The sequence below is a fragment of the Musa acuminata genome, chromosome BXJ2-1 (genome assembly GCF_036884655.1).
Source record: "Musa acuminata AAA Group cultivar baxijiao chromosome BXJ2-1, Cavendish_Baxijiao_AAA, whole genome shotgun sequence".
Classification (NCBI taxonomy): Eukaryota; Viridiplantae; Streptophyta; class Magnoliopsida; order Zingiberales; family Musaceae; genus Musa; species Musa acuminata.
This window is the reverse complement of record NC_088338.1, coordinates 19,805,260-19,877,348: the sequence shown is the minus strand read 5'-3', so window position 1 is coordinate 19,877,348 and position 72,089 is coordinate 19,805,260. Positions and strand designations below refer to the sequence as shown.

Sequence of the window (72,089 nt, the reverse complement as noted above, 5' to 3'; positions counted from 1 at the left end):
TAATCAAGTTATCCAGCATGTCATTGGTCCCTCGACGCTTCGTCTGATTCTTCGGTACATCGTTCTCTCTTATGGCCTATTGCCCAATCGGCCAATTGACTCTGTAACTCCGATATCCTTGGCACAATCTCCGCTCTTCTTTGCCCAATGCCCGAATCCACGACCCAAAGCCTTCTGTCGATACGTCGACCAATCCACCGGCTCGATGTCCAATCTTCTGACATGTTCCTCTAGCGCAACATGATTTTCCTACTTTAATTGTCTCATCCTGATTGAAGCATCATGTGTCACTCAAAAACGTAGATTAAATCATAAACACATATTGATTGGTTTTATCATCAAAATCCGAGATTCAACAATCTCCCCCTTTTTGATGATGATAACCAATCGATGACGGAGTTAACCTTAACACTCGGAGTTTAAACAAACTCCCCCTATCAATATACCATATTGATAGAAACTCTTGGATTCAAAAATCCAAGCAACATGTCATGATAAAATCATTACATATAATCAACATACTTCTCCCCCTTTGTCATCAACAAAAAGGAGAAGTACCACAATCAAGTGTTTGTGATATACAAGTTCAACTCATTGCATGAAAAATATAATATCCATTTTTATCATCATACAAGTTGTAAGCTTGAAAATTTAGCAAATGTTACATCGTGCTTAGAACATTCAAGCTATCAAGTTGTAGATATGAAAGTTTTACAATATACAAGCTAGCAAATTTAAAGATGTGCAAGTTGGCATATTTGCTTTTCTTTACGATGTGCAAGATAGCATTTCTTTGTAATGTTCAAGATAGCAAGTTCTATATCATGCTAGCTAGCAAATTAGAGATGTTCAAGAACGCAACTCTTGCTTCTTGAAATATGCAAGTTGCAAGCTAGCAAATTTTTGCTTCCTTTGCAATGTTTGAGCTAGCAATTTTGCTTCTATTGTAAAGTGCAAGTTAGCATGTTTTGTATCTTGAGATAGGTAAGATTGCACTTTTGTTATGCAAATTTATAGTATGCAAGTTATCAACTTTTACACATAAAAAAGTTAAAAAAGATGTGCAAGATGGACTATTTTGCCTATTTTCGAAATGTGTAACTTGGCACATATTGCTTCTTTTGAGATTTGTAAGATAGCACTTTTGCTTCTTCTTGAAGTATGCAAGCTAGCTAGCAAGCTAGCAAAATTTGCTCCCCCTATGTCATTGTCAAATATAAGGGAATAACAATACAATCATGTAATTCATTTCCTTTTACTATAATCTTCAAATCATGACAAGGGTAAATAACAAAGATAAAAAATGAATGTTAAAAGATATATAACATTTTTGACAAATTTCTTCTTTTGTAAATAGAAAGCATGATAGGAAACAATCTTGATTCAAAGAGAAAACTTAAGTTATAAATTATCAAGATGTCAAGTAACATATCATGGTTTACAAGAACAAGTTTCTTGTTAGTTAATAGCAAAAAAAATTGTAGGAGAACAAAATCTTAATTCATACATATAAAATCTTATGATTCACATAGAAGATCTCATATTTTATAAAACGAGAGAATCATGATGAAGAATCTTGATTTACATAAAGTTTCAAAACATAATTATCAAGATCATGAATACTAAAAAACCATGAAACATTTCAACAAATCTCTTTTTAAATAGAAAACAATCTTGATTCATTCAATAGAAAATTCAAATTATAATTGTGAGAAATCAAGATCATGATTTCAATAAAACCCAATAAATTCAAATCATTTTCATAATCCATGAGATTCATAAAATTAATACAAATGGATTCATCATAATCAATAAGATATAGAAAAATAATTTTCAAGAAAAATGTTCTTCTCTTTTAGTTGTTTTGTGATTTATTTCATTCAAGCATGCCCTTTTTATTTATGTCAAATAAAAACATGTATTATGTTTAAAGTCAAAAGTGTGAGATTTATTACGATAAGGATCAATAAGGAACTTTCATTATGGTAAAAATTGATAATCCGTAAATTACAAGATTCATCATGCATAATTTCGAAAATCTCATGCATAGAACAAAATCATCAATCATGATATCAAAAAATTTATCATTTAAAGCATTCATGATACACACCATATGCAATACATCACATACATTATCATAATAAAAAGCGTAAGTATTGCATGCATCATTCCAAATCATAAATATTTCAAATCATGATGGTATTAATTTGTCAAATTGCATCCTACCTTGCATGATCATAATTTTTCATTTATATGCATCAAAATAATATCAAGAGTATTTCATGCATAATTTTATATCACCACATAAGGAATATTAAGAAGAAAATAATTGGGTGATGAGATAAACATTTCATGAATACACGAAATTGTATAAAAATCATATCATGAGCATTACATGCATTCATATCATCACATGAAGAATATCAAAAAGAATTTTGGTGATGAGATGCATAAATAGTGAACATAAATTTTGAATATTAAGAGACATATTCTGATTCTTTTTTAATAACTCATGAAAAGAAAGAATCATAATAGATAATCTTGATTTATAAAATAAAATTTCAAGTTATAATTTTTAGAAATCAAGATAAAAATCGTGGTTAGATGAAACTCATTCAAATCATCAAAATCATCAAAATCACTTTTAAGATGATCAAATAGATTCATTAAAGTTAATAAGATAGAGAAAAAGAATTTTTAAGAAAAATACTTTTCTCTTTTTAGTTGTTTCAATTTATGTGTTTGATTTTATATTAGCATGCTCAAATATTTGTTCTTATGTTAAAACCATGCATCAACATTTAGGATCGAAAAATAAATTTCATCATGAAAACCATCAAAATCAATAAACCATAAAAATCATCATGTATAACTTCAAAATCTCATGCATAAAATCGTCAAATCATGGTATCAAAATTTCAATATTTTCATTACAACTTTATACATCATTAAGTATACAATCGTCAAGCATGACACTTACACTATTTCATATAAGCATGCCTATTTCATTTATGTCAAATCAAAACATATATCTTTAGTTTTTTAACCAAAAAAACCACTTTTATTATCGTGAAAATCGATAATCCATAAATCATAAAAATCAATATGCATCATTTCGAAAGAAAACTCATTAAGCATGATTACTTCAAATCAAACATGATTTTATTTATTTTTAAAATATTCATCATGATAGGACATACAAGGTAAAGAAATCATTAAACATAAAGGATATTCATCAATCATGGTTTCCTTGAGCATAATGTATTTTCAACCAAAATGATTTTGTTATTTGTTGTAGTCATGCATTTTTCTTTTTAAGTGAATCTATCTTTTCATGCTTAGTTTTCCATACAAAAGCCATGCATCATCATTAAGCATGATATTAAACTTCTTAATATTTTCATTAAGACATCAAGCATGGTTTCAATCAAAATCGGAAATCATCAAGATACGCATTTTTTCTTCTTATGAAAAACATACATATGATCATTAGATTTAAATCTAACATTTTATTCCATTAACATAAAATTTTCATTATTATTTTCAAAATTACGATCATGATCATATTTTTGCATTTTAATTTTTTAAACATGTAATTTTCAAGAAAAATAATTATTCTAAAAAAGAAAATACATCATGAAAAATATCAAGTAATTTCAAAATAAATTAAGGGGTTTTCGATTACCTCATCGTTGAAAGCCGTTAAGGCATAGTTTGTCACCTTGCCTTTCTTGATTTTCTCCTCGTCTTCGGAGGAGCTCAACTCACCCCAGTTTTTGTTCTTCTTACGTTCAAAGCAAGTAGTTCCGTTCTTTTTACTTTTTACTTTTTATTTTATTTGTAGTTTAAGTTCACCATCACTTGAGCTTATGCTCGAGTGATCTTCATGTGTTCTATGTCCCAAATCCTTCCTACCCTTTGGAAGGTTGTTCTCGAGTTTCCTTTTTATTATATTGTTCATTTCGTAGGTCATTAGAGATCTAATTAGTTCTTCGAGTGGAAATGTTTTAAGATCCTTGGCCTCTTGAATGACCGTAACTTTTGGATCCCAACTCTTTAGAAGGGATCTTAAAATTTTAGTTACTAGTTCAAAGTTAGAAAAATCTTTACTAAGAGCTTTGAGTCCATTGATGACATCAGTGAAACGGGTGTACATGTCTCCGATGGACTCACTTGGTTTCATTTGGAAAAGTTCATAAGAATGCACAAGAATGTTGATTTTGGACTCTTTCACTTGGCTAGTGCCTTCATGAGTAACCTTAAGAGTTCTCCAAATATCAAAAGCCGGATCACAAATTGAAACGCGATTAAATTCATTTTTGTCAAGTGCACAATATAAGGCATTCATAGCCTTTGCATTTAGGGAAAACATCTTCTTCTCCAAATCATTCCAATGGTTCATTGGAAGAGAAGACATTTCAAATCCATTTTCGACTATGTGCCATAAATTCAAATCCAAAGAAAGTAAGAAAACTGTCATTCGAGTTTTTCAATAAGTATAGTATATCCCATTGAAAAAGGGAGGACGAATGAGAGAGTAACCCTCTTGAAAGCTGAAAAGAGCCATTTCTATTTGGGTGTTAAACCAAAGTAGAAAACCGTGGCTCTGATACCAATTGTTAGGATCGGAGCTGCACTAAGAGGGAGGGTGAATTAGTGCAGCAGATTAAAACTCGTAAGTTTGAAAATGATTTCGTAAATACGTAGAGATTTCGATTCGACAAAAAATGACTTGGTAAAAGTAGCTCGAGTAAAGTAAGGAGATGAAAACCAAAAGCTTGCTGCTATGTAAATAAAGGTTTCAAAAAGGTAAAATGACTTACATCCACTTGCAAAGACTTCTTCGATGAGGCTCCCAACTTCCACTAGCAAATCACTTTGAAGGGGAAGGACAAATACCCCTCTTACATCCTTTTATAAGTGGTTCACACTCTTACAGATTTTTCAAAGAGACAGAGGGAGATGAACACTTAAGCTATTGAAAACAAGACTTGCTAAAGACTTTGCTAAGGCTTTATCTCAATCTCTAACTTCTCAAAGGTTGTGTTCTCTATTGAGAATTGAGGGGTGTTTATAAGCCCCAAGAGGATTCAAATTTTGGCTCCAAATTTGAATTACTTTTGGGTTTTCCGATGCTGGCGGTGCCACCACCTGTCAGTGGCGGTGCCACCGCTTGTTAGTATCTGACACTAACAGTGTACCGGCGGTGCCACCGCCTAGTCCGATGGTTGCACCGCCGAACCTCTCGAGTGCTGGGCGGTGCCACCGCCCAATCCAGCAGTTTGCCGGCGGTGCCACCACTAGAACTCTTGGGTTCTAGGTGGTGCCACCATAAGATAGTAAGTTTACAACATATAAGCTAGCAAAAATTTCGAAAGCAAATGTAAGATAGCTTTCTTGTTGAAGTGTGTAAGCTAGTGATTCTTGCTTCCTTTTGCATTGTGCAAGTTATAAGTTTTGTTTCTTAAGATAGGCAAGATAGTGATGTTTAAGATAGCAAGCTCTTTCTTCTCTTTTGAGAAGTGTCATTTTTGCTTCCTTTGCAAAGTGCAAGCTATCAAAATTTTACATTATTTTACAACATGCAAGCTAGCAATTTGACAAGTGTTACTTCTCTTTGAAGTATGAATTCTAGCAAGTTTTTGAAAAATAATACAAGATAACAAGCTAGCAAGATACAATGTTTTACATGAAGCAAGCTATATGAAGTACGTTTGCATCTTCTCTTTAGATGTGCTAGCAAGCAAGTTTTTCTCCTTACAATTTGTGAGCTAGCAAATTTTACACATATGAAAGTTGGCAAGATTTTTACATCTCTTTTAGATGAGCAAGCTTTTTGCTTCTTCTTGAAGTATGCAAGCTAGCTAGCAAGCTAGCAAAATTTGCTCCCCCTATGTCATTGTCAAATAGAAGGGAAGAATACAATGTTGTAATTCTTTTCCCTTTTTATCAATCTTCACATCATGACAAAGGTAAAGTATCAACCTTATTTCAATATGTTTGTGCATCATTATAGTTTCAATTTACAACATGCATAATTTTAAAACTTTACATATCATCCTTACTCTATGCATGATACTAAAAATAAATCAATCATCATATCATACATGATACTCATAAGCTAGCAAATTTATATTATTTTAGAGCATCAAAACAATATCATGAGTATTTCATGCATTCATATCATCAATGTTTCAATCATTATTTCAATCATAAAAAATGAAAGATCAAGTCTAAAATTTGAGAAATCAAGAGAAACCATAATCTATTTTAATAAATCTCCTCTTAAATAATTAACGAAAAGAATTCTTAGGAGATCATCATATAGATAAAATTCATTTAATCTTGTAGAAGAACAAAATCTCAATTCATGCATATAAAATCTTATGATTCACATAGAAAATCTCCTCTTTAGTAAAATACCAAGAAAAATCGTAGGAGTACAAAGAAGAAATATTGATTCAAAAAATCTCAAGTAATTCCAATAAACCAAGATCATTATTTTGATAAAACTCATTCAAACTCAAATCATCAAAATCTCAACATTTCTTTCAAGAGATTCAAAATGGCATAAATAATTTTATTGATCTCTTAGTGAAAAATCGATAAGGTAGGGATTGAGAAGTTTTCAAGAAAAATGCTTTCCTCTTTTTGTTTCAACTTTATTGATTGATTTCATACATGTATGTTTTTTTCTTTTATGCCAAATCCATGCATCATTCATTAACACCAAAAAAGAACTTTGAAAAGATCGCAAAAATTATCATGCATAAGTTCGAAATATAAACTCGTTAAGTATGCTTTCAAATCATCATTACATTTTCATTAAGACATCAAGTATGGTTTCGTTGAACATAATGTTGAATGATTCTTAAAGATATCTAAACTTTTTAGTTTCAATTTGTGTGATTGACTTTATATTAGCATGCCCAAATATTTGTTCTTATGTCAAAACCATGCATCATGTTAGGATCGAAAAGTAGATTTCATCATAAAAACCATCAAGACCAAAAAAGTATAACATATTAAACATAAGGCTTCTTTAAATAAGAGATTTGATTTATCATTTTAATTCCAATGATAATATATTTTCCTTTTTATGTGTTTCATTTTAAGTGATTGATTTCATATAAGCATACTCAAGTTTTTCGTATGAAAACCATACATCAATGTTTAAAACGGAAAGATAAAAAATCATCAATATCAAAAAGTGTAACACATAATTCCAAAATATATGATTTCAAATCATTACTTCAAGTCCTCATGCATAAAAATCATCAAGCATGATACAAATATTTATTTTCAAAACATTCGTCGTGATAAGACATACAAGTCAAAAAAATCATTAAACATACAGTTTTGATAATCATTTTCAAAATTAGCTAGAAAAGGAAAAGCATGATCCCCAATCTTTTGCATTTTCATTATATTATTAAACATGCAATTTTCAAGAAAATAATTTTTTTTAACTGAATTAAAAATAACTCATGAAAAGCATCATGTAATTTTGAAATAAACTAAGGGGATTACTTCATCGTCAAAAGTCGTTAAGGCGTAGTTTGCCACTTTGCCTTTGTTGATTTTCTCCTCGTTTTCAGATTAACATGATTCGCCCAAAGTCACCTTCTTCTTCTTGCATTCATAGCAAGTAGTTGCGTTCTTTTTATTTTTTAATTTTTGTTTCAGAAACTTTTTAAATTTCATAGCAAGGAGTTCAAGTTCACCATCACTTAAGTTATGCTCGAGTAGTCTTCGATTGTTCTTAGTATGAAATCCTTAATGTTCTTTGTGTTAAATCTTGGATTTTGATAATGAAACCAATTAATAATTATTTATGATTTGATCTGCATTTTTAGTTATGTAGGATGCTTCAATCAGGATGAGACAATTAAAGCAAGAAGAATCATGTTGTGCCGGAAGAAAACATGTCAGAAGATTGGACGTCGGGCCAGAGGATCAGTCGACGTATCGATAGAAGGCTTTGGACCATGGATTCAAGCATTGAGCCAAGAAGAGCGAATATTGCACCAAGGATATCGGAGTTGCAGAGTCAACTGGCCGATTGGAAAATAGGCTGCAAGAGAGGATGATGCATCGAAGAATCGGATGAAGCGTCGAGGGACCAATGATATGTCGGACAACATAATTAATTCTTAGTATTAATTGTCTAAATTGAAGTGTGTTTTACATGTGCAGGATTAACTATGATAGCAAGACATGAAGCAAAATGAAGTCCTAGAGTCAAAGACATGATTTCGTTGGGAGTTCAAGAGTTCATCGGAAGTTTGGACGTTCGTCGGAAGTTATGGCAGAACCAGCCGAGAAGTCTCAGAGCTTGCCAGAGAAGCTTATCGTAACTCAGTAAGAAGATCATCATGAAGTCTAGGAGCTTGTCGGGAGTCCGTCGGAACATTGCCGAGAGATCGTCGAAAGTTCGCTAGAAGATCGCCGGAAGCTCGCCAGAAGAACTAAGACTTACGGACTTGAAAATATGTCTTAGGAATCGTAGTTACCACGTAATTGGGTTTGGATTTGGGCCAACCCAATTAGGGGTTAGGTAGGCCCATGTAAGGACTGTGTTGGGCCTAATGAGAGGCCCAAACAGTGCCCCAAGAGGTGACACCGTCATGGCATAGTCTTCGAGACTATGTTAGGCGGTGGTACTGTCAATTTGGGCAGTTGTACCATCCCTAGCAGGGTGTCAAGCGGTGGTACCGCCAGGCATAGCCCCCCAGGTGGTGGTACCGCCAGACTGGATGGTGATACCGCTCAGTGCAGTGGTACCGTCCAGCGCAGGCGGTGGTACCGCCCGTGCACGGGAAACCCGAGATGAGATATTTTTAGGCTCCAAGTTTGAATCAACTTGATGCCTATAAATACCCCTCTCATCCCTGGTTAAAGCACACAAGCATAGAGTATTCAAAAGTGAAAAAACGCTGCTGCAATCTCTTTAGAAATTCTCTCCTCCACTCTAAGTTTAGAATTCTATAAGAGGAGTGTGAGTGCTTATAAGGGTTATCTTCTAAACCCGTGAAAAGGATAAGAGGGGTATAAAAGGTGGTTGGTCTTCGCCTATTGAAGGAAGACTGATAGTGGATGTCGGTGGCCTCGACGGAAGAGGAATCGGTGGAGTGGATGTAGGTCATGACGACCAAACCACTATAAATTGGCGTGTTCTCTTGTTTGCATTTCTGTTTAGCAATTTACCTTACTGCAAACCTCTTTAATTGCTTATTGCCTTCAATTCATTTACGAACATGTTTCAAGTTATGTTTTCGAAGAATCGTTTTTCAATGTACGAAGGTTTTTGAAGACGTGATTTTACCGCTGCACTAATTCACCACCCCTTTTAGTGCCGAACCCATTCCTAACACTTTAGAAGGTGGTTCTCAAGTTTTTCACGGACATTGCACGTCATTTCATAGGTCATTAGAAACCCGATAAGTTCTTCGATCAAAAAAGTATTCAAAATTTTTTATTCTTGAATAGTCATTATTTTCGAATCCCAATTTTTAGAAAGTGATCGTAAAATCTTGTTAACGAGTTCAAAATTAGAAAAGTATTTGTCAAGAGCTTTTAAAATATTAACAACATCCGTAAAATGGGTGTACATATCAACAATGGTTTCGCTCGGCTTCATTCAAAATAATTCAAAATCATGCATTAAAAGATTGACTTTAGAATCTTTAACTCTAGTAGTGCCTTCGTGTATGATTTCAAGAGTGTGCCATATATCAAAAACCGTTTTGCAAGTAGAAACCCGATTAAACTCGTTTTTATCCAAAGCGCAAAATAGAGCATTTATAGCTCTAGCATTTAATGAAAAGGTTTTCTTCTCCAAATCATTTCATTCTTTCATTGGTGTAGAAGACCTTCGAAAACCGTTTTCGATAATATTCCATAAGTTTAAATCTAAAGAAAGCAAGAAAACTCTCATTCGAGTTTTCTAATATATGTAGTCTATCCCATTGAACAAGGGAGGACGAATGAGAGAGTGACCCTCTTAAAAGTCGAAAAGAGTTATTTCTCTTGGGTGTTAAACTAAATGAGAAATATGAGGCTTTGATACCAAATATTAGGAATGAGTCGGCACTAGGGAGGGGGGGGTGGGGTGAATTAGTGCAGCGGTAAAATCACGTCGGTTCTGAAAATTTCTTTCGTTTCGTACAATAAAACCGATTTCGGAAACTTGAAAGCATATACAAGTATAGGCGTAGTAAAAGCACAGTAAAAAGGAGAGGTAGTTTGCTTATAAAAGTAAAGGCAAACTGAATTGTTTGGTTTAGGAGACAACCTTTACAAGCACTCACTCCTTTCTCAAATTGTTCTAACACTTAGACTAGAAGAGGAGGATTCTCACAAGAGATTACAATAGTGTTTTTCCCTTTTTAAATTCTCTGTACTTGTGTGAGTTAACCAGGTTTCCTAGGTACTAGTGGTACCACCATCATTCGTGGGCGATACTACCGCCATAGGATCTACCACTATGCGATACCACTGCCTGACAGGGGTGGTACCACCACTGGTAGCATTCACTACTAGCGGTACCACCGCCTAGAATTCTTGGGGTGCTGTTCCCCAGGCGGTGCCACCACCGGCCAGGCTTTCAGCATCCTGGTTGAGCCTTGAATCTAGCCCAAACCATCCCAACTTCGGGCCCATTTGGCCTCTATCAGAGTTGATGGGATTACCTCCCAATCCCAACTCTAATTATGTGGTAACTACGATTCCTAAGACATATTCTAAGCAAAATAAGTCTGATTTCTTCTAGAGAGCTTTTGGCGAACTTCGGACGATCTCTCGGCAATGTTCCGGCGGACTCCCGGCAAGCTCCTAGACTTCACGATGATCTTCTTAGCGAGTTCCAACGAGCTTCTTTATCAAGCTCCTTGATTTCTCGGTTGGTTCTGGCAAAACTTCCGACGAACGTACGAACTTCCGACAAACTCTGGAACTCCTAAGGAAATCGCATTCTTGACTCGGGGACTTCATTTTGCTTTATGCCTTGCTATCGTAGTTAATTCTGCACACACAAAACACACTTCAATTTAGATAATTATTACTAAGTATGAATCATGTTGTTCGACATGTCATTGGTCCATCGACGCTTCGTCCAATTCTTCGGCGAATCGTTCTCTCTTGCGACTTATTACCCAATTGGCTAGTTGACCTCCGCAACTCCGATATCCTTGACGTAATATCCACTCTTCTTGGCCCGATGCCCAAATTCGTGGCCCGAAGTCTTCTTTCGATATGTTGACTGATCCTCCGGCCCGACGTCCAATCTTCTGACATGTTTTCCTCCAACCTAACATGATTCTTCCTATTTTAATTGTCTCTCCCTGATCGAAGCATCCTGCGTTACTCAAAACGTAGATCAAATCATAAACACTTATTAATTGGTTTCATCATCAAAATTCGAGATTCAACACTTTTTAAGTTTTATAGTGAGAAGTTCAAGTTCATCATCGCTTGAGCTTTCGCTCGAGTGGTCTTCATTTGTTCTAAGTGCCAAAACCTTCCTATTCTTTAGAAGGTTGTTCTTGTTAGGATCGAGAGCACTAAGAGGGGGGGGTGAATTAGTGCAGCGGAAATCTTACAGCGATTAAAACCAAAAGCTGCGTTCGTTCAATAAAAACTATTATGATGCAAAAGCTAATTCTCAGTTTGTATCTAAGTGCAGTTTGCGTCTAAGCGCAGATTGCGTCTAAGCGCAGTTTGTGTCTAAACACAGTTTGCGTCTAAGCGCAGTTTTGCGTCTAAACTCAGATTTACGTCTAAACGCAGTTTTACGTCTAAACGCAGATTTACGTCTAAACGCAGATTTACGTCTAAACGCAGTTTTACGTCTAAACGCAGATTTACGTCTAAATGTAGTTTTATGTCTAAACGCAGATTTACGTCCAAACTCAGATTTACGTCTGAACGCAGTTTTACGTCTAAACGCAGATTTACGTCTAAACGCAGTTTTACGTCTAAACGCAGATTTACGTCTAAACTCAGTTTACGTCTAAAACGTCTTTACACAGTTTACGTCTAAACGTAATTTTTACGTCTAGACGCAGTTTCAAAGGGATCTGAACTTTAGAAACTCGTTCGTAAAAGCGCAGAAGACAGTTTTGCAGAATCAAGGCGTAAACGTAAACTGCAATGTAAATATCGTACGAAAACGCTGGTTTACGTCTAAAAGCAGATTCGGACAGATCAGCACTTAAAAACTTATTCGTGAAGGCGTAGAAGACAGTTTTGCAGAATCAAAACGTAAACGTAAACTGTAATGTACGAAAACACCGATTTACGTCTGAATGCAGATTCGGAAAGAACAGCACTTAGAACTTGTTCGTAAAAGCGCAGAATGCAGTAGTTATGAAAGAGGTTTGCAGTAATGATAAAGTGCTCAAAATAAACGCAAACCAGAGATTTAGAGTGGTTCGGTCAGTCTTGACCTACTCCACTTTTGGCTTCCTCCACCGACGAGGTCACCGACGTCAACTAGAGGCCTTCCTTCAATTAGGCGAAGGCCAACTGCCCTTTTTACAGTTTCTCTCCTTTTGGCAGGCTCAAGAGACAACCTTTACAGACCTTTCTCTCCTCACTTTACAACTCAAAACTTGAAGAACAGAAGGAGGAGACTTAAAGGCTTTACAACACTTTTGAGCTCTTAGAATCACAGAAAAGATCAAGATTTCGGTATATGTCTATATCTTTTCAGTGCTGAATGGGTGGGGTATTTATAGGCCCCAACCCAGTTCAAATTTGGAGCTCAAAACGATCAAATCCCGGAATTCCGGGATCAGGCGGTTGCACCTCTTGACTGGAGAGGTTGCACCGCCTGGCAGAGCTCGAAGACCGAGCTCAGGCGGTTCCACCTCTCTGTCAGGGAGGTTGCACCGCCCAGTCTTGCTCGAAGACTGAGCTCAGGCGGTGCCACCTCTCTGTCAGGGAGGTTGCACCGCCCAGTCTTGCTCGAAGACTGAGCTCAGGCGGTGCCACCTCCCGGCTGGGGAGGTTGCACCGCCCAGTCTCACTGGGAGGCTTAGCCCAGGCGGTGCCACCTCCTGGCCTAGGCGGTTGCACCTCCTGGTGCAATCAGGGTCCGAATGGTTAACTCCATTCGGCCCAATTTCAGTCTTTCAGGGGCCCAATTGCCCCAAGATTAAACTAATGGGATCACCTCCCATTTTCCAACTTAATCAACGTGCTAACTACGATTAGATCTAAGACAATTTCTGCAGCTTTGCTTCGGTGCGTCAATCGCTTCTTCCGGCGAGTTTCCGGCGAACTTCCGTCGATCATCCGATGAACCCTCGGTGATGCTCCTGCGGACTTCCGGCAAACTCCTGGACTTTGCGACGATCCACTTGGCAAGTTCCGACGAGCTTCGCTTGGCAAGCTTCTGGACTTCTCGGATCTGTTCTCGCAGAACCTCCGACGACCGTCCGAACTTCCGTCGAACTCTCGAACTCCCAACGTGATCATGAACTTGACTCCAGCGCAACTCCTGCTGCTTGTCTAACTTTCATCGTAGTTAATCCTGCACACTTATCTCAAACACATAGATTAGACAACAAATGACAATTGACTTCATCATCAAAATCCGAGATTCAACAATCTCCCCCTTTTTGATGATGACAATCAATTGATAATGGAGTTATCCTTAACTCCCCCTGTCTATATGCCATAGTTGAGATAAGTCAACCTTGAATTCAAGACCTGAGAATTCAAGTGACATATTGATAAGTTAGATCAGTTAAACTCATCAATACTCCCATCATGATACTCATCATGATGTATCTCTTCAAGGATGATGTCAAGGCTTGACATACATCATCAAGTTTGTATGATTGTGTTTGTAACTATTCATCATGTAGTTTGAACATTATCATATAAAGCTGTGAAGCACTATTACATGATGCACACATTTGAAATATTCTAGCAAGTTTTGCATTTTCTTCACATGATAAGATATCAACTTAAGGCATAATGCAAACTTTAGCACATGTTCATATATCTCTTGGTGATGCAAGGATGGCATAATCATAGCAGTGTGTTTATAGCATCACTCATAGTATTTCTAATTATGGTAGTGTTTATCAATTCATATATCTCCCCCTTTGTCATCAACAAAAAGCATAGTAATTATGATACCAGGAAAATAATAATAGCAAGCTTATAGAGGAATTTTACATAGATTGCTTTAAATACTTCTTCCCCTTTTTGTTATAATCCATTGTCTATGTAAAGATTTTGCAGGATGTAATACATACACATGAATCACTTCATCAAATCTATTTCAGAAACTTATTTTTCATGAAAGTGTACGAGAAAATCTGGTGTATAGCATTCAAAAAATAAGATGCATTCGGACAAGATTTTATTGCAGATTTTCACATATAATCATAGAAACATGGCAATCAAGTGGTTTGATCATTCAACATAGTCCGAAAAATAATTTTAACAAATTTATCTATTCGGACACATCAACATTCCTAATTCTCTTCGAATGAAATCAAATTGTTCTTCACTTAGAGGTTTTGTAAAGATATCAGCTAGTTGATGTTTAGTATCAATGAACTCTATGATTATATCATGATTCGCAACATGATCTCGTATAAAGTGATGTCTGATATCAATATGTTTTGTTCTTGAGTGTTGTATAGGATTCTTGGTCAAGCATATTGCACTCGTGTTATCACATTTAATGGGAATATCTTTAAGATTAATTTTGTAATCTTCTAAAGTATTTTTCATCCATACAACTTGTGCACAGCATGCACTTGCTGCAATATATTCAGCTTCGGTTGTTGATAGAGCAACCGAGCTTTGTTTCTTAGATGACCAGGAAACAAGAGCATGTCCTAAAAATTGACATGTTCCTGATGTGCTTTTTCTATCTAATCTACAACCAGCAAAGTCTGCATCAGCATAAGCAATTAACTCAAGATTCTCTGATTTTGGGTACCATAATCCTAGATTTGTGGTACCATTAAGGTATCTGAGTATTCTTTTAACTGCTTTGAGATGAGATATCTTAGGGTTTGATTGAAATCTAGCACAAAGTCCTACACTGAACATGATGTCTGGTCTTGTTGCAGTGAGGTAAAGTAAACTTCCTATCATACCCCTATAAGTTTTTTGATCAAAGCTTTCTCCACTTTCATCAATTTCTAATTTAGTGGAGGTGCTCATAGGAGTGTTAATGGCTTTTGAGTTCTCCATATTAAACTTCTTGAGTAAATTCATGGCATATTTAGTTTGACTAATAAAGATGCCATTGCTTAGTTATTTGATTTGTAAACCTAAGAAGAATGTTAACTCTCCCATTAAACTCATTTCGAATTCAAGACTCATAGTTTTAGCAAAAGATTCACAGAGAGATTCATTCGTAGAACCAAAGATAATATCATCAACATAAATTTGAACAATGAGAAAATTATTTTCAAAATTCTTGATGAATAATGTAGTATCAACCTTGCCTTTTATGAAATTATTTTCAATGAGAAAAAAACTAAGTCTCTCATACCAAGCCCTTGGAGCTTGTTTTAAACCATAGAGAGCTTTAGTTAATCTAAACACATGATTAGGGAGACTATTATTTTCAAATCCAGGAGGTTGTTCAACATAGACTTCTTCGGAAATAAAGCCATTTAGAAAAGCGCTTTTAACATCCATTTGAAATAACTTAAAATTATTACAACTAGCATAGGCAAGGAGCATCCTTATGGCTTCCAATCGAGCCACAGGTGCGAAGGTTTCTTCGTAATCGATACCTTCTTCTTGGTTGAAACATTTGGCTACTAATCTAGCCTTGTTTCTAACCACGATACCATTTTCATCTTGCTTGTTTCTAAAGACCCATTTAGTACCAATAACTAAATGGTCATTTGGCCTAGGAACAAGCGTCCACACCTCATTTCTCTCAAATTGATTCAATTCATCTTGCATTGCGATAATCCATGAATCATCTTTCATGGCTTCGTCAACGCATTTGGGTTCAATTTGGGAGAGAAAAGCGGCGTTTGCACAAAAAGTTTTAAGAGAATATCGTGTTTGAACCCCCTTTGACGTGTCTCCTAAGATTAGCTCCTTAGGATGAGCATCTACATACTTCCAATCCTTGGGTAAGGAAGTGGATGCATCCAAGTTGCTAGTTGGAGACGGGGTTTCGTTTAAATTCAAAGAATCAAAGTTAACATCATCATCAAGATCATTTTTCTTAATTTCGGAAATCTTATTAAAAACAACATGGATGGATTCTTCAATAATTAAAGTTCTTTTATTGAAAATACGAAAAGCTTTAGAAACCGAAGAATAACCAAGAAAGATTCCTTCATCAGATTTAGCATCGAATTTTCCTAAGTTATCCTTTTCATTCAAGATAAAACACTTACACCCAAAGACTTTAAAATATGAGACATTGGGTTTTTTGTTATTCCATAACTCATAAGGAGTTTTGGTGAGTAAGGGTCTTACTAGAACTCTATTCAAAATATAGCATGCAGTGTTTACAGCTTCGGCCCAAAAATATTTGGGTAGGCTATGTTCATTCAACATGGTTCTTGCCATTTCTTGTAGATTTCGATTTTTTCTTTCTACTACCCCATTTTGTTGAGGATTTCTTGGAGTAGAGAAATTATGGTTGTATCCATTGAGTTCACAGAATTCTTGGAAATCATGGTTTTGAAATTCTCCACCATGATCACTTCTAATTGACGAAATCATAGATCCCTTCTCATTTTGAACAAGTTTACAAAACTTGGTAAAATATCTAAAGCATTCATTTTTCTGTTTTAAGAAGTAGGTCCATGTATATCTGCTATAGTCATCAACAATGACAAATGCGTATTTGCTACCTCCTAGACTCGATGTAGAGATTGGTCCGAACAAGTCCATATGGATCAATTGTAAGGGCCTAGAGGTGCTTATTTGATTCTTAGCGTTGAAACTACCCTTAATTTGTTTACCTAATTGGCAAGCATCGCATACATTATCTTTGATGAACTTGATATGAGGAATTCCTCTTACAAGTTCTCTAGATGATACTTGAGTGATTAGTTTCATGCTAGCATGACCTAATCTTCTATGCCATAGCCAAGCATCCTCATTCATAACCGCAAAACACATTTCATCACATAAGTCATTGATGTCAATAGTGTATACGTTATTATGTTTTAATGCAATCATAGACATATTTTTATGTGGTTTTTCAATGATGCAAGCATTAGATTCGAATTTGACAGTATATCCTTTATCACATAATTGACTAATACTCAAGAGGTTATGTTTTAAACCATCAACTAACAGAACATCTTCAATAAAGAGGTTGGATTTGTTACCTATGGTTCCTTTGCCAATGATTTTACCCTTGTTGTTGTCTCCGAAGGTGACATAGCCTTCGTCTATGCTAGCGAGCTTAGAGAATTGAGATAGATCTCCGGTCATATGCCTTGAGCATCCACTATCAAGGTACCATCTCTTGCTCCTAGCTTGCGATGGTTTAGTTTTCTACAAGAAAGGATGATGTTTAGGTACCCATTTGCTTTTGGGTGCCTCATAAATAGATCTACATTTCTTATCATGTTGCATAGAATTTGTCATGGTTCCTTTAGGAACCCAAATCAATTTGTTTGGACTTATTTTCTTGAATGGACAACAATGTGTCTTGTGTCCAGATTTGCAACAGAAGTTGCACTTGGTTTGGTGTTGAACATGTAAGATGGAGCCTTTTATGAAGGTGGTTGGATTTTGGTGAGGACTTCTCACAAATCCAATTCCACTCCTTTTGGGAACGTGACCCTTGTTTGTAAGGATCATATTCAATGACTTGCTACCAACCTCGAATTTCTTCAAGGTGTCCTTAAGTAGCAAGTTTTCTTTTTGGAGAGTTTCTAGATTATGGCATTTTGTGCATGGGCTTAAACTATCATGATGTTCAGCATTTAACTTATCGAAATTACAAATAAGACTATCATGCTCCTTTTTTAGCAATTTGTATTTACTACTGATAATCTTATACTCATCAAACAATTCATGGAAAGCATTTAATAATTCATCGAAAGATAAATCTGTATCTATTGAATTTGTTACCTCATCTTTGATGGCCATTAAGACGTAATGAGCAACTTGCTCGGTGTTGGACTCTTCTTCTTCGGATGCGCTTGAGTCATCCCATGTTGCTTGAAGCGCTTTTTTCTTTGATGTTCTCTTCTTGACTTGGGGACAATCACTCTTGTAGTGTCCCGGCTTTTTGCATTCATAGCAGATTACTTGGTCCTTCTTGGGTTCAAGTTTATTTTTTGCATCATTCTTAAACTTGTTTCTTTTAAAGAACTTTTTAAACTTTCTTGTTAGAAGTGCCAAGTCATCATCACAGTCCTCATCACTTGAGTTTTCTCTCAAGTGGTATTCAGAAGTTTTGAGTGTCATATCCTTCCTGTTCTTTGGAAGGATGTCTTCTTGCTCTTCATGAGCTTTACAAGTCATTTCGTAGGTCATTAATGACCCGATTAGTTCTTCAAGAGGGAAATTTCGCAAATCTTTTGCCTCTTGAATAGCAGTGACTTTAGGATCCTAACTCTTAGGAAGGGATCTTAGTATTTTGTTAACAAGCTCAAAATCCGAAAAGCTCTTTCCGAGTCCTTTTAGACCGTTGACGACATCCGTGAAACGGGTAAACATGTCGCCAATGGTTTCACTCGGTTTCATGCGGAAAAGTTCAAAAGAATGTAACAACAAATTGATTTTTGACTCTTTTACTCTACTTGTGCCCTCATGGGTCACTTCGAGTGTGTGCCAAATATCAAATGCAGTTTCACAAGTTGAAACACGGTTAAACTCGTTTTTATCAAGTGCACAAAATAAGGCATTCATAGCCTTTGCATTAAGAGTGAAAGCCTTCTTCTCCAAATCATTCCAATCGATCATTGGAAGAGAAGACTTCGAAAATCCATTTTCGACAAGATTCTACAGTTCAAAATCCATAGAAATAAGAAAGATCCTCATTCGGGTCTTCCAGTAGGTGTAGTCCGTCCCACTGAACATGGGTGGACGCGTAATAGAATGCCCCTCTTGGTTTCCGGCATATGCCATTTCTCTTTGGGTTTTAATCCGTTAGAGAGTTAGCCTTGCTCTGATACCAATTGTTAGGATCGAGAGCACTAAGAGGGGGGGGGGTGAATTAGTGCAGCGGAAATCTTACAGCGATTAAAACCAAAAGCTGTGTTCGTTCAATAAAAACTATTATGATGCAAAAGCTAATTCTCAGTTTGTATCTAAGTGCAGTTTGCGTCTAAGCGCAGATTGCGTCTAAGCGCAGTTTGCGTCTAAACACAGTTTGCGTCTAAGCGCAGTTTTGCGTCTAAACTCAGATTTACGTCTAAACGCAGTTTTACGTCTAAACGCAGATTTACGTCTAAACGCAGATTTACGTCTAAACGTAGTTTTACGTCTAAATGCAGATTTACGTCTAAACGCAGTTTTACGTCTAAACGCAGATTTACGTCTAAACTCATATTTACGTCTGAACGCAGTTTTACGTCTAAACGCAGATTTACGTCTAAACGCAATTTTACGTCTAAAATCAGATTTACGTCTAAACTCAGTTTACGTCTAAAACGTCTTTACACAGTTTACGTCTAAACGTAATTTTTACGTCTAGACGCAGTTTCAAAGGGATCTGAACTTTAGAAACTCGTTCGTAAAAGCGCAGAAGACAGTTTTGCAGAATCAAGGCGTAAACGTAAACTGCAATGTAAATATCGTACGAAAATGTTGGTTTACGTCTGAAAGCAGATTCGGACAGATCAGCACTTAAAAACTTGTTCGTGAAGGCGTAGAAGACAGTTTTGCAGAATCAAAACGTAAACGTAAACTGTAATGTACGAAAACACCGATTTACGTCTGAATGCAGATTCGGAAAGAACAGCACTTAGAACTTGTTCGTAAAAGCGCAGAATGTAGTAGTTATGAAAGAGGTTTGCAGTAATGATAAAGTGCTCAAAATAAATGCAAACCAGAGATTTAGAGTGGTTCGGTCAGTCTTGACCTACTCCACTTTTGGCTTCCTCCACCGACGAGGTCACCGACGTCAACTAGAGGCCTTCCTTCAATTAGGCGAAGGCCAACTGTCCTTTTTATAGTTTCTGTCCTTTTGGCAGGATCAGGAGACAACCTTTACAGACCTTTCTCTCCTCACTTTACAACTCAAAACTTGAAGAACAGAAGGAGGAGACTTAAAGGCTTTACAACACTTTTGAGCTCTTAGAATCACAGAAAAGATCAAGATTTCGGTATATGTCTGTATCTTTTCAGTGCTGAATGGGTGGGGTATTTATAGGCCCCAACCCAGTTCAAATTTGGAGCTCAATTCTATCAATTCCCGGAATTTCGGGATCAGGCGGTTGCACCTCCTGACTGGGGCGGTTGCACCGCCTGGCAGAGCTCGAAGACTGAGCCTCTGGGCGGTGCCACCTCTGTCAGGGGCGGTTGCACCTCTCTGCCAGAGCTCGAAGACCGAGCTCAGGCGGTTGCACTGCCTAACTGGAGAGGTTGCACCGCCTGGCAGAGGTCGAAACTTGAGCTCTGGCGGTGCTACCTCTTGGCAGAAGAGGTTGCACCGCCCAGTCTCGCTCGGAGACTGAGCCCGGGGTGGTGCCACCTCTTGGCTGGGGCGGTTGCACCGCCTAGTCTCGCTGGGAGACATAGTCTGGGCGGTGCTACCTCCTGGCTTGGGCGGTTGTACCTCCCACAGCAATCAGGGTCCGAATGGGTTAATCCATTCGGCCCAATTTGATTCTTTCAGGGGCCCAATTGCCCCAAGATTAAGCTAATGGGATCACCTCCCATTTCTAACTTAATCAATGTGCTAACTACGATTATTTCCTAAGACATATTCTGCAGCTTGCTCCGGTGCGTCAATTGCTTCTTCCGACAAGTTTCCGGCGAACTTTCGTCGATCATCCGACGAACCCTCGGTGATCCTCCTGCGGATTTCCGGCAAACTTCTGGACTTGCGATGATCCACTTGGCAAGTTCCGATGAGCTCCTTTGGCAAGCTTCTGGATTTCTCGGATTTGTTCCCGCAGAACCTCCAACGACTGTCCGAACTTCCGTCGAGCTCTTGAACTCCTAACGTGATCATTGTCATGACTCCGGTGCAACTCCTGCTGCATGTCTTTCTTCCATCATAGTTAATCCTGCACACTCAAAACAAAAACTTCGATCGAGACAATTAATCCTAAGCAATTAACCAAGTTGTCCGGCATGTCATTGGTCCCTCGACGCTTCGTCCGATTCTTCGGCGCATCGTCCTTTCCTGCAGCCTATTACCCAATCGGCCAGTTGACTCCGCAACTCCGATATCCTTGGCACAATACCCGCTCTTCTTGGCCCGATGCCCGAGTCCACGACCCGAAGCCTTCTGTCGATACGTCGACCGATCCACCGGCCCGACGTCCAATCTTCTGCCATGTTCCTCCGGCACAACATGATTTTCCTGCTTTAATTGTCTCATCCTGATCGAGGCATCCTACGTCACTCAAAACACATATTAAATCATAAACATATATCAAGTAGTTTCATCATCAAAATACGAGATTCAACAATTTTTACATCAATACTCAACTTATAATAGGAGGTTTATAACCACAAATACAAAAGAATTTACACATTATGTCATGAAAGATAATAATATCAAATCATGAATGCCACAAGACATGATTTATTTCATCAAATCTCTTCTTTTTATAAATAGATAAAAGAAACATAGAAGATCTTGATTCATGCATAAGAAATCTCAAGTTATAAATTTTAAAAAATGATATGATTGGATATATTATCTTATTATTAAAACAAATCATATGAAAAGAAATCTAAAATCATCAAAATCTTTTACATAGTGCAAGAGATTCATAGATTCATTATGATAATTTTTTTCTTTAGACGATAAAATCGTATGAGAACAAAATGATTCATATAAAATACATCTCATGTCATAAACATGAATAAATTAAGTGTTTGGTTAAATATGAAAATAAAATATCAAATCTAAAATGATCATCAAAATCACTTTTCGGATCGTTTAATGAAAGCACCATAGATATATTAAAAATAGCTCAAGTTTTTTTAGTTCCAAATTTTATGATTGATTTCATGTTCAAGTCTTTCATACAAAGGCCATGCTTCATTATTTATAATCAAAAAATAATATGAAAATCATAGAAATCATCAAGCTCAATAAACCTAAAACTCATTATTACTTCAAATCACCATGCATAATTATAAAATCGTCAAGCATGATGCCAAGACTTTTTAACATTTCTATTACATCATTATGCATCATTAAATCATTAAGCATGATTTCATTAAACATGAAGCATCTTCAATCAAAATCGAGAAACAATATGGAAATCAACATGATACACATTATTTCTTCTTGAAAAATATACATATGATTATCATTAAATTTAAATCTAACATTTTATTCCTTTAACATAAAACATATAATTTTCATTATCATTTTCAAAATTACTAACATGATAAGCATGATTCCTAATTTTTTTTTATATTTTTATTTATTAAACATGTAATTTTCAATAAAAATAATTATTCTAAACTAATTTAAGAACAATTCATGAAAAGTATTATGTAATTTTAAAATAAATTAAAGGAGTTTCGTTTGAGTTGTTTATCTCATTGTAGAAAGTCGTTAAGGCATAGTTTGCCACCTCACCTTTATTGATTTTCTCCTCATCTTCAGAGGAGCTCGATTCGTCCCAAAGTGTTTTCTTCTTCTTCAATTTATTTTTATTTTTTGATTCTTGCTTTAAGTACTTTTTAAATTTTATTTTGAGAAGTTCAAGTTCATCATCACTTGAGCTTATGCTCGAGTGGTTTTCAATTGTTCTAAGTCTAAAATCCTTTATATTCTTAAGAAGGTTATTCTTGAGCTCTTCACGTGCATTGCATATCATTTCATAGGTCATCAAAGACCCTATTAGTTCTTCGAGAGAGAAATAGTTCAAGTTTTTTTATTCTTGAATAACGGTTACTTTTGAATCCCAAGTTTTAGAAAGTGAGCGCAAAACTTTATTCACAAGTTTAAGATTCAAAACACTTTTACCAAGAGCTTTTAAACCATTGACGACATATATAAAACGGGTGTACATGTCTCCAATAGTTTCGCTTGGTTTCATATGAAACAGTTCAAAATTATGTATTAAAAAATTAACTTTAGAATCCTTAACACTACTTATGCCTTTGTGTGTGATTTCAAGAGTGTGCCATATATCGAAAGTCATTTCGTACAAAGAAACCCGATTGAATTTATTTTTATCTAAGGCGCAAAATAGACCATTAATAGCTCTAGCATTTAAAGAAAACGTCTTCTTCTCCAAATCATTCCAATGGTTCATTGGAAGAGAAGACATTCAAAAACTAGATTCGACTATATGTCATAAATTAAGATTCAATAAAAGCAAGAAAGCTCTCATTCGAATTTTTCAATATGTGTAGTCCGTCCCATTGAACAAGGGAGGACGAATGAGAGAGTGACCCTCTTGAAAGCCGAAAAGAGCCATTTCTCTTGAGTGTTAAACCAAATGAGAAATACAAGGCTCTGATACCAATTGTTAGGAAAGGGGTTGGCACTAAGAGGGGAGGTGAATTAGTGTAGCGGTAAAATAACGTCGGTTTAAAACTTCGTTTCGATTAAATCCGTTTCCGACGAAAAACTGTTTCATAAAGGTAATAAATTTGAAGGCATATGTAAGAGAGTAGTAGATGTAAAGAGCAAGTAAGGAGGTTTGCAGTTAAAGTAAATTGCTCAAAGAAATACAAATCAGATTTTAGAGTGGTTTGGTCATCGTGACCTACATCCACTTCGTCGATTCCTCTTCCGTCAAGGCCACCGACATCCATTATCGATTTTTCTTTAATAGGTGAAGATCAACCTCCTTCTTACACCCCTCTTCTCCTTTTACTGGGTTTAGGAGACAACCCTTACAAGCGCATACACTCCTCTCTAAACAAAATTCTAAGTTTAAGCTAGAGGAGGGATTTCTCAAGTGATTTCTACAGCGTTTTCTCACTTTAAAACTCTTTGTGCTTGTGTTTCATAACTAGGGATGAGAGGGGTATTTATAGGCTTCAAGTTGATTCAAACTTGGAGCCTAAAACCATCTCACCCCGGGTTTCCTAAAGAATATAAAGGATTTTAGACTTAGAACAATGCACGTGATGATAAAGAATATAAACATCTCGCCAGTGAAGGATTTCTCAAGTGATTTCTACAGCATTTTCTCACTTTAAAACTCTTTGTGCTTGTGTTTCATAACTAGGGATGAGAGGGGTATTTATAGGCTTCAAGTTGATTCAAACTTGGAGCCTAAAAACATCTCACCCCGGGTTTCTTCATTGCCACCCCTCTCCTTCATTGCCGAGCCACCACCACTGCCAGCCACCGTGCGACAACCGCCGCACGCCTCCCAGCAGTCGATCCTCCTTTCTCTGCATCCGTAGTGCCAGAAATAGGGCAACTCACCGATTGCCCTTGTTCCCAACCGTGACACCGCCGACTCCTTCTCCACCGCTAGTGCTGCTTCTCGGCTGCACGATCACCACCGCACCGCCATTGCCAGCATCGCCAGCGGCTCCGGCTGTGGTGTGATAGAAACAGAGCACCATGTTTCCCATCTCCAGCATCGCAACTTCCCGGCCAGCGACGATGCTCGCTGCCTTTTTCTCCACCGCCAACGCTGCCCTCCGACCAGCGACCACCGCTGCTGCCAGCCACCGCAGCCTTCTCCTCAACCGCTCGTGATCCTTCCGGCCAACTCCGGTGGTGCGACAAAAATAGAGTACGCAGCAAGCACCACGCAGCAACAAAAACAGTGGCACCCTCTGCCGCAGCCGCCGATTGTAACCACCGTCGTCGCTCCCGGCCAACGACCAACCCCTCGTTCTGCAGCAACCGCCCTCCAACAGTGAACGCAACAACCGCAGCAAGTACGCTGCCTTGTCTCAACCCCAACAGCGCACGCAACACCGATTCCTCTTCTCAACCTCGACCGCATCAACGCCGCCTCCCCCTTGCTTAGCATATTCTACCACAACCACAGGTTGTCATCACCACAGGTTGCCATCACCGCAGCCTCAACCCCGTTGCTCGGTGATCGCCCGTTGGGTTGCAGCAGCTACATCCACATCAACGCAGTCACCTTCCAACCTCGGCACTCTCACCTCACGCAGCGATAGAAACAGTACAACTACTCTTCCTCCAACGCAGCGACCTTAGCACTGCCCTTGGCATCCACCTCCTCGGCAACTTCGCATCGACAGTGTTGATGCCCTTGACCGACACCAAAAATAGAAGTTGAGATTACAGATTTGCAGTCTTACACAATGGCCACTAATAACTCGGTGAAAGCACAAATGGAAGCATTGGAAATCAGAATTGAGAACCGACTGCAAGAAACACTTATTGATTTCAAAAGGAGCCTACTGGAGAGCCTTAGCAAATTTCAACAAAATGGGGCTCAAGTTTTACATTGCACATATATGAAAATACAAGAAAAGGGCCCCAAGATTGTGACACAAATTACTCACACATGAAGATGGAATTTCCGAGATGGAAAGATGGAGATCCGACCAATTGGATCTCTAAGGCAGAAATTTTTTTCCGTTTTCACAGAACACTAGAAGAATCCAAGGTAGTAGTGGCCTCAATCCAGCTCAAGGGAGATGTACTCCAGTGGTACGATTGATATGAAACTTTCCACGGAGTTCCTTCGTGGGAGCAGTTCAAAAGAGGGCTTCTTGTTCGTTTTGGCCCATCGGAATATGGGAATATTGATTACCAGCTCGCCAAAATTCGTCAGACTTCTACAGTGTTAGAATATCATAGTAGGTTTGAAAGATTGTCAAATCAAGATAGAGATTGGTCAGACCGACAACTTCTGGATACATTTATTGAAGGGCTTATTCCAGAGATCTGGTGTGAAGTTAAGGCTCGTCAACCCCGCACTATGATAGCTGCGATCTCATTTGCAAATTTATATGAGAAAAAAATTAGCAAGGAAAGATCAGCAAGGGGTTTGTACTATGATGAAAAATGGAGTATGGAGCACCAATGTAAACAAGGGCAACTTCTGATGATTGAATCAATTGGAGAGGAGCCGAAAGCTAAGAATGTGGACTCCGATTATGAAGGTATAAATTCTAATGAAGACGTTGAACCTACCATACATACAATGCATACATTAGCTGACTACTCTAACCTGCAAACTATGGAAGTTGTCGAAACTCTAGAGCATCAGCCTATTATAGTTTTGATTGATACTGGTAGCACTAACAATTTTATGGATAGTGAGATTGTTGACCGATTGGCCCACCACATTGAAGACTATAACAGATTCGAAGTAAAGATTGTTGATGGATGGATTTTCACTTGTGATAGCAAAGGTTCAAAGATAAAATTGATTATACAGGGCCAGAAGTTTTATGCAACGATTACTACACTGAAAGACCAACCTATTGCTTACACTATCAAAAAGTGGAGACCATACTTACTTGATCAATAGGTTGTGATGCGTTACAGATAGTCTATAGCTAAAGTGCTGAAAGAGAAGCTCCCCGAGATTGATGATGCTCAACCTTGAGGATAAGGCTAATTTGAAGAGGGAGGAACTGTTATGACCCTTTTTCTGAGTTTTTGAATAATGTTTATTGAGTCTGTTTAGTCTAGTTATTTATTGAGTCGGTTTGGTTCAGTTAGAGTCAAGTAGAGGTTTATTTAATATTTATTTATTATTAGAGTTCAAGTCCTGATGGACTCTGGGTGGAACTCTATAAATAGGGATGTAACTGCTTCTTTTCAGTTATCTATGAAAAATACTATTCTATCTTTTGACAAACCCTAGGAGGCCGATCCCCTCGAAGCGATCAAGGAGGGCCGATCCCCTCAAAGCGATCAAGGAGGCCGATCCCCTCGAAGTGATCATCCCCTTTCTCTTCTTCTAACTTTAGAGTCTTATCATCTTCTTGGTGAGTGCCGATGAGCTTCTTTGGCAAACTTTGAGACTTCTCGACTGGTTCTTGTAGAACTTCCGATGAACTCTTGAACTCCCAACGAAATCGCGTTCTTGACTCCGGGATTTCATTTTGCTTTATGCTTTGATATCGTAGTTAATCCTGCACATGTAAAAATACAATTCGATCTAGACAATTAATACTAAGCATTAATCATATTGTCCGGCATGTTATAGGTCCCTCGACGCTTCATCCGATTCTTCAGCGTATCATCCTCCCTTGTGGCCTATTGCCCAATCGGCTAGTTAGCGCAATATCCGCTCTTCTTGGCCTGATGCCCGAATTTATGGCCCGAAGCCTTCTGTCGATACATCGACCGATCCACTGGCTCAACGTCCAATCTTCTAACATGTTATCCCTTGGCCCAACATGATTCTTCCTGCTTTAATTATCTCATCCCGATCGAAGCATCCTACGTCACTCAAAATGCAGATTAAATCATAAACACTCATCAATTGGTTTTATTATCAAAATCTGAGATTCAACAACTTCCTTATTACTTTTGTTGCACACCCTTCTGAATATATTTCAAGTTAACATCTTTCAAAAATCAATTTTAATCAAATGTACGAATTTTTTGAAACGATATGATTTTATCTGCTACACTAATTCACCCCCCACCCTCTTAGTGCCGCTCTTAATCCTAACAATTGGTATCAGAGCCATGTTATTTCTCATTTGGTTTAACACTCAAGAGAAATAGCTCTTTTCGACTTTCAAGAGGGCTTTTCTATCATTCGTCCTCCCATGTTCAATGGGACATACTACACTTATTGGAAAACTCAGATGAGAGTTTTCTTGCTTTCTTTGGATTTAAATTTATGGAATATTATTGAAAACGAATTTCAAAAGTCTTCTACTCAAATGAATGAATAGAATGATTTGGAGAAAAATATTTTTTCTTTAAATGTTAGAGCTATGAATGCTCTATTTTGTGCTTTGAGCAAAAATGAGTTTAATCATGTTTCTACTTGTGAAACGGCTTTCGATATTTATCATACACTTGAAATGACACATGAAGGCACTAGTAGAGGAAAGGATTCTAAGATAAATCTTTTGATGCATGATTTTTGTTAGGATCAAGTGCACTAAGAGGCGGGGGGTGAATTTGTGCAGCGGAAAACTTTCGATGATTTAAAACGATGTTCGTACGATAAAAACACTTTTGATGAAAAACCATTTCGGAAAGTTCTTTAACTTAAGATTAAGCGAAGTACAGTTGAAGAAAAGCAATGGAGGCATTTTACAGTTAAGATAGAGAGCAAAATGTAAATGCAAACCGAGGTTTAGAGTGGTTCGGTCAATCTTGACCTACATCCACTTTTGGCTTCCTCCTCCGATGAGGTCACCGGCGTCCACTAGAGGCTTTTCTTCAATAGGCGAAGGCCAACCACCCTTTTACAACTTTACTCCTTTTGACGGGCTTAGGAGACAACCCTTATAGATTTTCACTCCTCTCTTGAATGAACAAAACTTAGATGAAAAGAGGGAGAAGAACTTTTGGCCTTTTACAACATTTTTTAGCTCTCAAATTCTCAGAATAAGATCAAGATTTCGGTGCCCTTTCATGCAGGAAAGGGTGGGGTTTATATAGGCCCTAACTAGTTTGAATTTGGAGCTCAAAAGTGTCATCTCCCGGATTTTCGGGGTCCTGGCGGTACTACCACCATAACTGGGTGGTACTACCGCCTGACACTACACGGAGACCGAGCTCAGGCGGTACCACCGCCTAATAGGGGCGGTACCACCACTTGACTTCGCTCGGAGACCGAGCTCAAGTGGTACCACCACCTGACAAGGGCAGTACCACCACCCAGCATTCCTCGGAGACTGAGCTCCTAGGTGGTGCCACCACCGGCCAAGAATTCTGGGTCCAAATGGGTTGATCCATTCGGCCCAATTTGGGTCTGTCAATGGCCCAATTTCCCCCAGATTAAGTTAATAGGATCACCTCCCATTCTTAACTTAATCTATATGCTAACTATGATATTTAAGACATTAATACTACAACTTGCTCCGGTGCATCAATCGCTTCTTCCGGCGAGCTTCCGACGAACCCTCGGCAATGCTCCAGCGGACTTCCGATAAACTCCTAGACTTGCGACGATCCACTTGGCGAGTTCCGACGAGCTTCTTTGGCAAGCTCCTGGACTTCTCGGATTTGTTCCTGTAGAACCTCTAACGACCGTTCGGACTTCCGTCGAACTCTCGAACCACCAACGTAATCATGGTCTTGACTCCGGCATAACTCATGCTGCTTGTCTTACTACTATCGTAGTTAATCCTGCACATGTAAAATAAACTTCGATCAAGACAATTAATACTAAGCATTAATCAAGTTGTCCGGCATGTCATTGGTCCCTCGACGCTTCGTTATATTCTTCGACGCATCGTTCTTTCTTACGGCCTATTGCCCAATCGGCCAGTTGACTCTGCAACTCCAATATCCTTGGCGCAATATCCACTCTTCTTGGCCCGATACCCGAATCCACGGCCTGAAGCCTTCTGTCGATACGTCGACTGATCCATCGGCCTTACGTCTAATCTTCTAACATGTTCTCCTCTAGCATAACTTGATTTTTCTTGCTTTAATTGTCTCATCCTGATCGAAGCATCCTACGTCACTCAAAATGCAGATTTAGACATCAGCATAATTATCAATTGGTTTCATCATCAAAATACGAGATTCAACAATCTCTCCCTTTTTTATGATGACAACCAATTGATGACGGAGTTAAACTTAACTCCCGGAGTTTAACCAAACTCCCCCTATCAATATGCCTTATTGATAGAAACTCTTGGATTCAAAAATTTAAGCAACATATCATGATCAAATCATGACATACAATCAACATACTTCTCCCCCTTTGTCATCAACAAAAAGGAGAAGTACAATTCTCATGTGTTTAAACATAAATTCAAATTGTTGCATGAAAAACATGAAGTTTTAGCATCATGCAATTTGTAAGCTAGAAAATTTGGCAAGTGTTACATCATGCTTAAAACATTTAAGCTATCAAATTATAGATATGCAAGGTAGCAAGATAGCAGGTTCTACTTCATACAAGCTAGCAAATTTAAAGATGTGCAAGTTGACATATTTGCATTTCTTTGCGATAGGCAAGATAGCATTTCTTTATAATGTTCAAGATAGTAAGTTCTACATCATGCTAGCTAGCAAATTAGAGACAATCAAGAAGGCAACTCTTGCTTCTTAAAATATGCAAGTTGCAAGCTAGCAAATTTTTACTTCCTTTACAATATTTGAACTAGTAATTTAGCTTTCGTTGCCTAGTGCAAGTTAGCATGTTTTGCATTTTGAGATAGGCAAGATAGCACTTTTGGTATGCAAATTTATAGTATGCAAGCTATCAAATTTTACACATAAAAAAAGTTAGCACTATATATCGTGGTGTTTCTTGAATGTGTGATTTTTTAATCCAAGAGTTCTATCAATATGGCATATTGATAGAGGGAGTTTGCTTAAACTCCGGGAGTTTAGTTAACTCCGTCTTCAATTGGTTATCATCATCAAAAAGGGGAAGATTGTCAAATCTTGCGGATTTTGTGTACCAATCTTTGCACGACGATAAACATCTCTTTGGGAGGTTGTTTCATTTATAGTTTAAGTTCACCATCACTTGAGCTTATACTCGAGTGGTTTTCATGTATTCTATGTCCCAAATCCTTCCTGTCCTTTAGAAGGTTGTTCTCGAGTTCTCTTTTTGTCACATTGTTCATTTCGTAGGTCATTAAAGACCCAATTTGTTCTTTGAGTGGAAATATTTTAAGATCCTTGGCCTCTTGAATGGCCGTAACTTTTGGATCTCAACTCTTTGGAAGGGATCTTAAAATTTTAGTTACTAGTTCAAAGTTAGAAAAAACTTTTACCAAGAGCTTTGAGTCCATTGATGACATCCGTGAAACGGGTGTATATGTCTCTGATAGACTCACTTGGTTTCATTCGGAAAAGTTCGTAAGAATGCACGAGAATGTTGATTTTGGACTCTTTCACTCGGCTAGTGCCTTCATGAGTGACCTCAAGAGTTCTCCAAATATCAAAAGCCGAATCACAAATCGAAACACGATCAAATTCATTTTTGTCAAGTGCACAATATAAGGCATTCATAGCCTTTACATTTAGAGAAAACATCTTCTTCTCCAAATCATTCCAATGGTTTATTGGAAGAGAAGACATTTCAAATCCATTTTTGACTATGTCCTATAAATTCAAATACAAAGAAAGTAAGAAAACTCTCATTCGAGTTTTCCAATAAGTGTAGTCCGTCCCATTGAAAAAGGGAGGACGAATGAGAGAGTGCCCCTCTTGAAGGTCGTACTTATGTGTTAAACCAATTAAGAAATAACGATGCTCTGATACCAATTGTTAGGATCGGAGCGGGACTAAGAGGGGGGGAGGGGTGAATTAGTGCAGCAGATTAAAACTCATAAGTTTGAAATCGATTTCCTAAATGTGTAGAGATTTCGATTCGACGAAGGATGAGTTAGCTAAAATAGCTCGAGTAAAGGTAGTCAAGAGTAGGGAGATGAAAACCGAACGATTTGCAGCTAAGTAGAGAAATGGTTCAGAACATTAAACACTCACACATTCAAGAAACACCACGATATATAGTGGTTCGGTCAAGTGACCTACATCCACTTTCGAAGCCTTCTTCGATGAGGCTCCCAACTTTCACTAGCAAATCACTTTGAAGGGGAAGGACCAAATACCCCTCTTACAACCTTCTTACAAGTGGTTCACACTCTTACAGATTTTTCAAAGAGAAAGAGGGAGGTGAACACTTAAGCTATTGAAAATAAAACTTTGCTAGAGCTTTTTCTCACTTTCTAACTTGTCAAAAAGGTGTTATTTCTATAGAGATTTGAGGGGTATTTATAGGCCCCAAGAGGATTCAAATTTGGGCTCCAAATTTGAATTACTTTTGGGCTTCCCGGTGCTGGTGGTGCCACCGCCTGTTAGTGTTTGACATTGACAGTGTATTGGCGATGCCACCGCCAGACCTCTCGAATTCTAGGCGATGCCATCGCCCAGTCCAGCAATGTACTGGCGGTGCCACCGTCGGACCTCTCGGGTTTTTGGTGCTGCCACCGCCCAGTCCGATAGTGTACTGGCGGTGCCACCGTCGGACCTCTTGGGTTCTGGGTGGTGCCACCGCCGGACCTCTTGGGTTCTGGGCAATGCCACCGCCCAGTCTGGTAGTGTACTAGCGATGCCACCGCTAGACCTCTCGGGTTCTAGGAGATTGCCAAGAGTTTGCTGGATTGCCAAGAGATCGTCGAAAGCTTGCTGAAAGAAACTTAAACTAACCAGACTTATTTTACTTAGTGTATGCCTTAAGAATTATAGTTAGCATGTAATTAAGGTTAGGTTTGGGAGGTAATCCCACTAACTCAGTGAGGGGCCAACTAGGCATGTAATTAGACTGGTCTGGCCCAAATTCAAGGCCCAACCAGGTTGTTGGTGTTGAATCTCGGATTTTAATGATAAAATCAATTGATGTGTTTGTCATCTAATGTGTATTTTTTTAGTAACGCAGGGCTAACTTCGATCAGAAAAGGTAAATTGATTAAAGCAAGAGGAATCGGATGTTGGGCCGGAGCAAACATGTCAGAAGATTGGACATCGGGCTAAGAAGAGTGGAAACTACACCAAGGAAATCGGAGTTGCGGAGGTCAACTGGCCGATTAGGCAATAGGTCGCAAGAGAGGATGATGCGATGGAGGATCGGACGAAACACCGGAAGAACCAATGACATATCGGACAACATAGGATTTGCTTGTAATCGATTATATCTAGATCGAGTTAGAGTCTAATTGAGTCAGTTTAGAATATAATTAGGCCAACTCAATTAGGGGCTAGTTGGGCCCAAATTTTGGTTGTTTTGGGCCAAGTACAAGGCCCAAACAGTGACCCAATAGGTGGCATCGTCATGGCACAGTCTCCGAGACTATGTCAGGCAATGGTACGACCCAAACATAGTCTTTTAGGTGATGGTACCGTCAGACTAGGTAGTGGTACAGCCCAATGTCAGTATTGCAGGTGGTGGTACCACCCAACATAGATGGTGGTACCGCCAAAACCTGAGAAACCTAGGATGAGACTCTTTTAGGCTCCAAGTTTGAATTCACTTGAGGCCTATAAAAACCCCTCTCATCCCTAGTTAACATACACACAACTAAGAGCAAAAAGAAAAGAAAACATTATTGTAATCTTATATAAACTCCTCTAAAAGCTCTAAGTGTTAGTATAGTTTAAGAGAGGAGTAAGTGGGGTGTAAAGGTTATCTCCTAAACCTGTGAAAACGAGAAGTGGGGTGTAAAAATGTAGTTGATCTTCGCCCATTGAAAAAAGATCATTATTGGATGCCAGTGGCCTCAACTGAAGAGGAATCAGTGGAGTAGATGTAGGTCACGACGACCAAACCACTATAAAAATCTGGTTTGCATTTCTTTTGAACAATTTACTTTAACTGCAAACTACCTTACTTGTTATACTCTTTCGTATGCTTTCAATTTAAGCAAATTTACAAAACGGGTTTAATCAAAATGAAATATTTTCTAAAATTGATGTTTTTATCGTTGTACTAATTCACCCCCCCCCCCTCCCCCCCCCCCTCCAAGCCTCATTATTTCTCATTTGGTTTAACACCCAAGAGAAATGACTCTTTTCAACTTTCAAAAGGGCTTTTCTATCATTCATCCTCCCATGTTCAATGAGATGGATTACACTTATTGGAAAACTCGTATGAGAGTTTTCTTGCTTTCCTTGAACCTTGATTTATGAAATATTATTGAAAATGGTTTTCAATAGTCTTTTATTCCAATGAACGAATGGAATGATTTGAAGAAGAAAACTTTTTCTTTAAATGCTAGAGCTATGAATGCTCTATTTTGCGCCTTCGACAAAAATGAATTCAATCGGGTTTCTACTTGTGAAACGACTTTCAATATTTGGCACACTCTTGAAATCACACACGAAGGCACAAGTAGGGTTGGAGATTCTAAAACTAATATTTTAATGCATGATTTTAAGTTATTTCGAATGGAACCAAGTGAGACTATTAGAGACATGTACACTCATTTTACGGATGTCATCAATAGTCTAAAAGCACTTGGCAAATGCTTTTCGAATTTTGAACTTGTTAATAAAATCTTGAGATCCCTTCCAAAGAGTTGGGACACTAAAGTAACAGTCATTCAAGAGGCTAAGGACTTGAATGATTTCCCTCTCAAAAAATTTATTGGGTCATTAATGACTTATGAAATGACTTATGTAGTACATAATAAACTTAAGAACAACCTTCCAAATATTAGGAATGATTTGACACTTAGAACAAATGAAGACCACTTGAGCGAAAGCTCAAGTAATGGTAAACTTGAACTTCTTACTATAAAAATTAAAAAATTCATGAAACAAGAATTAAAGAATAAAAATAAACTTAAAAAGAAGTTTCCAAAGAAAAAATATATATTCAAGGTGGCTTGGGATAAATCGAGTTCATCCAAAGACGAGAAATAAACCAACAAAGACAAGGTGGTAAACTACGCCTTAATGACTTTGATAATGAGATAACCAAAACCCCCTTAGTTTACTTTGAAATTATTTGATACCTTTCATGAGTTAATTTTAAATTAGTCAGTAAAAAAATTATAAAAAAATGGAATCATGCTTATCCTTCTAGTAATTTTGAAAATGATCATGAAAATTGTATGTTTTGTGATAAAAGAATAAAATGTTAGATTTAAATCTAATGATTAATCTTATATATGTTTTTAAAAAGAAATATGTGTATCTTGATGATTTTTTATTTTGATTGAAAATGCTTTATGTTTAATGAAATTATGTTTGATTATTTAATAATGATCATGCTTAATGAGTTTATTTTTAAAAATTATTGCATGATGATTATTGTAATTTATAACTTATTGATCTTTGCTATAATAAAAGTTGCTTATTCGGTTTTAAACACGATGCATGTTTTGATTTGGCATAAATGACAAAGGCATGCTTGCATGAAATGAATCATAAAATTTGGAACTAAAAGAACTTTAGCTATTTTTTATGTGAATCTATTTATGTTGCCTTCATTGAATTTTTAGAAAAGTGATTTTGATGATTTGAATTTGAATGAAAATTTTTTAACTGAATCATGAACTTTCTTTTGATTTCTCTACTTGAGCTATCTTTCATGAGAATCAAAATATTTTCCATCTTTGATGATTTTTTCTTACCATTTACTAAAGAAGAGACTTATGTAAACAAACTATGACAATGATAATGGTGTGTAATGGTTTGAAATTATGTATATTATATGTTGAAGACTTGAAACCATGCTTTGGTATTATGTATACCCAAGTAATATTGATTTGACAAATTGAATGAGTTGAAAATGAATGATGATTTTTCTCTTGATTATAACTTATAATATTTTTTATATGAATCAACATCTTGATTTCTTGATATTTGATACATGAGATTTTTCGAATCAAGATTTTTCATACTATGATTCTTCTTGGTATTCACTAAAAGGGATGTATTCAAATTAACCATGATATGCTACTTGACATCTTGATAATTTATAACTTGAGTTTTGTTATGCATTATTCTCCTCTTCTTCTTTCTTATTTACAATGACAAAGGGGAGAAAAGAAATCACTAGCATTTCAAGAGATCGATAAATTTATTTATTTCATTTTAAATCTCTTGAAAGGGAGAGATTGTTGAATCTCAAATTTTGATGATGAAATCAATTGATGTGTTTATCATCTAATATGCATTTTGGAGTAATGCAGGGCTAACTTTGATTAGAAAAGGTAAATTGATTAAAGCAAGAGGAATCGGATGTTAGGCCAGTGCGAACATGTCAGAAGATTGGACATCATGCTAGAGGAACGGTCGATGTGTCGGCAAAAGGCTTCGGGCCGAGAATTCGGGCATCGAGCCAAGAAGAGTGGAAATTGTGCTAAGCAAATCGAAGTTGCAGAGGTCAACTGGCCGATTGAATAATAAGCCGTAAGAGAGGACGATGCGTCGGAGGATCGGACAAAGCACCGGAAGAACCAATGACATGTCAGATAATATAGAATTTGCTTGTAATTGATTATGTCTAGATCGAGTTAGAGTCTAATTGAGTCGATTTAGAATGTAATTAGGCCAACTCAATTAGGGGTCAGTTGGGCCTAAGTTTGGCTATGTTGGGCCAAGTGCAAGGCCCAAACAGTGACCCAACAGGTGGCATCGTCGTGACATATTCTCCGAGACTATGTTAGACGGTGGTGCCACCAAATTAGGTGATGGTATAGCCCAACGGCAATGTCAGGCGATGATACCACCCAGACACAGTCTTCCAGGCAATGGTACCACTAGACTGAATGGTGTTATCGCCCAATGTCAATGCTGCAGGCGGTGGTACCACCCAGCACAAGCGGTGGTACCGCTAGAACCTGGGAAACCCAAGATGAGACTCTTTTAGGCTCCAAGTTTTAATCCACTTGAGGCCTATAAATACCCCTCTCATCCCTGGTTAACATACACACAACTGAGAGCAAAAAGAAAAGAAAACAATATTGTAATCTTGTGTAAACTCCTCTAAAAGCTCTATGTTAGTATTGTTTAAGAGAGGAGTAAGTCAGGTATAAAGGTTATCTCCTAAACCTATGAAAAGGAGAAGTGGGGTATAAAAGGGTAGTTGATCTTTGTCCATTGAAAGAAGATTGTTAACGGATGCGATGGCCTCGACGGAAGAGGAATTGGTGGAGTGGATGTAGGTCACAACGACCGAACCACTATAAAAATCTGGTTTGCATTTCTTTTGAGTAATTTACTTTAACTGCAAACTACCTTACTTGCTATACTCTTTTGTATGCTTTTAATTTAAGCATCTTTATGAAATGGGTTTAATTGAAATGAAATATCTTTTGAAATCGACGTTTTTACCGCTACACTAATTCACCTCCTTTCTGTTCTTTGGAAGGTTGTTCTCGAGTTCGTTTTGTGCCACGTAGGTCATTTCGTAGGTCATTAAAGACCCAATTAATTCTTTAAGTAAAAAATTATTAAGATCTTTTGCCTCTTATATTGTGGTTTCTTTCGGATCTAACTCTTATTAGGAGAATGTAAAATTTTGTTTACAAGTTCAAAATCCGAAAAACTTCTACCAAATGCTTTTAAATCATTGATGACATCCGTAAAACGGGTGTATATGTCTCCAATGGTTTTGCTTGGTTTCATATGAAATAATTCAAAATCATGCATCAAAAATTTAATCTTCGAAATTTTTACTCTACTAGTGCCTTCGTGTGTGGTATCAAGAATATGTCAAATATCAAAAGTCATTTCGCAAGTAGAAACTCGATTAAACTCTATTTTATCCAAAGCGCAAAATAGAGCATTCATAGCTCTAGCATTTAAGGAAAACATTTTCTTTTCCAAATCATTTCATTCTTTCATTAGAGTAGAAGATCTTCGAAAACCGTTTTCAACAATATTCCATAAGTTCAAATCCAAAGAAAGCAAGACAACTCTCATTCGAGTTTTCTAATATGTGTAGTCTATCCCATTAAAAAAGGGAGGACGAACGAGAGAGTAACCCTCTTGAAAGCCAAAAAGAGTCATTTCTCTTGGGTGTTAAACCAAATGAGAAATTACAAGACTTTGATACCAACTGTTAGGAATGAGTCGGCACTAAGAGGGGGTGGGGGGTGAATTAGTGCAGTGGTAAAAATTATGTTGGTTTAAGAAAATCTCTTTCATATGATAAAATCGATTTTGAAAATGCTTAACTCTGAAGGCAATAAGAAGAGCATAGCAAGTATGAGAAGGCAGTTTGCAGTTTAAAGTAAATTGCTCAAAGTAAAGGCAAACCAAATTTTTATAATGGTTCGGTCGTCATGACCTACATCCACTCCACCAATTCCTCTTCCGTCAAGGCCACCGGCATCCACTATCGATCTTCTTTCAATGGGCAAAGATCAACTACTCTTTTATACCCCTTTTCTCCTTTTCACAAGTTTAGGAGACTATTGAATCTCGGATTTTGATGACCAATCAATATGTGTTTATGTTTTAATCTATGTTTTGAGTGATGCAGGATGCTTCGATCAGGATGAGACAATTAAAGTAGGAAAATCATGTTGGGCCGGAGGAACATGTCAGAAGATTGGACGTCGGGCTGGTGGATCGGTCGACGTATCGACAGAAGGCTTCGAGCCGTGGATTCGGGCATCGGGCCAAGAAGAGCAGACATTGCGCCAAGGATATCGAAGTTGCGGAGTCAACTAGCTGATTGGGCAATAGGGCGCAGGAGAGGATGATGCACCGAAGAATCGGACGAAGCGTCGAGGGACTAATGACATGCCGGACAACTTGATTAGATGCTTAGGATTAATTGTCTAGATCGAAGTGTGTTTTACATGTGCAGGATTAACTGATAAGTAGATGAGATTTCCCTAACTGTTTGAGGAAATCTCTCTACTCTATTGAGAGAAATCCTCTAACCTGTTGAGAAAAATTCTCCCTTCTAACCTGTATAAAAGGAAGGAGGATATGTTAATAACAATCAACTTCTTTTACAACTTGTTTATCTATTTATTTTCTAACATGGTATCAGAGCAGTTCCTCCTTGGCGACAACAGTATCGCCGTGTGTTAGCCAAGCGGCCACAGTAACACGCTGCCTCAAGCGGAGTCACTGAAGAAGCACAAGACAGGGATTCAGAGCCAGTGCTAACGAGCATCGTCTTGGCTCTGCTCATCCACTTCTTCTCTTTCTTCATCGCCGGTCTTGCTTTTCTTCGCCGGCCTTGCTCCCTCTCCTATTTGCTGCCTACAGCAGACACTCTCCGTCGTCGTCACGCAAGGAGGAAAACATTCTCTCACTGCCTCCTCAATAGCAGTGAACGGCGAACAGCGGTGTCTTCCTCGCTTCCCGGCCAGCAGCAGTCGCAACTGCTGCATCTTCCTCTACCGCAGCAGCTTTCGCTGCCGCTTCCCTCTACACAACGGCGCCTCCTTAACGGCGGTGTCCTCCTCCTCAATAGCTACAAACGGCGAACGATGGTGTCTTCCTCGCTCAGTCTTCCTTGCTTAATGACGGCTGCCGCGTCTTCCTCCTTCGCTGTCACGGCCGCTTCCCAGCCAGCAGCAACCGCAACCGCTGCATCTTCCTTCCTCTACCATAGCAGCTTTCGCTGCCGCTTTTCTCTATACATCTAATTGCTGCAGATTTCTCTCACTGCAGTTTCCTTGAGTAACACTGCAGATTTTCGCGGCCATTTCCCGGCGAACCGCAGTCTTGAGTACCGCTGCAGCTTTCGCAACCATCTTCCGGCGAACTGCAGCCTCTACAATCCGCTGCAGCAAGCAGCAATCCACAGCAGCGAACCACAGTCTTGAGTATCGCTGTAGTTTTCGCGGCCATCTTTCGGCGAACTGCAGCCTCTACAATCTGCTGCAGCAAGCAGCAATCCACAGCAGCTGCCGACAACTTTGGGCACTATTGTAGATTGCCCAATCTGCTGCAGCAATCTATAGCAGCAGCCCCCTCCCTCATTCTCAACTTCTTCTAAAGAAAAAAAAAAAAATGTCTTCGTTCACTTCTTCTGATGTTTCAGTTCCTATAGGGACTCCCACTTCTTGTTCTTCTACAGGGCTTATCTCCATCAATGCTGCCACGCTGATACCCTTTAAGTTATCAAAGGGTGGCAACTATGCGTCCTGGCGAGCTCAATTTTCTAATCTTTTATTTGGATACGACTTGCTAGGTTACATTGATGGCTCCTTCAGATGTCCTCCGGCCATGCTAAACATCCCCGGCGATCCCAGTCCAGTACCCAATCCAGCTCACAAACTGTGGCTACTTCAAGATCGTCTCATCCTCCAAGCTATTCAAGCTTCAGTTGCTGGATCCGTTGCTCCCTTGATATCTTCATGTGTGATAGCTGCTGATGCATGGTCTACACTGCAAACCACCCTGGCAAATCATTCGCGTACTCGCAAGCTCAGTCTTCTATCCAAGCTTATGGTGACAAAACAAGAGGGAAGTAGTATCTCTGATTATCTACAACATATCAAGGTTATCATTGATGACTTGGCCTTGATAGGTCATTCCCTATGTGACGAAGAGGTTGTCATTCATACCCTCAATGGTCTCGACACCGACTACAAGGAATTGGCTATTGCAATTCGGGCACGCGACTCGCCAGTCTCTTTTGAAGATCTCTATGATAAGCTGACTGACTACGAGATGTACTTGAAGCGTGCGGACAAACTGCCTGGATCAACTGTCACTGCTCAAGTCAGTCATAAGTCTAAACGGAAGAGCACTCGGTACTCGCCGAACATCACCCAAGGTTTGGATAATGCGCCTCTTGATTCTATGAGTTCCATGCAACACCCCTCCTATCCTCCTAGTCATCACTTCTCGCAAAGTGGCAACTCCAGCCATCATCCGTCTTGGCGTCCTGCCCTACCGAGCCATCAAAGACGGGTCGTTTGCCAACTGTGTGACAAAGTCGGTCACTCCGCTAAAGTTTGCCGGTCTCGTCCCCGCCTCCCTGCTCTAACTTCTCTGACACCTAGCCAGTCCAACTGGATTGTCGACTCTGGTGCCTCTCATCACATCATCGCTGATCTTCAGAATTTGTCTCTTCACAATCCCTATGGCGGCGATGAAGATATCATCATCGGTGATAGTAAAGGACTTCCTATAACTCATACTGGTTCCACAACGCTTAATTCTGACTCTAATACATTTACCCTCGATGATGTTTTATGTGCCCCTCATATTAAACGCAACCTCATTTCTGTTTCTCAATTTTGCAAACATAATAATAATTCCATTGAATTCTTTCCTGATTCATTTCTTGTTAAGGACTTGAGCACGGGGGCATCATTGGTCCAAGGCCTGAATAAAGACAACATTTACGAATGGCCGTCAACCTCTCAAATAACCCAGCCCACTGTTCATTCTTCTGTTGCGGCTCCAATTGATGTGTGGCATCGTCGGCTTGGTCATCCCTCGTCCTTTATTCAGCAGAAATTATTATCTCGTCACTCTCTTCCTCTTTTTAAGTCCACTAATTCTATGATGCATTGTGATGCTTGTCTTAGTAATAAGAGTCATCGGCAGCCTTTTGGCTCATCTTCCATTTCCTCTTCTAAACCTTTTGAAATTATATATACTAATGTTTGGGGTCCTGCTCCAATCTTATCTTTTGATAAGTTTCGATTTTATGTTATTTTTGTAGATCACTTCTCTAAGTACACATGGATATATCCTCTTTCCCATAAATCTGACGTTTCTCGCATTTTTTCCACTTTCCAGAAGTTGGTCGAAAACTATTTTCAGTCTACCATTAAAACAGTCTACTCTGATGATGGTGGTGAATATCAAGCCCTGGCATCCCATCTCTCAGCTTGTGGCATTCAACACCTCAAGTCTCCCCCACATACTCCTCAACTAGTTGGTTCTGCCGAACGCAAACATCGGCATATAGTAGAAACTGGACTCACACTTCTACATCAGGCTTCCATGCCTTCAACTTTTTGGACAGTAGCCTTTCAAACTGCAGTCTACCTAATTAATTGAATGCCTACACCAGTTCTACAATACCGGTCCCCCTTTGACACACTATTTCACAAACCCCCTAACCTTCGTAAACTCCGAGTGTTCGGTTGTTTATGTTATCCTTAGTTACGTCCCTATGCCTCTCATAAGTTAACATCCCGATCTACTCCTTGTGTCTTTATTGGTTACTCACTTGAACATAATGCTTTCCGCTGCTATAATCTCCACACTCACAAAATCTTCATATCACGTCACGTTATCTTTGTTGAGTCTAACTTTCCTTTCCAAACCCTTCCATATCCTGCCATACAGACCACTTCACTATCTCACTGGGGTATACCTTCGGTCCAATCGGACGAGCCTCCCATGACTTCGTCTACTTCCTCCCCTCCTGATCCGCACTATATCACTCTAGTTCAACACTTGCCCGTTCCTACTCCACTCCACTCTTCCCCAATTGATGGGGTAATATGTTCCGAAACACAACCATCCTCTTTACCTCCTTCTTGCCCAAGTGCCCTTGACGTGTCTCCACTTGACCCGACTTATGCCACAGATCCTCACCCAACATCACCTCCCAATCCTGTCGTCTCTAATCATCCTATGACCACTCGCTCTAAGCATGGTATTTTTAAACCTCGTCAGGTACTTAACCTACAAGCTATCATGAATTCCTCATCCCCCAACGTTGAACCCACCACCTTCACTCAAGCCCAAAAATCTCCACATTGGCGTACTGCCATGAGTGAGGAATATAATGCCCTCCTCCATAATTCAACGTGGGATCTCATTCCTTTCCATCCTTCACAAAACATCATCGGGTGTAAGTGGGTCTTTAGAATTAAGCGGAACCCATATGGCTCTGTTGCCCGATATAAGGCACGCCTGGTCGCCAAAGGGTTTCATCAATGACCTGGGGTTGATTTCACTGAGACGTTTAGTCATGTTGTTAAACCCACTACAATCCGGCTCATCTTGAGTCTGGCTACCACTAAAGGCTGGCAATTACGATAATTGGATGTTAATAATGCCTTTCTACAGGGATCTCTATCCGAAGATGTTTTTATGCAACAACCCCCCGGTTTTACTCATCCTCAGTATCCACAGCATGTTTGCAAACTTCGGAAAGCCATTTATGGACTTCATCAGGCTCCGAGAGCTTGGTACACTGAACTTAGCTCATTTTTTACTTCTGTCGGCTTTCTTAACTCCAAATCTGACACTTCGTTGTTTCTGCGACATTATCATGGAAACACAATGTATATTCTGGTATATGTGGATGATATTATTATCACAGGCAACAATCCCATCAGCATCCAAGCGTTCATCAAACAGCTGGCAGCTCGATTCTCGGTTAAGGATCTCGGACCCTTGAGCTACTTTCTGGGCATCGAAGCTACCTTCACATCTTCCGGTCTCCTTTTATCACAACGCAAGTACATTCAAGATTTGTTATTAAAGACAAACATGCAGGATGCAAATGCAGTTACAACCCCCATCTCTACTAGTGGTTCTCTCAAATTATCGGATGGAAGTCCTACTACAGAACCCACTCAATACCGCCAAGTTGTTGGCTCTTTACAATACTTAGCTCTCATGCGTCCAGACATCTCATTTGCTGTCAACAAATTATCACAGTTTATGCATCAACCATCTACTCTACACTGGTCTGCGGTCAAGAGACTTCTACGATATCTTCAAGGGACCCTAAATCATGGACTCTTTTTTCGTAAACACTCTCCACTTTGTCTTCATGCCTTTGCCGATGCTGATTGGGCAGGTAACCTTGATGATAGAACATCCATATCAGGGTATATTATCTTCCTTGGTGCTCATCCAATCAGCTGGAGTTCTAAGAAGCAAAAGACAATCGCTCGGTCTACAACTGAAGCTGAATACCGTGTCATTGCCGCTACCACTGCAAAACTCAATTGGATCACGAATCTACTCCAGGAACTCAATATCGATTCCACCCCTACAATATATTGTGATAACATTGGAGCTACCTATCTGTGCGCTAATCCGGTATTCCACTCCCGCATGAAACATATTGCTATCGATTTCCACTTTGTACACGATCAAGTTGTCTGCCGTCAACTTTGTGTTTCTCATGTTCATATGGCTGATCAATTGGCCGACTCATTTACGAAGCCTCTAGCTCGTAAACTTTTTGCATTACATCAGTCCAAGATTGGCCTCCTTGATCGGAGCACCATCTTGCGGGGGCATGATAAGTAGATGAGATTTTCCTAACTGTTTGAGGAAATCTCTCTACTCTGTTGAGGGAAATCCTCTAACCTGTTGAGGAAAATTCTCCCTTCTAACCTGTATAAAAGGAAGGAGGATATGTTAATAACAATCAACTTCTTCTACAACTTGTTTATCTATTTATTTTCTAACATTAACTACAATAGCATGAAGACATAAAGCAAGTTTACCGGAGTCAAGTTCGATGGGTGTTCGAGAGTCCGTCGAAAGTTCGAAGAGTCGTCGGAAGTGCTGCCGGAACCAACCGAGAAAGAATCGGGGACTTGCCGAAGTTTTTGGAAGTCCGCCGGAACGATCGTCGGAGGTTCATGGAGATCACCGAGAAGGTTCGAATACTTGCTAAAGACTCGTTGAACTTGCCACAAGACCGGGAGCCTGCTAGGAGTCCGCTAGAAGAAATTCGAGGGTGTATCGGAAGTCCGCTGGAAGTTCGCTGGAAAGCTCGCCGGAAGGAAACTCGACGTTGCTAGTTAAAATTTGCTTAAGGCTATGTCTTAATTTTATAGTTTACATATAATTTGGGTTAGGATTAATGGTTAATCCTATAACCCAATTGGAAGACTTGTATGAGGATCTTCCTTATTTCCATAGATTTTGAGCTTTGGAATATTGTCGAAAATGGATTTCAAAAATCTTCTCTTCCGATGAGCGAATGAGATGAATCAGAGAAGAAGGTTTTTGGTTAAACACAAAGGCTATGAATGCCTTGTTTTGTGCACTTGACAAAAATGAATTTAATCGCATTTCGATTTGTGATTCGACTTTTGATATTTGGAGAACTCTTGAGGTCACTCATGAAGGCACTAGCCAAGTGAAAGAGTCCAAAATCAACATTTTTATGCATTCTTATGAACATTTTTGGATGAAACCAAGTGAATCCATCGGAAACATATACACCCGTTTCACAGATGTCATCAATGGACTTAAAGCTCTTGGTAAAGGTTTTTCTAACTTTGAACTAGTAACTAAAATTTTAAGATCTCTTCCAAAGAGTTGGGATCCAAAAGTTACGGTCATTCAATAGGCTAAGGACCTTAAAACATTTCCTCTCGGAGAACTTATTGGGTCGCTAATGACCTACGAAATGAACAATGTGACAAAAAGAGAACTTGAGAACAACCTTTCAAAGAATAGGAAGGATTTGGGACATAGAACATTTGAAGATCACTTGAGCATAAGCTCAAGTGATGGTGAATTTAAACTACAAATGAAATAAAAATTAAAGAACAAAAAGAACGAAACTACTTACTTTAAACGCAAGAAGAAGAACAAAAATTGGGATAAATCAAGCTCCTCTGAAGACGAGGAGAAAATCAAGAAATACGAGGTGGCAAACTACGCCTCAAAGGCATTCAACGATGAGGTAATCGAAACCCCCTTAATTTATTTTGAAATTACTTGATGTTTTCATGATGCATTTTCTTTTTTTTTAATAATTATTTTTCTTAAAAATTATATGTTTTATGTTAATGGAATAAAATGTTAGATTTAAATATAATGATCATATGTATGTTTTTCTTAAGAAGAAAAAATGTATATCTTGATGATTTTCGATTTTGATTGAAACTATGCTTGATGTCTTAATGAAAATATTAAGAAGTTTAATATCATGCTTAATGATGATGCATGGCTTTTGTATGGAAAACTAAACATGAAAAGATAGATTCACCTATAAAAAAAAAATGCATGACTACAACAAATAACAAAATGATTTTAGTTGAAAATACCTTATGCTCAATGAAACCATGATTGATGAATATCCTTTATGTTTAATGATTTCTTTGCCTTTGCCTTGTATGTCCTATCATGATGAATATTTTAAAAATAAATGAAATCATGTTTGATTTGAAGTAATGCATAATGATCATGCTTAATGAGTTTTCTTTCGAAATGATGCATATTGATTTTTATGATTTATGGATTATCGATTTTCACAATAATAAAAGTGGCTTTTTCGGTTAAAAAAATGATGATGCATGTTTTGATTTGACATAAATGAAATAGGCATGCTCATATGAAATAGTGTAAGTGTCATGCTTGACGATTGTATACTTAATGATGCATAAAGTTGTAATGAAAATATTAAAATTTTGATACCATGATTTGATGATTTTATGCATGAGATTTTAAAGTTATACATGATGATTTTTATAGTTTATTGATCATGATGGTTTTTATGATGAAATTTATTTTTCGATTCTAAACGTTGATACATGGTTTTAACATAAGAACAAATATTTGAGCATGCTAATATAAAATCAATCACATAAATTGAAACAACTAAAAAGAGAAAAGTATTTTTCTTAAAAATTCTTTTTCTCTATCTTATTGATCTTGATGATTATTCTGATAAATCTATGTATACCATTTTGAATCTCTTCAAAGTAATGTTGAGATTTTGATGAATTTGATGATTTGAATTTGAATGAGTTTGTATTCAAATCATGATCTTGATTTCTTGGATTTACTACCTAAGATATTTTTTTTAATCACGATCTCTTTTTTGTACACATGTAATTTTCGTTATTTATAAAAAGAAGAGATTTAATAAAATGAATCATATCTTTTGTAATTCAAGAGGTCTTATCTTTCATGATATGATGCCATTGGATTTATGGCTTGTATGCCTTGAAATAATTAAAATATTTTACACTATTTTGTTCTTCCCTTATTCTTTCTTGTTTACAATGATAAAATGGGAAAAGTTATGATCATGGGAGGATGCAATTTGACAAATTAATACCATGATGATTTGAAATATTTATGATTTGGAATGATGCATATGCTTTTTATTATGATGATATATGTGATATATTGCATATGATGTGTATCATGAATGCTTTAAATGATAAATGTTTGGTACCAACAATCATGAAGTGATAAATACTTAAAAATATTAATTTAATATTCGGTATCATGAATACTTTATTATCATATATGAAAATAGTGATAAATATTTTGAAAATAAATGTTTGTATCATGTTAGATGATTTTACATTTTGTGCATGATGAGTTATAGTGATGATTGAAATAATGATTGAAATAATATGAATGATGATTTGGAATCATGTATATAATGATGAGTTTATATGTTTTGAAAATATATATGATGATTTGGTATTATGCATGCAATACTTTAACGTATGATAATGATGCACGCAATGATGAAATATTCATGATAAAATAATTGTTTTGACATTCAAGACTTGAATTTTCATCTATACTATTTACCTTTGTCATAATTTAAAAATTAATATAAAGGGTCTTCCCTTCTTTTTGACAATGACAAAGGGGGAGCAAAATATGCTAGAAAGCTAATTTTCTAGCTCGCACAATTCAAGAAAAAAATAAAAATTGCACTTCTCAAAAAAGAAGAAATTACTATTTTGAACATCACCAAGGAGTGCTATCTTGCCTATCTCAAGAAGTAAAAAATTAACTTGCACATATAGCAAAACTTATATTTCAAGAAGCAAGAGTTGCTTTCTTGAACATCTCAAAATTGCTAGCTTTCGTGTCTTAAAATGTTAAAAAATTGTTGCTAGCTTGTATATTGTAAACTTGCTATTGTACTACCATGTATATCATGATGATAGCAAACTTGCATAATGATAAAAATGGATATTATGTTTTTCATGCAATGAGTTGAACTTGTATATCACAAACACTTGATTGTGGTACTTCTCCTTTTTGTTGATGACAAAGGGGGAGAAGTATGTTGATTATATGTCATGATAGGGGGAGTTTGTTTAAACTCCTGGAGTTAAGGTTAACTCCGTCGTCGATTGGTTGTCATCATCAAAAAGGGGGAGATTGTTGAATCTCGAATTTTGATGATGAAACCAATCAATATGTGTTTATGTTTTAATCTATGTTTTGAGTGATGTAGGATGCTGATAAGACCCTAAAGTCTTATCGTAGGCTCTGATACCAAATGATAAGATCCTAAAGTCTTATCGTCGCTCTGATACCAAACGATAAGACCCTAAAGCCTTATCGTCGAAAAAAGGGGAGAAATGGGGATGATAATGATCACTTCGAGGGGATCAGTCCTTGATCACTTCGAGGGGATCGACCCTCCTTGATCGCTTCGAGGGGATCAACCTCCTAGGGTTTGTCAAAAGATAGAATAGTATTTTTTATAAATTATTGAAAAAAAGCAGTTACATCTCTATTTATAGAGTTCCACCCAAAGTCCATCAGGACTTGAACTATAATAATAAATAAATATTAAATAAACCTCTACTTGACTCTAACTGAACCAAACCGACTCAATAAACAACTGGACTAAACAGACTCAATAAATATTATTCAAAAGCTCAGAAAAAGGGTCCTAACAGTTCCTCCCTCTTCAAATCAGCCTTGTCCTCAAGGCTGAGCAGCATCAATTTCGGGGAGCTTCTCTTTCGGCACTTTAGCTATTGACTATCTGCAACGCATCACAACCCGTTGATCAAGTAAGTATGGTCTCCACTTTTTGATAGTGTAAGCAACAGGTTGGTCTTTCAGTGTAGTAATCGTTGCATGAAACTTCTGGCCCTTTATAATCAATTTTATCTTTGAACCTTTGCTATCACAAGTGAAAATCCGTCCATCAACGATCTTTACTTCGAATCTGTCATAGTTTTCAATGTGGTGGGCCAATCGTTCAACAATCTCACTGTCCATAAAATTGTTAGTGCTACCAGTATCAATCAAAACTATAATAGGCTGATGCTCTAGAGTTTCGGCAACTTCCATAGTTTGCGGGTTAGAGTAGTCGGCTAATATATGCCTTGTATGTACAGTAGGTTCAATGTCTTCAGTAGAATTTATACCTTCATGATCGGAGTCCACATTCTTAGCTTTCAGCTCCTCTCCAATTGGTTCAATCATCAGAAGTTGCCCTTGTTTACATTGGTGCTCCATACTCCATTTTTCATCATAGTACAAACCCCTTGCTGATCTTTCCTTGCTAATTTTTTTCTCACATAGATTTGCAAATGAGATCGCAGCTATCATAGTGCGGGGTTGATGAGCCTTAACTTCACACTGGATCTCTGGAATAAGCCCTTCAATAAATGTATCCAGAAGTTATCGGTCCGACCAATCTCTAACTTGATTTGACAATCTTTCAAACCTACTCTGATATTCTAACACTGTAGAAGTCTGACGAATTTTGGCGAGCTGGCAATCAATATTCTCATATTCGGATAGGCCAAAGTGAACAAGAAGCCCTCTTTTGAACTGCTCCCACGAAGGAACTTCGTGGAAAGTTTCATATCAATCGTATCACTGGAGTGCATCTCCCTCGAGCTGGATTGAGGCCACTTCTACCTTGGATTCTTCTGGGGTTCTGTGAAAATGGAAAAAAATTTCTACATTAGAGATCCAATTGGTCGGATCTCCATCTTTCCATCTCGGAAATTCTATCTTCATGTGTGAGTAATTTGTGTCACAATCTTGGGGTCCTTTTTTTGTATTTTCATATATGTGCAACGTAGAACTTAAGCCCCCATTTTGTTGAAATTTGCTAAGGCTCTCCAGTAGGCTCTTTTTGAAATCATTAAGTATTTCTTGCAGTCGGTTCTCAATTCTGATTTCCAATGCTTCCATTTGTGCTTTCACCGAGTTATTAGTGGCCATTGCGTAAGATTGCAAATATGTAATCTCAACTCCTATTTTTGGTATCGGTCAAGGGCATCAACACTATCGATGCGAAGTTACCGAGGAGGTGGACGCCAAGGGCAGTGCTGCGGTCGTTGCGTTAGAGGAAGAGTAGCTATCTTGTGTTTGTGTCACTACGTGAGATGAGAGCACCAAGGCTGAAAGGTGACGGTTGCGAATGTTGTGACCCAAGGAAGCAATCGCCGAGCAGCCGTGTTGAGGCTGCGGTGATGGCAACCGACAACTACAGCAGCGGAGGCAAAACAAGAGTGAGGTGGCGTTGAAGCGGCCGGGGTTGAGGCTGCAGTGGTGGCAACCGGTGGCTGCGGCAACGATGCAGAGCAAGGGGGCTGCAGCAATGGTGCAGATCGAGGGGGTTGTGGTGAAGGCTGCGGTGGCTGGCAGCAGCAGTCGTTGCTGGCCGGAGCGCAGCGGCGGCGGTGGAGAAGGAGGCAGCGAGGGTCGTGGCAGGCTGGGCGGCGAGCGGCGTCGTCGCTGGCTGGGCAGCAGTGGCGACGGTGGTGGCAACCGGCGTTCGCAGCAGCAAGGGGATCCGTGACTGCGGCAGCAATGGGACCCGCGACTGCGACGGTGGTAACTGCCCTGTTTCGGTCACAACCGATGCAGAGCAAGGGGAAGCAGCGGCTGGGAGGCGAGCGGCGGTCGTCGCACGGGGGAGCAGCGGCTGGAAACAAGGGCAGCAGATGTGAGTTGCCGTGATTGCCCTGTTTCGGTATCAAAAGATGCAGAGCAAGGGGGATCGGCTGCTGGGAGGCGTGCGGTGGTCGTCGCACGGTGCCTGGCAGCGGTGGTGGCTCGGCAACGAAGGAGAGGGGTGGCGTTGAAGTGGCCGAGAAACAGCGCCGGCGGTAGAGGCAACCAGCGCCTGCGGCAGCAGAGGGATCGGCGGCTGCTCTGTTTCGATCGCACCACAGAAACAGCGACGTCGACAGATCGCACGGCCGAAGCTGCAACCAAGGGAAGGCAGCGATGGCGGTGCGGCTAGGGCAGCGTCGCCGACGGTAGAAGCGGCGATGGGTGGTCCGCTGGCTGGGAAACGGCGACCGCGGCCCTTCTCGCTCGAGCGGGATGCGGGCAGCGAGGAGGCGAGGTGAGAAGGTTGCTGGCCGGGAGGCAGCGGCGGCGGTGGAGAAGGAGTTGCCCTACAGCGGCGGTAGAGAAGAGGAGCAGGGCTGCGGCAGAGTGGGACGCTGGCAGCGTCGTCTCCTGGCAGCGGTGGTGGACTCTGGCCGGAAGTGGGGCAGAGTCGGTTGCTGGCCGGAGAGCAGCGACGGGCGGCGGGTGGGTTGGCCGGAAGCAGGGGAAGCAGGGGCGTGTGGCTGCGGTTGCTGCTTCTTCTTCTCTCTTTCTTTCTTTCTTTCTTTCTTTCGTTCTTTCGTTTTTTTTTTTTTTTTTTTTGATAGCTTCGTTGCAGCGAGAACGCCAAGGATCGCTGCTCTGATACCAAATGATAAGACCCTAAAGTCTTATCGTAGGCTCTGATACCAAATGATAAGATCGTCGCTCTCATACCAAATGATAAGACCCTAAAGCCTTATCGTCGAAGAAAGGGGAGAAATGGGGATGATAATGATCACTTCGAGGGGATCAGCCTCCTTGATTGCTTCGAGGGGATCGATCGGCCCTCCTTGATTACTTCGAGGGGATCGATCGGCCCTCCTTGATTGCTTCGAGGGGATCAACCTCCTAGGGTTTGTCAAAAGACAAAATAGTATTTTTTATAGATTATTGAAAAGAAGCAGTTACATCCCTATTTATAGAGTTCCACCCAAAGTCCATCAGGACTTGAACTCTAATAATAAATAAATATTAAATAAATCTCTACTTGATTCTAACTGAGTCAAACCGACTCAATAAACAACTGGACTAAACAGACTCAATAAATATTATTCAAAAGCTCAGAAAAAAGGTCCTAACAGATGCTTCGATCACAATGAGACAATTAAAGTAGAAAAATCATGTTGGGCCGGAGGAATATGTTAGAAGATTGGACGTCGGGCCGGTGGATCGGTCGACGTATCGATAGAAGGCTTCGAGCCGTAGATTCAGGCATCGGGCTAAGAAGAGCGGACATTATGCCAAGGATATCGGAGTTGCGGAGTCAACTGGCCGATTGAGCAATAGGCCGCAGGAGAGGACGATACGCCGAAGAATCGGACGAAGCGTCGAGGGACCAATGACATGCTGGACAACTTGATTAGATGCTTAGGATTAATTGTCTAGATCGAAGTATGTTTTACATGTGCAAGATTAACTACGATAGCATGAAGACATAAAGCAAGTTTACTGGAGTCAAGTTCGATGGGTGTTTGAGAGTCCGCCGAAAGTCCGAAGAGTCGTCGAAAGTGCTACCGGAACCAACCGAAAAAGAATCGGGGACTTGTCGACGTTTTCGAAAGTCCGCTGGAAGTTTGCCGGAAAGCTCGCCGGAAGGAAACTCGACGTTGCCGGTTAAAATTTGCTTAGGGCTATGTCTTACTTTCGTCGTTTACATATAATTTGGGTTAGGATTAAGGGTTAATCCTATAACCCGGTTAGGGGCCAATTGGACCCGAGTTTGGATTGGTTTGGGCCAAGTTTGGAGCCCAACCAGTGTGTTGGAATAGTCCAAGTGGTGGCACCGTTAGACTGGGCGGTGGCACCGCCCAGAACCTGAGAGGTCCGGCGGTGGCACTGCCAGCACCCGGCCGGACTGGGCGGTGGCACCGCCCAGAACCCGAGAGGTCTGACGGTGGCACCGCCAGTACACTGTCAATGTCAGACAGTAATAGGCGGTGGCACCACCACTGATAGGTGGTGGCATCGCCAGCACCGGGAAACCCAAAAGCAATTCAAATTTAGAGCCCAAATTTGAATCTTCTTGGGGCCTATAAATACCCCTCAATTCTCAGTACAGATAACACCTTTTTGACAAGTTAGAAAGTGAGAAAAAGCTCTAGCAAAGTATTGTTTTCAATAGCTTAAGTGTTCACCTCCCTCTTTCTCTTTGAAAAATCTTTAAGAGTGTGAACCACTTGTAAGAAGATTGTAAGAGGTGTATTTGGTCCTTCCCCTTCAAAGTGATTTACAAGTAGAAGTTGGGAGCCTCATCGAAGAAGACTTCGAAAGTGGATGTAGGTCACTTGACCGAACCACTATATATCGTGGTGTTCCTTGAATTTGTGAGTGTTTAATGTTCTGAACCATTTCTCTACTTAGCTACAAATCATTCAGTTTTTATCTCCCTACTCTTGACTACCTTTACTCGAGCTATTTTAGCTAAGTCATCCTTCGTCGAATCGAAATCTCTACACATTTACGAAATCGATTTCAAACTTATGTGTTTTAATCTACTACACTAATTCATCCCCCCCCCCCCCCTCTTAGTACCGCTTCGATCCTAACAGAGACAACCTTTACAAACACACACTCTTCTCTAAATAGAATTTTAAGTTTAAGCTAGAGAAGGGGATTTCTTAAGTGTTTTCTACAGCGTTTTCTTACTTTTAAACTCTTTGTGCTTATGTATGTTAACCAGGGATGAGAGGAGTATTTATAGGCTTCAAGTTGATTTAAACTTGGAGCCTAAAAAGGTATCATCCTAGGTTTTTTGGGTACTAGCGATACCACCGCAGTTATTGGGCGGTACTATTGTTGTTGGCCTATCATTGGGCGGTACCACCGCTTGATAGGGGCTGTACCACCGCTGGCAGCATTCACTGCTGGTGATACCACCACCCAATCTAGGCAGTACCACTGCCCAAAATTCCTGGGATGCTGTCTCCCAGATGGTGTCGTTGTCGGTTGGGCTTTCAGCATCCTGGTTGGGCCTTGAATCCGGCCCAAACCAGCCTAACTTTAGGCCTAGTTGGCCCCTAATAGAGTTGATGGAATTACCTCCCAAATCATACTATAATTATGTGCTAACTATGAAATTTAAGGCATACAATAAGCTAAATAAGTCTGGTTTCTTCCGGTGAGCTTTCGGCGATCTTCCAGCAAACTTCCGACAATCTCTCGGTAATGTTCCGGCGGACTCCCGGCAAGCTCCTGGACTTCACGACGGTCTTCTTAGCGAGCTCTGATGAGCTTCTTTTGCAAGGTCCTGGACTTCTCGGTTGGTTTCGGCAGAACTTCCAACAAATGTCCGGACTTCCGATGAACTTTCGAACTCCCAACGAAATCGCATTCTTGACTCCGGGACTTCATTTTGCTTTATGCCTTACTATCGTAGTTAATCCTGTATACATAAAACACACTTTGATCTAGACAATTATTACTAAGCATGAATCATGTTGTCCGATATGTCATTGGTCTATCAATACTTCGTCTGATTCTTCGATACATCGTCCTCTCTTGTGGCCTATTACCAAATCGGCCAGTTGACCTCCGCAACTATGATATTCATGGCGTAATATCCGCTCTTCTTGGCCCGATGCCCGAATCCATAGACCGAAGCCTGCTGCCGATATGTCGATCGATCCTTCTGTGCGACGTCCAATCTTCTGACATGTTTTCCTCCGGCCCAATATGATTCTTCCTGCTTTAATTGTCTCTCCCTGATCGAAGTATCCTGCGTCACTCAAAACACAGATCAAATCATAAATACTATCAATTGGTTTCATACTAAGTGTGATATACAAGTATGAAAAACTTATATAAGATATTTTAAACTTATTTTAAACTTATATAGGATACTACAAAAAAAAAATCATTTTAAACTTAAAAAAAATTTGACATCAAAATTGTAGAGCCAATTTCTAAGTCTTAGATGAACTTAGATATTTTTGGCTCTGAATGAATTAGGTCACAATGTTTTTAACTTACTTTAATTAAAATTATATCAAAATCACAAAAATGAGGGTTTGAGTATGAAATTAATAGATATTCTAGTATGAAAAATAGTATATAAGATATTCATAAATAATACTTATATTTTATTTTTTAAGTTTTTATTACCCTTTATTTTTAATTAATTGTTTAAAATATTATATTACTTGATGTGTAACTATTTTGACGTTGGGTCCAATTAATATTTAGCATTCATTGGTTATTTTTGAAAAAAAATATTATTTATTTAAAATGCTCATATAATATTATTATATTATTATTTTTTACTTTATATTTAATAGCTTCAATTTTATTTTATTTTATCATTTTATCATAATTTTACTGTTTTATAATTTCAAGATTAATTTTATATATCTAATTTACCATTAATATAGTTAATATAAATAGCATTAGTTATTATTTCTTTTGGACCGAATTTAGTGTTAGGTGGTTAAAATGGTTCAATTGAATGAGATTGACAAAAGAGAAACATATTAAAAATAAAATAAGGTTCTTTTTGTTATATTGAAAGAAAGGATGCTTTGTAGGAAAAAAAAAAAGCACTGCAAGAAAAAAAAAATCGCCGGTTTTTTATTCAATTATGGACCCTAAACAAATGAGAAAGTATCCAATTCTGCTACCAATCGCATCATGCCAGCCAACCAACATCATGTGATGCACCGAATGCGACGGAGCGGCCCATTGGATACTTTTAGATCAACCCACCGTCGCCATCCTCCCCCGCTGCTTGTACCAACCCCATCCGACTTGCTCCCAACTCCGCAAAGCCATCGGAATGAGCTACCAGCAAGTTCCTCCTCAAGAAGCCTACCCACCGCCAGGTCGGTTTTCTCGCCTTCATCTCTCGATTCTTGTGTGCAAGAGATGACACGATGACGGTGGTTAATTTCGCTTGATTTGGTTTCAGGGTACTCGCCGCCTTACCCTCCACCGTACGGAGCTCCTCCACCGTACCCTCCGCCTTCCTCTCCACCCGGCGGTTACCCTCCACCCGGCGGCTATCCTCCACCGCGCCCTCCTGGGTACCAGGGGTACTTCTATGAGGACTACGCTCCCCCTCCGCCTCCTCCGCCTCCACCATCCCATCCCTACTACCACAGCCATGATGATGCCGGCCTCTCTTTCTTAAAAGGATGGTATGCGTCGCTCTTGTGCATCTCGTGCCCTTTTTCCCTTTCTTTGATGTCCAATTTCCCGTACCTAAGGTCTTAGATTGATTGGGCTTCTTCTTTAACATATCAAATGTTTGTGGCTCCGGATTGACTTCGATAATTGCTGGAGTTGTGATAATTTTCAAAATGGAGAAAAACCAATTTGTTCTAAGTTTTGGATAATTAAAGATTTAGAATTGATGAGTACTAATTTGAAGGACTTTGTTTTGATTAGATAGCGAGAAAATATCTTGGAGGTAGATAGATCAGACAACCGATTGAGAGTGAGTGATACTTTCTTTGATCCTGGCATATTTAGGAGGAAAAGATGGATATTTGGTTCCTATAATTATGCAGATCTCATGAATTATGAAACGGAATTGGTATCACAAGTTTAACACTGAAATGTTTATGCAATAAGAGTGTAGTATCAATGCTTCTGGAAAAAAAAAAGTGGTTGTTTTGTTTAAATCAGGGAAAGATCTTGTTAAAGGACACTGTCCACTCTGTACTGGTTACTGTGTATGCCTTCATGAAAATAAAAATTGTTAAGAAACTATGCAGGGGAATACAGAAAACATTGGATCATCTGCTTCTTATGAAAATTGTTGAGAAACTATGCAGGGAAATTCAAAAAACATTGGATCATCTGCTTCTTATGACTTAAATCAAAATAGCACTGCATGCTATTGAGTAGACCTCAGCCCTTCATCTTTTATCTGCCCACGGAGACTATTAAGTTTATGTCCTTCCTATTATTTTTGAATTAGTTATGATGGCTCCTATTTTTTAGCATCTATTCTGGTTGATCTCTACAAATTTTCTCAGAAATAATGCCTTAAAGTTAATGAAGTGAATAATTGTATAAGACATTTTAGATTAACATTAAATATGAAAACTCTTCTTTTGTGTGAGGTGTTGGTGTCATCTGGGACAATCTGAGTGTGAGATTAATCTTTATCCTTCTTTTTATTTTTTCTTTTTTGTTAATCTTCATCAGAAGTTAAAAATCCTTAGATTCCATGTCAAGTCCTTTGTATAATAATGCTAAACTCTTGTTTCCTTCTTAACATGCTGTCAAAGTTGGTCTCAATCTTGAATTATCTGATTTGTAGATCCTGGACTCGAGTCACAACCAATTATTTTGTTATGGCCACTTAATTCTTAATTCTATCGTTTTTGTCCTTTTGGGGTAATTTGTTCTGATTTTGTTGCCTATATTTGAATTAGATCTTTTATCTCATCCTCCATCCATATATCCTTAGACTTTGTTCTTGAGAAGTTCCATTGTTTTAGCTCCAAATAGATTAAAATATCATATTGAGATTTGATATTCACATTCCAGATGCTGTAATGTATCCTATCAACATCATTTCCTAATGTTGCTTCCAACACTTGGTTATGCTTTTGGTAAAATATTGTTGGTAAACAGCTTTGAATGCATCAGTTGTCTGTAAGTGTTCAAATAGTTTCTCAAAAACAATCTTTTAGGTCCAAACTTTAATGCAAATGACTAGATAATCCTCAACTATAGATTTTCTATCGTTAATTACAATCTCTCATGATGTACTGCAGAAGTCTTCAGTAATGATTTTTTGTCAACAATGGACACATTGTTATTAGTCATCTTTATCATTGTGCACATCTATACCCAACCTAATATTAAAACGAGTGGGAAATGAAATCTTCCTGAAAATCAGCATCATCATGTACACCAACATGAAGGCACCTATTTGCTGCAACCAACAATATGCAGGGGTGGTAAATAGCACCTTTGCATTATATGGTTGCACATGCAGTTATATCAAAGTATACAAATAATAGATTATTAATAAAAAATAAAGAAGTTCATAATCTAATTTAGATTATAAATGGGCAAATAGATTATTTGAATGCAATGAAAGAAACATATAGTCTAGTTTAAATTATGAATGGGGAAATATCTGTGACAGCCAGGTTAAGTAATGGGGCAGAATTTATGGTCAATCATGAATCTGTTTATCTAATAATATTTGAGTAAAATTAGAAGTGATTAATTTTGTATTAACTTCCACCATGTGTTATATTTATAAAATAATAATAAAAAAAGATAAACAAAACACATATGCCACTCTATTTTCATGATTCGAGTATGAGTTGGTGCATATTGTAATTCACAAGTTGATGCAATAGAACCTTATTGAGGACTTTTAAGCTATACAGTGCTACATAAACTGCATTTTGGAATTCTGGTACAAGTATTTTGATGCTCCTCTCTGTCATCATTGTAATTCACCACCTTGAAATATTTCTACAATGGTGTCACTGCAATCAAGTATACCTGCTATGAAGGATATTTTAAAATGTCTTCCTCAATAACAATATTCAAAATTTTCAAGAAGATGTCTTCCTCATAATTTGATTGCTCAGATTCTTGGACCCAATTATTTGTAACACCTATACATGCCTCGATAATGACATCTAACATTTTCCTGCACCTCTACTATTACCAGTGAAGCCTTAAGATATTGAGTGATCAACCATAATAAAGAATGTATCGTACTAGACATGTTTTTCAATCCCCATTTCGTCACAGTATTTCTAACATCATTCAAGTGGATGGCTAATTTCTGAACTAAGGTATTCTTGTGATCTGCTTACCTATACCACCAATTAATGAGTCTTCTAAAAGCATATGCCAGGTTATCACTCATCTAATTGCACTTAAGTTTTCTGAACACATTGGTACCACAAAACCATGGGTTTTCTCCTTGATCTAAATCGTATGGCATAATTATCGACTTTTCAGTTGACCCAAAATCATTGACACATGGCTTCTTATTTTTGTTGTTGACTATAAAGATATGATGATGAATTGACATTTTCTTTCAGTACTTACATTTCATAATGCTTAGTTTTGTGTGTAATTGTTAGTGGAATCTCATCTCAAAAATCACAAGGAGTTGGACTATTGGTTATAACTTAAAAGACAAGACCGTGAACAAGACTATATAAACAATTCTCGTCTTTCGACAGCTAATATAGTTACGACAAAACCTGAACAATTATTTGATAAAAAGTATTATATAGGGTTAGAAGTTGTGACATCAATACTCCTCATGTGCTCAACTGTGAGACTGATGTAGAATGAAGTTTTATGAATTGACTCGTGTACTTGAAGTTGCAGTGATGTAGAATGAGATTTTATGAATCAACCCATTGACGGTAAGGTTCATTAGTTAGATCTTTAAGCAACGTGATCAATGAACAGTTAGTTACATCTATGAGGTTTTATTTAACAGTGAAGATGATGCTTTTTTGTTCATTAATATGGACAGAACTACTTGTCCTTGGAATGTTATTACTTTTCGGGCTTGGATTTCTAATAGTGTTCTTTCTTCCTGATGTAGCCTGGCTGCCCTTTGCTGCTGCTGTGTACTGGAAGAGTGCTGCTTCTGAAAAGACTATTATCAATCGACAGTCAGCTCCATTATCTCAACTTTGCCGTCATTGCTCTTGGTGAATACTAGTGATCGAAAACTCTAAAGCTTAATACCGCTCCGAAGACCTATCCCTTGGTTTACAGTGTTGCTTGCTTCCTATTGTATTATGGCCCTCTTGTTTGTTAATTACAGCTTTAACAGAAATAATATCTAGAATTTGATATGTTAAAGGCGAAAACTGCAACTTGTGCAATGAATATAAAAGTTTGTGTATGGTCTCTTTGGTTATTACATGAAAGGTGGCTAACTTTAATATATTGACCATATGATACACATTTAAGAGAATGGGTCACTTTACAGGAAAATTGAAATTGTGGAATGTGACACTAATACCATAATTAGGTACTAAATTTCGTCTTCTTCTTGGATTCAACAAATGCACTAGCTCGGTGCTTAAAGGGTCAATGTGTTTTATCCTGAGATCAGGTGTTCGAAAAAAAAATAAGAAAAGAATCACTCAAAATATGTCACGACTCTGGCAAATTGTACTTCTATAAATTGTCGGTTGAAACTGTCCATAAGCACAATTTAATTGATATCCAGTCTGCTAGATTCGGGTTCAAGTTAAATTGGGTCAACCATAACCCAATCCAGGTGGAGCTCGGCTTTAAGTTTCCCAATCCTAACCCGTCTCAAAAAGTAAAACGAATCGGTTTTATTTCATCGGTTGGGTTTGAATCCGAATCGAGTCGCCACACTGTCGACGCGTACCTCTCGATCTTCTTAATTCTCCAACGGTGCAAAACAGAGATCCTAAACCTAGGTCAAAAAATTTCCCCAATCATCCTCGCCTTGTGTGACCACCTGTACCACCGGTCTCGTCGAGGTGGAAACCTACTGTTCGTTAGCTGCCAGCCCGCCCGCCCTGTCTCGCTGTCTTGGGTCGGCGAAACTTGCTGTCTCTCCATCCAGACGTCACCTCGGTCCGGCGCGCCGCCAACACCATCAAAAGGCACGCGACGAAGGACCAGTATCGCCGGTTGTTCTGGACGTTCCGTACCTCCCACCATCGCCGGCTGTTGGCGGTTTGCCATCACCATTTCATCGGATTTTGGATCGTTGCTTTCAATCATCGAGGTTCTTCCTTGTGTATCATTTCCGTGTTTTTTCTTTTGGGTTTGTTTTATGCAGTGTATAATTTTTGGGTATAAAACCAAGTTTTTTATATATAATTTCAATATCATTGTCCTGTTCGTAATTAAAAACGTGAATGGTGAGATAAAGGAAGGGGAAGCCAGTTTGTCAATCATGTACGAGTATTTAGTAACTATTTCAGTAGGAACCTCAGTATCTGATTTTTTTTCAGCTTCGTTGGTATTAAGACAACTTCTCATGTTTAAGTCTATTGCTTTCTTAAGTCATGGCTTCTTTCCTTTTTGAATTTGAGTAAAAAAAGAACTGCTCTCGTTTCGATGCCAAATCTAATGTTTGAGTTTGTTCTTTGACATAATTCTCCAACTAGTTTGACCTTGGTGTTCATTATGATCCATGGTAAACGAACTACTTAATTAATTGCCAGGATTCGACTCCCCTATCACAACTGCCGATAGGAATTGGATTGGATGTGGATCAGATATCAGCTAGTCTAGTGCATTTTTAGATTTCTTATGGGATCCAGATTGACCCTGATTCACTCCAGGTCCTATCTATTTGCTGGCCTAATTACACCTCGAAGACCAATCTAGTGACGTATATTAGTTAGATAGTAGGATTCTTCTTTTGAACATGTAGGTATCAAATGCTCAATAAAAAGAATGAGAAAATACATAACATCATATTTGGATTTTCAGAAACCTTTATTCTGGCACAATAGTAAACTAGTAGAGTCTGATGAAAAGTTAATCACATCTTTCTTCATTTCAGTTTTATGAATGTTGTTAATTTGATTATCTATGATTTAGTTCAGTTCATTTTCAGTCTGGTTAGATTTTTGGGGTAATGGTCAACTGATGTAACTTATATATGTGAAGGAAACATTACCAATCATGAGACTGATGAATTTGTCTTTGTACTGTGAAACTGAAGATTATTCTGTGAAAATTATGAGAACTTTTAACATATGGAAGACAGATGATCTATCTACTTTTTTGTCAATAATTCTTTTTATGGATGACTATTAAAGTTCGTACATAAATTTCAATGATGTTATTCTCTGTGGTTTTAATCAATAATCATTTTGTAGTTGTAGTTGTTCTCAACTGGTTTTACAATATGTTCAAGAACACATTCCAATCTGGGTTCTTATCTATTCTCTACAGTCTTGGGTAAGTCCATGCTTGATTATTTTATCCTTAATATTGGTTAAATACTTAAATATGCAAATTTTCTTGCGTAAACATTTTAACTTTTTTTTTCTTTTACAGGAGCAAACCTTTGCAAATATGGGACAAAGAAGGTAATACTCATTTCTCAATTGTAATGAAGGGGTAGGTAATGCATATAGAAATATTAGCATCACTGGTAAAACTGCAGTTCCACTTTTCTTAGAGCTAGAATAATCAAAATTCACTTCTGATGGTTGGAAATGGTCGTGAAAAGGGATTGGACTGACCAGCAGGCCAACAAATGCTAATATATGATAGATACACATGGATATGAGTTCTCGTGCATATTTTTTGATGCAGCTTGATATAAGCATACCTGATCTCTTTCAGATTGAGAGTGAACTCATACAGATATTGTTTGACACAGTTTCACCCTTGGATGGAAGTTTGTATCATTTTTTAACTCTGGATTTATGTTCTGGAACTTCCAGTGACATATGGACCATGCTGGTCATTTCTGGAACTCTACATGCTGACACTCTGAGCCATAATGCTGTTGACATTGATACAATTGATACAAATTGATAATCAGGTTCTTCACTTTTGCAGATGAAATGTTTTAATATGTTAGTGGTCTTTAAAAATAATAAGAACTTTTTCTAATGTTGTGAGAATGTGGAAAATTGAAAACTTTCTTAGGTAGTCTTGGAATTATGTAAAGGATTACTTATATTGGGTATTATTCAATATTGGTACAATGAAAGCAGTTTACCAGTGTTCCATTTGGGAACGAATGGATGCCTTTAAAAAGCCACGAATATGTGAATGTTAGGGTGCATTTGATACTGGTGAGCCATGCTGACGTTTCGCACTAAGAATCAAAAGTAGGAAAAAAAAAGTGAGATATTGAAAATCCAGTTCAAAATGGCTTGTAAATACCTTGTCAAGGTTGTTGGCTTCTAGCTCCTGTCTTCTACCAACGCTGTCTCCTAATCATGTCTTTGATGCGGGTGATGCAGCTGCCAGTAGGTCTGCCCACTGTCATAAATGGTTTTTGTTGCACTAAGGGAAATATTTCCCTTGAATCCTATGACTTGATGGGTCAGAAGGAAATACTTCTTATAGTTTTACCATATTATGCAGTTCAATTTATTCTCCATAGAGAAGTTCAGTCTGCTCATGATTATATATATCCTTGTTTTCTATGTAACTCATATTTGAGTTTCACATGTCCAAAACTTAAATCCATGTAACAGTATGTACTATTGCCATTGGAGAGCCAAATGACCATCCATATTTTCTCTTAACGTTTTTGGGTGATTTAAAATTTGCACATTCCCTATTTATGTCTTCTCAAGTACACATGCTACTCTTTACATCTCTTTAAACTGTATTTGACTTTTAAAGTAAAAAAATATAACCTATGTATAAATCTCTTAAAAGAGTATGGTGTCTGGTGGTTTTGCCCTCTAACATGAACACACACCTGTAACAATTTTTAAATATAAGATTCTCTTGCATTGCAGTTGTCAATGGACAGGTTAGACGGCTACAAGATGACGATATCCAGTCAAATGTGCTTGAAATAGTTGGCTCAAATGTGCAGTCAACTTACATTACTTGTCCTGCTGATCCATCTGCAACACTTGGTATCAAGCTTCCGTTTTTGGTTATGATTGTAAAAAATCTGAAGAAGTATTTTACCTTTGAGATTCAGATTTTGGATGATAAGAATGTTCGCCGCCGTTTTAGAGCTTCAAATTTTCAGGTGTGCAATTTTGCTATTTATTCTCTGTTTTTTATTCTTTGTCTGAAATTATTAGTTAGTTGATATTATATCTTGTATTTGGAGTTATCTGATTGTCACATTATGGTGCAATCAACCTTTTTGTCTTTGGTTTACGTTATAGGTGAAACATTTCATTTGTCTCTTCATTGTTTGATTAACTTCCACTTAGTCACGGTTTACTATATTCTATTTATATTTTCATTCTTCTTTAGAGACAAAAGTGTTTCATTTTCCTAAACATAAGGGTGCTTGTTTTAATAGTTTAGGTATAGTGGCATGATCATTACACATTTTGGCATGTCCTCCTAATGTGCCACACATCTATTCCTTATATTTTGTATATTTGACTTGACCTGACTAGGTCCACGCATAACAAATATATGCATTCAATCTCATTTTTTCACTTTAATACTGTAATTTATAGAATATGATTGCCTAGAAGCAAAATAATTAAATCCATTAACCAAAGTTATGTCAGAACTTTTTAATTAATCAAGAGAAACAATATCCTTATATAATGAAGTTCACATTTTACAATAGCAATAGACTTTTGTAAGCTTATGTTTGCTTAATATAAGGTAGTACATTTTTCATTTCATATTTTTGACTATAAATATGAGACCCTTGTGACAAATTCTTGAATTGCAAGCTTAACAATTTGTATTTCTACATATCATATATGTCCAGTATTAGTGTTGAAAATTTCTTTACATAGTCTCTGATGAAGGTACATATCCCATATGTCCAGTATAAGTGTTGAAAACTTCTTTACATAGTCTCTGATGGAGGTGGTTTGATAGAGTTGTCTCAACTTTCGATGTGCCACAAATTCGGTATTCTTAGGCAGGAACTAAGTTTGCAACTCGTGCTTCAAATCTTCCCATGTGTCCACCCAACACCATCCTTGTTGGATTTCTTCCTTTCGGGTGCACAATCAAAGTTTCACATCACCATTCAGGTACATCGTCGTAATTGTCACTCTGGTCTCCTCAGAATCGAGCCTTGTTGCTCTGAAGTATTGCTTTTTATCACAAAAAGTTCTCGAGCACCTTTATGTTTCTTGCACCCCAATAGTAGTGCGGCTCAAGTGCTTTTAGCTATTGTGTCGAAGCAAAATGGGTGTTGCCCCCTCTCGCGTGTAGAGCCATCTAGGTATCGTCTTTCTTTCCATGAGATCCGTCACGATGTCTAGTTGGTGTTGCACAGACTCCTTCGTATCTTTCGTCAATTAGTTGACTCGAGACTCTATTAGGTCGATCCAAGAATCCGCTTCCTCTTATGAGTTCTCTACCCTAAAGAGTCGTCGTTGGCCTCGATAGAGTTCCTTATGCTCGCTTCGAGGATATTGAGGAACGTTTCAACCATAACAATTCTTTATAATTTTTTGGCTTTAACAAGCAAGTCTCAGTATCTCGCTCAAATTCATAACATTCAAGTAAGTCAGCAAACACTTGGAAGGAAAGAAGAAATATAGATTTCGAATAAAAAAAAAGATAGCCACATATCAACGATCACTTAATTGGATGCTTGGGTGTTCGACAAGCCTATGCACACTTTGCATACAAGCTTGTGTTTCCAAATCAGAGCCCAACACTATCCTAGAGGTCAATCCAGCCCTGTGCTACTAGGGTGGTTCTAGGGTGTTGAGATGGCCGATGTTTCGCATCGTACCGTAGACTTGAAAAATTAGGTTGCAACATGTGAAAATGGTGAGCAATCATTGCACAGCCATGCAAACTGTCTAGGCTTACAAAAACAATGGAAAAGCATCCATGCAACAATCGTCTATGCTAGGATGGTAAGCTTACCATATGGTCACCCAGTCCTCCCTACCCCTCAACCTTTTCCACTTGAGTTTCCCTCAGTCACTGTCCTCTCACTCAATATCTCTTTAAACTCTCTCAATCTTTTAATTATTTAAATCTCACTTAGAAACCTCCATCTTTCGTGAACTTTAGCAAATCGAGGTTCAAACTCAAGAAAGCTTCCACATTTTTCTCTGAATTAGATATATTCAAAGCTCAGATTCAATTTGTGTCATTTTTTTGTTGATTAGAACAGCTTTGATTTTAAAATTTTCCATCTTAAGATCATGATTTCACAGCGATTTTAAAAGGCGCTCGGGCGCTCGCCTCGCCCGAGTGCCTCGCTAATCTCCTAGGCGGCACGCTTCAAACAGGCGCTGCCCTGGGCGCTCACCCGAGCCCAAGCGCTGGGCGCTTCGGGCGAGCGCCCGGGTTAACCAAGGCGACCGAACCAGGATTTGAGGTCTGGTTCGGTCCTGGTTCGGTCTATGATGGTTAGTTGGTTCAATCGAACCAACTAAAACTGATATAAGTGACAACCGAACCCTAACCCTCGTCGTTGCTGATCCCGATCCCGATCCCGCTGCTCGCCGCTGTCGCTGCTCGCAAATGCTGCTGCTGTCGCTGCTCGCAAACGCTGCCGTTGTCGCCGCTCCTGCTCTCGCTCCTGTCGCCGCTACCGCTGCCGTTGTCGCCGCTCACCGTTGTCGCTTCCTCTTTTCTCAGTCAGCAGGCTCAGCACCCCTTTACACTTCCTTTTAACAGTATACGTATACTGTATATTGTTAATATTATTAAGTTTATTTGAAATGATTAATTTTTAATATTGTTAATAGATTAATAATATATTATTTTGATTTTAATACTGTTAATTTTTATTTATTTAAAACTTTTTGTTAAAGTGATATTGTGATTTTGTATCTTAGATTTTCTTAATTTAATAACATATTTTTATTTAAAATTTTAAATAATTATATTTATTAATTATATTATATAATTTTATATTTTAGCGTCTCGCTTTGTTCGGGCGAGCGCCTGGCTTGGGCGTTTTTGGACCTTGGCGCCTAGCGCTTTTTAAATCACTGTGATTTCATTGGTTACTTTATCGCTTTTATTCTAAATATATGCATTTCCCTCTCATAAAAGACTGTTGAAGTTTTGTATATTAATGTAGATCTATCTCATTGTAGGTCAGATCTGCTTGGCTTTGGCCAAGATTTGTTCAGATTAAGTTGAGATCTGTTCAGATCTGGATCCAAATGCATTGTTTGGATCTGACCAAGGTCACAAATCTGATTGAAATCGACATAGATGTAGGCTAGATCCACATATATCTAAACTAGATCGATACTGATTAGCTCTAGATTTGTGTTGATTTGAATTACAAGACTTCTTACTTAGACTTTTCTCTTTGTGAGATTCATGGAGATGACAGTGGGATAGATAATAATGCATATATTGATGATGTTGGTTAGGTTAGGAGGTCTTACATTCCCAATATATAACCATAATAGAGAGTTGGAGTGTGGACTGCAGAACAATATCATAATCACCCAATGACAATCATAGTCCATGAAGATCCAGACGGTTTGTTTATGTCTAGAAGGATAATGGTAAATGGAAAACAATTAACGACTTCAGGGAGGTGAGAGTGCTTGCCCATTTTGTAAAACTTACACCGACATGTTTCGTTGATTTGACAAGTATGAGCCTGAAATTAATTTTGTATGAGCATGTTTTCTAGTTCTCAAGTGATTAGCAAGCTTAGAATTCCATAAAAAAGCTTACATCTGTTCTTGCCCATTTTGGTATTAGATCTCTGTTTTTCCTAACTTTGTCCTACCTTAATGAATATTTCTTTGCTTGAAGTCAAAGATGGGACAGAAGATGAATGGGAGGTGAGAGCCAACGATGGCTTTTATTTTCCTCCCCTCTTTCATTCTCTGCATCACAATGCCTGGACTGAGCCTGAAAAGGATGTAAATGCTGTTAAGTGATTTTTGACCAGCCACAGTGATGCAAAAAACATTAAAAGGGGCCTGACTGATCAGTTTGGTCAGATTGGTATAGAAAATTTTATGCGTTTCCCACTAATATAGTTGCTGAGATTACTCTGGCGTCCTTAGGGTTTTTCATGGTTGTGCTATCAACATGATTTTAAATTCATCTCTTTGGATTCCCAAATTCTTTCAAGTTAGTACCTTGTTCTAAACAAGTCCTAGTTTCTTTTTGTGCATGAGATGGTGTTGACAACGGTATACTTTCAGTTAGTCAACTGGAGGTAGGATTTGCTGACTATTATTAATGCATGAAGAAGGGGACTGATCCTGTAGCACAAAATCCTTAATTTTGTTTTCTTGCCTTTTTGTTCGTATATCTCCTTGATACATGGAGATACATTCAAGTACGAAATCTATTAAAAAGTTCCATAGGACTTGTAGATTGAGCTTTAAGTCTTTAGCATTCTTCTCTCATGGGTGAATAAATCTCTCACCAACACATACCCTTGTTAGTAAAGAGGCTGTCTTCATGCATTGGTCATCCAAATCGTAAAGGACTAACCATACCATTCTACCAATTCTCGCCCTTATCCTTTTTGTTGCTCGTATGTTGACTGAATTTTCAACTTTAAAATTTGATCATCAACTGGATGTTGTAGGACATGATTCTTGTGTAATTTATCTATGGGAAAGATAATTAAGACAAAATTTTCCAACTTGTGAATGTTTTGGTGATGCAGTCTGTAACACGGGTAAAGCCATTTATTTGCACCATGCCTCTTACATTGGAAGATGGTTGGAACAACATTCAACTAAATCTTGCTGATCTAACGAGAAGGGCATATGGCACAAATTATGTCGAGACTCTTAGAGTGCAGGTCCATGCAAACTGCCGACTCAGAAGAATTTACTTCTCGGATCGTCTTTACTCAGAGGAAGAGCTCCCCCAGGAGTTCAAACTGTATCTCCCAATGCAAGTAAGTGGTTTTGCAATATCGTAAGAGCATCTCTATTGTTGTCATATATTGCTCATGCTGTGCCTCAATTGATGCCTCTGTTGCAACTTGCAGAAAGCATGACACCTCGGGAAGTGCATCAGAAATATAGCATCTTGATTGTGAAGCCTTAACATTAGTTCTATTAAGTTATATCTGGCTCTTGATATGTTTAGGAAACTGTGCCTTGATGTTTGGGTAGTATTGTACATTCCTATAACATTTTCCATGTGATTAGATGATGTTGAATCCGTAAGTTCTAATTCCATGAAGATCTGTTGCACTGCTTTTTTCCTTTAATCATGGTCTCTAAATATGTTATTCTTTTTTGAATGGTTGGAAATGTAAATAATAAATGAATCATAGGTTTTAATATGATACAATGTTCTCATGCTATCTACTACCTACTTCATCTGCAATGCGAGTCCTTCTGTTAGAGAACAGTTACTATTCTCTATGCTACGTCGAATCTATTCCTACCGACTCCAGGGCTGTCCTCTGAGACTATCGGTGTCTTCAATTTCTACCCACCCATCTTTTAACTCAACTTTTCCTCCCCCGTTTGACTGATGAGATAAATTAATTGAGGAAAAAAAAGAGAGAATAATGATGTGTTCATTAACATTGGAATGGAAATTAAAATTGAGAAGACGATAAGTATATGATAATGCTAGGGACTTAGGGTGTATTTGAGAATATATTTAAAATGTGCATTGGCAGCTCAATGCATATTTTAAATGTGAATTGATATTTGATAATTTTTTTTAAAATTATATCTAACCTGGATGTTGCATTATAAACGCTCAAATGTTGCTAAGCATTTCAACATTTATAGAATGTTAATACAATTTTTTAATTTTTGAAAGTACCATATGATCTTGTTTAAGAGTATAATATTGTCAAAATGATTTAGTGAAAAACTAATATGATACATGTTTTCTATAGGATGATATTTTTATTTATTTATTCTTAAAAATATTTATATTTATTTATCTTTTTGCATTATTTATTTATTATATATTTGGGCCATACATTTTTTTTATAAGATTAACTATACTTATTTATTTTTGACATATTAATTTAAATGAAAAAATATATTTTTAAATAAATATTTAAAATATTAGAAGGATAAATTTATCATAAAATATTCAATGAACTTTTGAAATATAATTTTATCAAGTAATACTTATGTCAATATAAATCTAAAATATATTTTTTATCTATTATTTATCAAACATTCAGAGTATTTCATAATTTTATATTCACTCAAATCTTTTTTTAATTGTATATTAAAAATATAAATATATTTCGAGACGAGACGTAGCCCTTATAGTCTAACAATGCTAGACTCAAGAGTTTAGTCACTGCTCATGAAGATAAATAAGATCACACCTATGTGAGATCCATGGGGTTTCTAAATCTTTTTGAAACATTTGATCCATGTGATATCGTACAGTAAGCCTACTGAAGATTCTTCTTATATCATCAGTAATTTTGGACGAATTAGTAACAATTTGAATTTTCTGAGATGGTTTATTGAAATGACGCATCGCGATAAGACCATCGAAGATTTCATTTTCCCTCTCAATCGATTAGAGTCTCGTTAGTATAGGCGAGAAAAAGAATCCAAATCAAATACAAATTTGCTGCGCATCGGATGCTCCGTATTCCATGGAGGGAGGTGCTCGTGACGGAGGAAAGGGGTCGCATGGTGCGGAAGGAGAGAGAGAGAGATATGAGTTGGCTTTTACAAGTTGTGTCAGCCTACGTACCAAGGCAAGTGGAACTATACCAACAGAGTTCAATAAAAATTAGAACTTTTAAATTCAATAAACTAATTAAATGATCCATCTTATTCACTTTTTGCCATAAATTCTTGTAATGTTTTATTAACCTCAATCCTCGTATAATAACAATGTATCTCTTTGGGTGTGTCATTTCCTCGTAGCTTACAACCATCTCATAGTTACATCAAACAGGAAATCAGAGGAGGCAAACGTTTAAGCTTCCTTTTCAATGATGCGAGCTGCTTGGGAATATACTTTTGGTTTCCATTGGATGAGGAATTCTCTCTGCTATTATATGAACTCTCCCATGTCTCTCTGTTAGGTTTTTTTGAGCAAAACGATGGCAGGATGTTTTCAATGATTACGTTGGAAATCAGAAAATAGGGTAAAAGTGATTCCTGATGACGACTATTTCACGGTTATTTTCCCGCTATAGTATGCTAACTACCGTTCTTGGTTGTTAGAAAAGAAGATGTAAATTAGGGTAGAAAGAGATAAATTAGGTCAAATGGATGAAAGAAAAAAGAATACATTCGTGCATAGATGCATGTCAAATAAAGCATCCACGAGTGACGCAAAAGAACACGTTGATGATGATAGGGTTAATTATAGTTTACTAGCTATTGATTTTTTTTATAGTTATGAAATTGAAATATCTGGATCATTTATTCTAATCTTATTAGTTTTACGGATGATGGTAACGTAGGAAAGATGGGAGCTACTTGGTAACTACGTCGACGTTGACGCAAATGCAGAGCAGCTCTCATCTCTCGTCATTACTCTCCTAATCTACAATAGTCACCCACGGCTCTCAGTGACACCACTATCATCACAATCGGTTTCTGCTCGAGTCTCGCTCTAATCAAATTCTCTCAAAGAACTCATTCTCTCTTAATTCGAATGACCCTTGCTAGGAATTTGTATGAGCAAGAATACATGATAAATTTATCTTATGACACCGAGAGTGGATGATCCTCTATCGACACTCAATAGTTCGCGTAAGGTTGGCTACCACTCCTGATGACCGACTATATTAGATCTGGAACTTTCAAGCCTATAAGTCTGATATCAAAGAGTAAAGTACTCATATAGGACATCCTTGGTGTCTCAAATCTAAAAACCAGATACACAGATAAAAACTAATTTTGGAAATGTGCGTAACTTGAAAGCGTGTTTGTTCATAAGCATAGTGAAAGCAAAGTAAGGAGGAAGTTTGCTATGAAAGTAAATTGCTCAAAATAAATGCAAACCAGATTTTATAGTAGTTCGATCATCGTGACTTACATCCACTCTCGATTCCTCCTCCGTCGAGGCCATCGGCATCCACTATCGGTCTTTCTTCAATGGGTGAAAACCAACTACCCTCTTACAATACTTTTTCCTTTTCATAAGTTTAGGAGATAACATTTATAAGTCACTCTTTGATAAGTATTCCCTCACACACCTCCCTTAGGACTAACTCTAAGCACTAGGAGAAGGGAACTCAAAATTTTGACAGAGTTTACTCAGTTTTTCCTCTAGAATTCTTGCTTTATTCTTATTGCCCAAGTGAGGTATTTATAGGCCCTAAATAGTTTAAAAATGGAGCAAAAAATTTAAACTTCCGGATCTTCCAAGTACAGGCGGTACCACCGCTTGTAGCCTGACATTAGGCGATACCACCACCCAGTCTAGCGATACCACAAACATATTGCTATAATGCTAGGTACCACAAGCATGTAAAGTTTTAAAATTTACATGTAAAATATACATGTTGCTATAATGCTAGCATCAACGTATTTACATATAGCTTGCATGTTGTAAGATAATGTAAAATTTTGCTAGCTTACACTTTGTAAACGAAGCAAAAATGGTACTTCTTAAAAGTGAAGAAAGAGCTTGCTATCTTGAACATCACTATCTTACCTATCTCAAGAAGTAAAACTTGTAACTTGCACAATGCAATAGGAAGCAAGAATCGCTAACTTACACACTTCAATAAGAAAGCTGTCTTGCATTTACTTTTGAAATTTTTGCTAGCTTGTATGTTGTAAACTTGCTATCTTACTACCTTGCATATCTAAAACTTGATAGCTTGCATGATGTAACACTTGCTAAATTTTCAAGCTTACAAATTGCATGATGATAAAACTTGATATTATGTTTTTTATGCAATGATTTGACATTATATCTTAAACCCTAGTTGCACTTCTCCTTTTTGTTGATGACAAAGGGGGAGAAGTATGATAATGTTATGCATAAGTTAATGATAATATATTGTTTGGATTTTTGAATCCAAGAGTTCTATCAATATGACATATTGATAGGGGGAGTTTGTTTAAACTCCAAGAGTTAAGGTTAACTTCGTCATTAATTGATTATCATCATCAAAAAGGGAGAG

General features: G+C 38.1%; 2 protein-coding genes across 2 annotated transcripts; both read left to right on the top strand.

Annotated features, from left to right (window-relative positions):
* Positions 1–55,097: 55,097 nt before the first annotated feature.
* On the top strand, positions 55,098–59,282 carry LOC103972800 (protein CYSTEINE-RICH TRANSMEMBRANE MODULE 11). Its single transcript, XM_009387162.2, has 3 exons — positions 55,098–55,257; positions 55,344–55,572; positions 58,977–59,282. Exons 1-3 carry the CDS (start codon positions 55,212–55,214, stop codon positions 59,023–59,025), a joined length of 324 nt encoding a protein of 107 aa, XP_009385437.1. The 5' UTR covers positions 55,098–55,211; the 3' UTR covers positions 59,026–59,282.
* A 523-nt stretch (positions 59,283–59,805) lies between these two features.
* LOC135599067 (uncharacterized) lies at positions 59,806–68,222 on the top strand. Its single transcript, XM_065093761.1, has 6 exons — positions 59,806–60,146; positions 61,252–61,333; positions 61,433–61,464; positions 62,860–63,101; positions 67,668–67,904; positions 67,998–68,222. Exons 2-6 carry the CDS (start codon positions 61,281–61,283, stop codon positions 68,004–68,006), a joined length of 573 nt encoding a protein of 190 aa, XP_064949833.1. The 5' UTR covers positions 59,806–60,146; positions 61,252–61,280; the 3' UTR covers positions 68,007–68,222.
* The last annotated feature ends 3,867 nt before the right edge of the window (positions 68,223–72,089 follow it).

What these genes read in the sequence shown, in the direction of transcription:
- LOC103972800 (XM_009387162.2), top strand. Translation starts at nt 55,212, where the DNA reads ATGAGCTACCAGCAAGTTCCTCCTCAAGAAGCCTACCCACCGCCAG. An exon ending in AGAAGCCTACCCACCGCCAG is followed by an intron (nt 55,258 to 55,343) that starts GTCGGTTTTCTC and finishes ATTTGGTTTCAG; the next exon opens with GGTACTCGCCGCCTTACCCT. An exon ending in CTCTCTTTCTTAAAAGGATG is followed by an intron (nt 55,573 to 58,976) that starts GTATGCGTCGCT and finishes TTCCTGATGTAG; the next exon opens with CCTGGCTGCCCTTTGCTGCT.
- LOC135599067 (XM_065093761.1), top strand. Translation starts at nt 61,281, where the DNA reads ATGTTCAAGAACACATTCCAATCTGGGTTCTTATCTATTCTCTACAGT. An exon ending in GCAAATATGGGACAAAGAAG is followed by an intron (nt 61,465 to 62,859) that starts GTAATACTCATT and finishes CTTGCATTGCAG; the next exon opens with TTGTCAATGGACAGGTTAGA. An exon ending in TTAGAGCTTCAAATTTTCAG is followed by an intron (nt 63,102 to 67,667) that starts GTGTGCAATTTT and finishes TTGGTGATGCAG; the next exon opens with TCTGTAACACGGGTAAAGCC.